The sequence below is a fragment of the Clytia hemisphaerica genome, unplaced genomic scaffold (assembly GCF_902728285.1).
Source record: "Clytia hemisphaerica strain Z4C2 unplaced genomic scaffold, Clytia hemisphaerica genome assembly, whole genome shotgun sequence".
NCBI classification, from domain to species: Eukaryota; Metazoa; Cnidaria; class Hydrozoa; order Leptothecata; family Clytiidae; genus Clytia; species Clytia hemisphaerica.
In genome coordinates, this window is record NW_027104371.1 from 553023 (window position 1) to 625111 (window position 72089).

Genomic DNA, 72089 nt, shown 5'->3' on the forward strand with positions numbered 1-72089 from the left:
AAAACATCCAAAGAAATTAGTTGATTGTACACTGTGCTCCTGAAGGGAGAACACTGCGTTGATTTGCCTTGTAAAGCTCAAATTCTAAGTTTTAGTATTCTGTAGGATTTAAAGCTTTTAATTCAATTTGAACATCGGAATCGGAAAGAGCAATGAATTTTGATATGAATTCATATATAAAACATGAAATTTGGTCAATTTGTACCAAAATTACGAGGTTTTTAAGTTTTGTCTGGAAAGTCTTATGATGACGTCATCAAAAAACTTTCAACCTCCATAACTTTTGATAAGAAGATTTTCAAGGCATGTTTTATACCTCAATTTTTATTAGCATTTCATGCTCTTTCCGCTGAAACCATCAGATTTTGAATATTTTCAAATAGATTTTTGCCCAGCTACCTGATGACGTCATCTGGCAGGTAGCCAGGTGGCAAAATTTGGTGATACCGTTTAAAGTTAAGTTTTAGACCCTCTAAGGATCATCTGTGCCAAATTTCATACTTTAATCACCTGACCTCACTATTCATCGAAAACCTTTCTGTAACAATGTTCTTCCACTTAATTCCCATTCTCTTTCGTAAATGGGTTACTTGCAAAGTATTGCCGTTTCGATGATTGACGACTATAATGACTTTCCATGACGGGAAAGCTTTTAATGTGCAAGTTTATCTAACTGATAATTTCAGGATTGTATTTGATGTTGCTCTGAGTCTTACCACACATATCTCCAATTACTAAGTTGCCTTCTGATTGCTTTTCGATTGCCGTACGAATAACCTTCCTACTTATGTCGAAAGTATTTAAGAACATTTTTTGGCAAACTTTTGTGTCTCCAAGAAAATAGGAAAGTGTTTGGGCTCGTTTCTTGGACTCGTCTCCTTTTCTAAGTTTGTTTCACTTTGGTTCGGTATATTTTATCGGGTTTGAAATAAATTGTTTTTGCTTTTCGCTGTCTTGTAAATCCCAGTAGTAATTGAATAGATTTTTTCTCTTGACTTCTGTTATTCGACTATTACATTTAAGTCTGCAACTGCTGCAAGGTTCCCCTAAGGAACTCGATGAAGATATTTTACGACCACGGTAACTTTTGTAAGGACTGTAGCTTTGCCTACTATCTCTTGCTCTCTTTTTGCGTGTCGATGAAGATATTTTACGACCACGGTAACTTTTGTAAGGACTGTAGCTTTGCCTACTATTTCTTGCTCTCTTTTTGCGTCTCTGCTCCCAGTCACTTTCATTTCTTTTCCTTTTCCTTCCTCTTTTTGATTCTATTACTCTGGTAAATTCGGTTTGTGAATGATTGCTAGCTGCTGTCACAGGTATTGATGTTGGCTTGCATTGTGTTTTGTCCCATGCAATGTATGCACCGCGGCAAAGTTTACCTTCGTCGAATTCAGCCCAATTGTCTCGGCCCGTTGGATAAACACTGAAGATATGAGGAATTTTTGTTGTCCAGGTTTAGAACAGGAACAGCTATAAACAGTGTTTTTCCGTTAGCCTGTAGCTTGTATGTTATTTCTAAAAATTAACAAATAAACATTTTCAAACATTAGTAGATGTAATCGCATGATAATGAGTGCAAAAGGACGGACGAAGGACGAAAGGACGAGGAAAATCTAAAACAAACAAATCACAAGCGCAATTTTCAAATTTCAGGAGTTATGATGCAATTAAGATGTAATTACAAGTTAAATTAAGATTACAACTAGCCGTATGCCCAGCGTCGCACGCTGCGTGTGAATAAAAACATTCGAAACTACACAGAAGAAAGAAGCAAGGCGGAAGTAAGTTTTAAAAGAAAAACAAAAAGAAATTTATATCAGAATTTTTTTGATTCGAAAATAAATTAGTTATAAAGTAGTAAATGACTGGTACTTCAAGTCCATAGCCACCTCCTCTGCTCACTCTTTTGCCAGTAACTTCAGCTTTGATTGACGTGTACGGTACTTTTAAGAAAATGAAACAAAGCTTTGAAATATTTTCAGGGAGGTGACCAACCACAGTTTCCTTTCAAGTGAATCAATTCTGATTACTTTAGGCGTACAAACTTTCGCGAGCAGAAACGTTCGCGATTTTCGCGAATTTTGGCCCTTTTCGCAAAAGTAAATATCTTTAAAAATTCTAGGAAGGGCCATTTGCGAAAGTTTATGCTCGCGAAAATTTTTGACAAAATAGAAAATCTGTAAAACTTCAAACAAAAATGTTTATCCATCGCAGAACAATGAAGTGTAAATAACAATAAAACTCACCAATATTGCCATTTATGTCATTTTTGATTTAATGGATCCAGTATTGTTGCTATAATAAAAGAAGTGAAAAAAGTGAGGTCATTTTGAGAAAAATATACTTTTTGCAAAACATTTCACCCACAGTATGTGTGTATGTGAATTTTTCAAGGGATTAAACAATAGCTTTAAAAGACTGAACTATTTTTTGCTTCGGATTTTAAAACAGTTCAACCACACAGCCCAAAGCAAAATTTGCCGTCACTTTTTTCCTTCTTGCGCTCGCGGCGCTCACAGTGGTGATGGGACCATAATGGCAGCTACGAGCTGCGGATATAATATGTGATACAGGATTTTCAAGAAAATTTTTTTTTTTAATTTTAACTAGTTAACAGATGATCAGATGATTAGTGAGATGATTGACTTCCTGATATAGATCGAATGTTGTAATATTATTTGATATCACAGTTATAATATCTATATATTATTCCCATCAGCCAACAATAGCCTTGGCTTTGTTGTTTTTTAGGCCAGGTCCAAGCAGCCAGTCTGTCTGTCTAGACTACAATCAGTGCCATAACATATTGGCACTTTTGGCTAATTTACCATTTTTTTAAAATTGAAGTTCGAGCGAGAATGTCAATTTCGGGCCTTCAACTTGATTTCAACGATTATTTCGATCTGGGAGGGATTTATTGGTTTTTAGGCTATATTTCAAAATGACCAGTGCAATCAAAGGATACTTTTCAACACCAGACAACCGGACTGTCCGGTGCATCGGCAGGGTCGTCCAGCCTTAATCTTAATTAACATTCAACCTATTCAACCTTAATTACCCCTTATTTAGACAATTTTCTCATGAAACTCAAACGTATAGGAAAAATAAATTTAACTTTAAATGTGAGACGTTAAAGTCTCGACGCTTGATTATAAGTATTCAAGTAAAAACTATCCGCTAATTAAACGATTGCCTAATTAAAAACTATAAATAGACTATCTTGAAGTAAAATCTCATATTTGCAAATGTTTTAGAATTGAAGAACAGCAGAATTATTGTATTAGTTAAGATAAGGTTTTTGTTTGCCTATAAGATATAATAGGAACAAATATATAACACTTTCCCCTAGTAAATAAGATAAAAGCACTACCTAAAAATAATACCTAAGAATAAAACCTAAGAATAGTACTTAAGAATAAAGAACAAAATGACTTCTATCGGACGTAAAACCAATATGTAACATACCAAGTAGATTATTTCATGACGTAATCATCAAATCGTTTGGGAGGCCTCGAAACCCGCATACTTCTGCGTACGTTTGTTGTTTCGGTAGATGAAATGTCTTCCTTGACACTCATATTGTCCATTACGGGTTTTCGGGGCATAACTGATTGTTTTGATTGATCCACATGAGAAGGCTTGCTAGCAGGGCCTTGGTAGTTCATATTATCAGGTTTCAACATTTGAAACAATATCAATGTCTACAGTGTCAGGATGTTGCGCAATGTCTCTCAGGTTAACCGTAGTCTCTACCCCAGATTGTAGACAGACATGAGCGTATTCTGGATTTGCGTGGATTAGTGTCGCTGGTGAGACAATGGGGTCGCTGTTACTCCTCCTTGGTTGATTCCTGATGTAAACAGGCCCTGGCTTGACCAACAATGGAATTGAACGTCCTGAAGTGGATTTGCGTTAATATATGAACATTCTTTAATGAGGTGTTTCGTTTGTTGTTGTGCACAGCAAGGAGCAGATCGAATGCAGTGCATCAGGAAGAACATCTTCCCAGTCAGATTGTTTTAAGTTCCGTGAATGTAACGTGACTTGAATAGCTTTCCATAATGTTCCGTTTAGTCGTTCAACTTGACCATTACATCTTGGGTTATAATGACTTGTTTTCGATGTAGCAATTGATTTGCCGAGTAAATAGGATTGTGTTTCTTCCGAAAGGAAGTCGGTACCTTGGTCGACATGTACCATTTCGGGCATGCCAAACATTGAAAATAGATTATTGAAACACTGATTGATTGTTGAGCTTTTCGCATCTCGGCAAGGGTATACAAACGTGAATGTTCGTCAATTATTGTAATGAGGAAAGGGTTTCCTCTTTTTGAAGGTGGTAGTGGCCCTTTGAAATCAATATTTAGTTTCTGTAAAGGGGCTGTAGCATTAAAGCATTAATCAACATACCTTGAAAGTTTAAGAATTTCGGTTTATGGAACAAGCAAGATTTACAACTGTTAGTGACGGTTTTAACTTGCTCCTGAGTGAACGGTAAATTTCTTTGACGTACAAAGTGTGAAAGTCTTGTAATTCCAGGATGACAAAGTTGTTCGTGAAGATTGCGTAATTCTTACAATGGGTGACAGATGGCAGCGATTCTGGAAAACGTCTGCCGCGGGGTTTTCACTTCCTGGTCGATAGGAGATGTCATACTTGTACTGGGACAGTTCCAAACGCCATCTAGCGATCTTAGCGTTTTTTATCTTAGATCTACGTCTGTTATCGAACATAAAACTGATGCTTCTTTGATCTATGACAGGATTGAATTTACGACTAATCAAGAAGTGTTTCCAATCTCGGATACAGTAGACTCGACAATGGCAGGTGCTTCTTTTTCTACTGAATGGTGTTTTGTTTTGTTATGTTTGAGTGTTCGCAAAAAGAATGCAACTGGACGACCCTTTTGATTTAATGTAGCAGCGATACAAAAGTCACTAGCATTTGTTTTTACGACAAACAGTGCTTCCGGATCAATGGGTTGGAGGGTGGCTGTTTTAAGATCTTCTTCGAGTATATTGAATGCGTCGAGTACTGGCTGAGGTACTGTGAAGGTTGTGACTCTATTGAGCGGTCGGATTTTCTCTGAGAAATTTTGCTGTAGTAGGAAAACATTCCAATGACTCTTTTCTGCGATTTATATCATAGCAAGAAAGTTTTTAACATTCTGGTCATGTTCCTCCTTTGTTCGACCTGCGATAGTGATATTATCGACGTAAACAAAGGTATCTTTGAGGTTGTCAGGCTGTACTACCTTATCAATAATTCATTGAAAAGTGCTGACTCCGTTGGTGACACCAAACGGTATACGTGTAAACTCCCATGGTTGCCCATCTGCTTCAAATACCGTGTACTTTCGATCGCCTTCTTGGATGGGTACTTGATGATATGCAGATTTGAGGTCGAATGTGGAGTAATACTGATACTGGGAAAGTTCCTGTATCATATCAACTGAGTTAGGCATTGGGTAGGCGTCCAATTCATTAAATAAGTTTATGGTTTCGCTGTAGTCAACAACCATTCTACGTTAGTGATTGTTGGTTTCTTTATTGACAAATGCTTGTGCTCTCCAAGGAGATGTTGATGCTTGAATGATTCCTTGTTTCTGTAAACTGATAAATTCACTTTTGATAAATTGTCGATCTGTTGGAGACTTACGACGTGATTTGGTAGCAACTGGTTTGACTTTAGAGGAGAGGTGCGTGAATAATGGAGGAGCTGGTATACCGATAGTACCAAACGAGTACTGTGAGTTGGGACTTTCGGTTTGATTTGGATTATCAACAGCTCCAAGAATGAGGTCCTCTTGTGATCCGTTGAAGTTAAAAATGACTCTCCGATGCTTCTTTAGGGTATCTTTCCCGATAATGATGTCTGTACATAAATCTTTGATTACTTCTGCTACAACTCCTCTGGGTTCGCGACCGTTTACTTCAATGTTTATAACGACGTCCCCTACTATTTTTGCGAGTAAGTTACTGTCAGCAAGGGGGTATTGTTCTGTTTTTAGGGATAATGTACAAGTTCAATTTATTTGCAACTAATTTCTTGATAAACGTGAATGAACTTCCAGAATTAACCATTGCTTTTATAGTTGTAGCTCCATCGATTCGACTTTTGCCCAATGTCCTTTCTTTTTCAGAAATTCAGACTCTTTAGCAGGGCAATTCGATCTGGCATGTCTGGCATTCCCACAAAAATAACACAGTTCCTTAGATTGTAGTGATTTTGTGCCTGTTCTAACGCACGAGCTTGGGCGAATGCATCATCTAACGTAAGCGCTCCAATGTTTTCGAGAAGACGCTGACGAATATGGGCTGATGCTATGCCATTAATGAAGGCATCTCTAACGTATTGTTGTCTGTATTGTTCTGCTGTAACTTGCTGGAAATTACAGTTTTTGGATAAACGTTGTAGCTCCTGTTTGAAGGTATAATCGATTAGGAGGGCTCTTGTTTGTGATCAGTTTGTGCCGATTGTATACAACACTTGTCGGTTTGATATAGGCGAAATCGAGTAACTGAATGGCGGTACTCTGGTGCCTCACTCACAATGTCGAAGATATCAGCAGAAATGTTATTCAACAATGCGAAGAGTTTCTTACGTTCAACGTTAGCTTGCTGTGCATCTGCAGGTATGTCAGGAATAGAAGTATCGAGATAGTTGGCAAATGTCATCTTCCAATGCCTGTAGAGTTTTTCAGCATTTGGATCGTTTGAGTAAGTTTCGAAGACTTTTGGCCGTAACAATCTATCCATGATGATGATGACCAGATGATGATGAGTTGGCAAACAAAATTGTTGTAGAATTGAAGAATAGCAGAGTTATTGTTTTATTTAAGATAAGGTTTTTGTTTGCCTAAAAGATATAATAACAGCAAATATATAACAGCAAATAAGTAATCTGAAGTGCCACATAGTTAAGTGATAAAATATAACAAAATCTGAGGGTTTTTAATTTGAATATTCTTCCAAGTCTTCATTTTCAATAGCTTCGGGCTCGGCCGATCCATCATCTTCATCTTCGTTGGAACACTATCCTTCATTATCTTCCCACCATTTACAACTGCCTTTACACTTACACAAGTCCGTGCTGTGACCTTTTGCATCCACAAGGACCGCTGCTTTTGAAAATACCATCTTTAGCTTTACATCCACATTTCGTAAGCTGTTTACAAGCCTTACTTGCGATCGGGTCAACTGTCCATAGAGGTTGCTTATTGTCCAGCCATCCCCAATCTGTGACAGGTGGAAGATTCATCTTGTTCTGGGTTGATTTACCCTAGCAATGTCCTCTATGTAAGGTTGTATGTCGATTGTGTTGAACTAATGCTCCTGAAGTGGGTGTAATCTTTTCAATTGAGCGACCTCGGTTGAAGAGTTCTTTGCGTAGAAGATTTATACTCGCCATCTGGGCGTTGGCTTAGAGTTCAACCATTCACAATTCGCCACACATTCATGCGAAAACACATCGCACCATATGGCATGAAAGAATTCTTTAAAAATTTGTTAACTCAAGACCGTAATGTAAACAAAAACGCTATACCTTCCGATGTGAAATCAGCATTGGACATAGTTGACGACAGCAGTTATGATAAGGCAGATATCACAATAACTTGTGAAGATGAGGGTGATGAACGTTTTGGAAAGTTCATGATCCTTTTTTGTGAAAAGTGTGTGAAAGAAGAAACAATACACATTTTGAGAAGGTTACTAAATGCCTTTCCGATTAAGTTTAAATTCTCTCATGTTCTCATATATTTTTTTAATTTAGATGAACATTTTTGTCAAATCCACATAATATGTAGCAACAAGATGAGCCTTTATCATTGTTATTTTTTAAAGAGACGATACCAAGAATAGCCGTCAAACATCCTCAGCTTTTGCCAGAGAATCCAAGTTTAGCTGATGTTCAAAATTCCTGGGATGATCTAATAAAAGCAGATTCAAATCAAGTCCTGTCCCCCCTTGCTGTCTAATCCCCTAGTATCTCCATAAAGCAGAATTTATTTTTATTTATGATCTTTGATTGCTTTGATGAGAATAAAACAAAGACAAAAGCTGTAAATCATTGGGTTTTTTTTTTACTTCTATAGTCTAAAGAATTCTTATCAATTTGCAGCAATTTGTGATATTTTATTTAGGTGGATGCTGTTGTCAATTTTACAGCTGGTCTCAGACCCGTCTTGAGACATTTCCAGCTTAGCGGGAAAAGTTCGATTACTCTTAATGCAGCTTTGGAAATGTTAGAGATGAAGAAACTTAAAGCAGTCACGAGGTCTCCAACTCGTATGGCCAACATATTAACGTCTAGTGGGAGAACTGTTGAAATTCTGTTCCCTTTGCATGATGTGCTGGCAACGACACAAATTAAACCAGAGGAATCTGCTTACTTTTTGTCACCAACGTGCTTAAGTATACTACACCTAGTGGCTGACTTGGAAAAAGTATTTGTTTTTAGGTAAAATGCAGATTTATTTATTACACATAAGGCTATTTATTTAACCTGCTATTTAAAAAGACTTTGATATTATGGTTCTAGAGTGGTAAATATTTTAAAGTTCATATTCTGTTTTAGTAAACTTTTTTCGGTATTAAAACATGCAGACAACTTTAGGTCTACAAATTATTTATATTACCTATTTAGGATTGTAAATTACTTTATTACCAGAATGTAAAGAGATATAATTCAATTCTTTATATCCTAGATTCTTACGAAAACTGGACAAAGTTGACGCCACCTTATTTGAAGTCTTCGGACTCACAGATCAATTCATTGCTGAGATGCTGAGATGCAGACATTGGAAACACCACTCTGGGATCAGTTTGTGGGTGGTTTGGAAGAAGCTGATAATGGAAATGTCAAATATGTAAAGAATGATGAGGAAAAAGGCAGGAGCTCGATAACGTTGAACTACAATCATCGACCTAATCGCCGTGGAACATCAAGCAAAATTGATGATATAGAAAAGGAAGCTTCTCCTATTAAATGACACAATTGTTGAATATGCATCCGCTTTCGGTCTCATTCACGTGAAGCATAGCAAATCAAAGCGAATATATCATATCAAACAGCTATCTCTTATTTATGGAAAGGAATATTCGCACACTGTCATCAATCTCAATCATTTTAATATCGGTAATTTTCGCGGCTAGAACTTTTATTTTTGTCGATGAAAATTATGAAGGCCTTGCTATTGGCCAACATTTCCAATAGCGATACTGCTTAATTTATTAAAAACCAAACGTTTGCTGTTACGTGAAACACTAGACTTGAGTCGTTTATAATGCGTGTAATATTGGCGCAGATTTGCGTTATATGATGGTACGATTATTGTTAAGAGATTCAATTTGTATAAAATTGTTCCCTCATTATTTTCTGCTTTATTTTTATGTCTGAATTAGTCGTCTAGCTTGCTAGACTAGTGAAACACAGATATTTTACTATAGTACGATACTTTAAAGGAAGAAACTTTCACGAATGGACAAATTCGCGAATTTTTTTCATTTCGCGAGAATTAACTTTAGTGAAAATGGAGCTCTCTAACATATTTCGCGGGAATAAACTTTTGCGAATCAGGCTACCTGTGATTTGCTTTCTTTGATTAAAACAAACATATAATTAAAATTATAAGGAATATTTAGTATACGCGTATAAGCATAAATCCATCATCAACAAATGAAGTTCAAAATTTAATTTCGAAAGACAATATCGCGTTTAGAAAAAAAGCCTAATCTGGAATCAAATCCCAGAACAAATTAAGCTCAAACCTTCAATCGACTCTTTCAAATCCTCGCTGAAAATAATAAACCTCAAAAATATTTTGTCTATGTAAAATATATGTAAAAATTATGTATTCTTTATTATAGTACTATATTCTCTACAGTTGGTATTAATTAGTATTTTATTATAACTATCAGTACCGCACTTTGCGTCGATCGAGTGATGCCAACCCGATCGAGTGATGTCACTCAATCGGGTGATATTTTAGTCACCCGATTGATGGTGCAATCACTTGATTGGGTTGTCGAAAAAAAATTAAAACGTTTGTGGAGGCGCGAAAACAAGTGTGATAGCAGGAATTTCTTCCAGCAAATGAAGCACCTTAAAATGAACCAAATTACCGCGCATAATAAAATTTTACCGTGTACTTTTTTAACTATGTCAATGTGAGTGAGTATGGCTGACGAACCAATAATAAAACGAGGAGAACAGTCAACTTTTTCTTTTCCCTTTTTGAATTTCTTTTTCCTCCAACATTCCTTATCGAACAGGTGCGAACTTTTGGTAGTTGCATTATCAAAATCTTTAATTCTGTGCGTTCTGCAGTTCTGGCTCGTACCAAATTATTCTCTTTACATGAATGACCATTATTTTTTGTTAGAAGTCTTAGAATAAAGAAAAAAACCAAATAAATTGTACACAAGAGCAATATTTCTTTTTATTGACTATATTTAGGCTCTGCTGAAAGTTGTATGAGATAAAATTACAGAAGTTATGGAAGATAATCTGCCAAATAATCTCGTCTTTACTGCTCAGCAACTAAAGGATTTTGGGATTCAGTTTGATGAGACTCAAGATTCTTTTGAGATAAATTTGCCGGGGATGAATTTGTCGAATTTATCTCAACTTGACGAATCAGCTCCCGTCATAACAAATCACATCATTCCTGAGACGCAGGAAAGTGAATTAACTCAATCGCTTTCAGAATCAGAGGAATCAGCACCTTCTGTCAACGAAACAATATCAACCAATATCCATGATGAAACACTAGCAACTAACAATGAGGAGCTTCAATGTAAATTAGTGAACACCACCAAAGAGAGCACCCCACCCGACGATAGTATGATCTTGTGTGAAACCGAGCCTGTTAGGCACTATTTGGATTACGGTGGAAACGAAGAGGTTGACTTTGCAAGTTCGGACCAAACAAATCAAGGTAACACTAAGCAAAAAGTTTTTTATTTAGTTTACACATAAAATATAAGCAAAAGCATTATATAACGAATTGTGAAATTAAAAACTAAACTAAAAATAGCTGAAAATGTTTTGAGGATTTTTAAATATTATATTACTATACTAATCAAGATGCTTTTATTCTTAGACAAGCAGAAGAGACCCCATCACACTGGCCCGATGGTAGCAAAATTCATGACTGACAACCACAGTCGGCAAAAATGCTTTTCTGGGAGAAAAAAATCAATGCTAAAAAGTGTAAGTCGTGTAAGGATCTTGATAATATTGTTTAGCTGCTTCGTTAATTTTCTTCATCGTCAAAATCATTGTACACTTCCTCAATTTGCTCAGCTATCGAAAGAAAGTGTTCAATGTAATCATCTTTTTTCTTTCTTTTAACAGTTTTATCAAAAATTTCATAGTGGAGTTTAGCAGTGTCCTTGTCAAAAGTTTCAATCATTCTGTAAATCAAAATTTTGATTTCGTCTTTAGTTTTATTTTGAAGGGAGCAATACTCCTCTTCGTCTTTTTCCGTAACAAATACTGGTGTTAACTTTAAACTCGCCCCATCAATCTTAGCTGTTATATATTCTTTTGTGTTGTTTACGGCGATAGATGGAAGCTTTATCAAATCCTCTGATAAAGTGTTCTTTCCGTCAATACTTTTATGATCACTCGTTTCCAATGGGTTCAAAAGATATTTCATCTTTCGAATAAAACTTCTTACTTTCATGATTTGCACATCGTTTTTCTTTTTATACGTTTCATACTCACGCGGTTCTCGTCGTCTCGTTCTTTAACATTAATCACCTCTCGTTTCAGCTGGAATGAAAAGACAATTCATTGGTTAAAATGATAGAATTATTTTCCTATTTACAGGCAGAGTACCTTCACGTTGCAACCGGAGCATACGTTTATCTGATCATCAAACCAATTGACTCAAACGCTAAGTATGTTTACGATAGTTCGAAAACAACATATCGCAATTGTGGAATTCAGTTTGGAGCACCAGCACCTGATCTTCAACGTCCGTCTTCGACAAGAGGGAAAACAAACACTCCTTTGAAAGATACAAGGAAAAGAAAGTTCAAAATTTCAGAAATACCGAAGTTAAATGTGAATAGTCTTCCAAGATCCAAGCCAAAGAAATCGAGGACATCTTCGAAGGAACTGAATGAGAAGAATAATGGGAGCAAAGGCTGTAAATCGATTGTGTCGTCTGCAAATAAGGAGAATAAGTCTTAAGATAAAAACAAAGGAACACCAAGCATAAAACCGAAATCAAAAACAGTTTCAAAGAAATCAGCTTCAAAAACAAAGCAAACAACAGCCTCCACAACAAAGCAAACAACAGCTTCCACAACAAAGCAAACAACTGCGTCCACAACAAAGCAAACAACAGCTCCCACAACAAAGCAAACAACTGCATCCACAACAAAGCAAACAACTGCGTCCACAACAAAGCAAACAACTGCATCCACAACAAAGCAAACAACAGCTCCCACAACAAAGCAAACAACAGCTCCCACAACAAAGCAAACAACTTCCACAACAAAGCGCTTGGTACGTTCTGCAATTTGTAATAATTGTGCTGGAGTCTCAGGTGGTGAATGCGTGTATGATTCTCCAGAAGATATAAAGTTTAGAGCTTCAAAAGGTGAAAGAGCATCTTGGATCGGTTGCGATTTCAAACAACGCAAGTGTACATATTGGGGCCACGCTTGTTGTGTGGGAGTCTTGATAAAACCCAGGGTACCGATTGAAGACCACGTCTTTCTTTGCCCAAAGCACAGACCAAAGTAAAAACATTACATTTTTAAAACTCTTTTGTTATTAAAGTTACGTAGTCATAATAGTTTATTTTAGTAAAGGACCAACATTAAAAACGAAAAGTTATTTATATCAACCTACCTCTGTGAGTTCATCTATGTTTCTAAAAACTTTAATCCATTGGTCGTTAGTTGGTACTCCAGACATTTTAAGCCAAGATTTGCTCTCTTTATTAAGCTCTTCTAGCATGGCATCGCCACCTTGACACTTTCCAAGAGTCCCTGTTCTCGAACCAGATACAAATTTGTTCATAATTTCCTGTAGTTTGGCTGGCATTAGTATTTTATCACGACCGTGTTGGAATAAAATATTTTGATAAATTGGATGGTTTCTTGCAAAAAAGACGTGCGAGAGCTTTCCAATAGATTCGTCGATGAGTGTAGCATTACATTTCCGGACACCTGACATGTAAACGGGACATTTAAACGGGGTCAAAATTATTATTCTCATCCTTTTATTATAGAATCTCTGACAGTTAAGCCCCCATATCACTTTAACCCTAATTATTTCTTATTCAAAACAAGTGTGTAAATCTCATCCATGATGAATAAAACTTAAATTGTACATGAAAAGGGATTTTTTTACCTGCCCTCAGCATCATCAAGCTGTGAATGTAGCTGAACACTGATTCTTGCAAGTATAAGTAATTTGGATCTTTGACTTTTTCTGACCAGTCCCAATAACCATCAACTGAAGGAGTCTCTTTTTCAACAATGCAATATCGTACATAAGGAACCATCAACTCCATTCCAAGACTAAGGTATAATATCTCGAGGAAATGCCAAAGTTTATGATGACTTGCGCCTTTATAAAGATAAGCTTGAGCTTTAGGGGACTTAAATCCCAATACAGATCCTAAACTACTTGTAAAAACATCCCAGTTTAGCTTGGTGAACGCTCGAGCGGCATTCATTTCAAGATGGAGTAAACCAAATACTGGCAAAAGCCAACCAAACTCGCGGCTTCCCTCAACTTTCTCTAACACGTAACATTTATGATCTTCAAAGTTAGATTTTGCATAAAAACAATCTGAACACTCTGGACAACGGTAAACTTTTTCTATGATATCTCGGATAATGTTGTATGGTAAACCATCGCATTCCACCATTAACCATTCTCTATTACCTGTCCCATACTGCTTTACGCCAGCTCTCGTACCAATTGCTTGAATTATCTGAATAATGCTATCGTAGCTGCACGGATTCAAAAAATCGGGTTCACCAGCTTTACAAGAGATTTTTGGTAAAGATGTTTGATGGTGTGAAAAAGAACCGTAAGGGTTTATCTCGTCTGGTTCTCCTTTTTGAGAATGAGATTGATGTAGTGGTAATTCAATTTCGCCAATGTCTCGTTCCACTTGTACATCTATCTCATCTTTAGAAGATTTGTTGTGCTCTTTAACAACCTTAGTTAAGCATACACGAATATGAGCGTCTCTTGTCTCGCGAAAGTTTTTTTTTTGAGGAAGACAGATATTCCTTTAACTCACCAGAGACTTTTCCATCTACTTCGTCCCACATCCAACCAAGTGGCTTCAATGTCAAGTCTTCTTGCAAATTACTATCGGGATCAAGAGTTACCCAGAGATGACTGGTGATGACACTCGTTTTAACTATATTCGTTTCTGAAATCAGATGTGTTTTCCCGATCTTTTGGTTGTTGTCGAACACTGATTTCGCCAGTCCTACTGGGAATGTTAATGATTCAATTCCTTGTTCTCTTAGCCAATTGTTTACGTAAGTATAAGATCCTCCTGGGCATCTATTTCCAAGGAAACTCAATTGAGATTTGCAGTTGGTAAAAGTGTAACATAATAGATTTTCCAAGAAGTGATTTGGTAATACCTTCTTGGAATTCATACTGTAATATAAAAGCTCTACAACTTTGGAAAGTATGATGATTTTTGCCCTACCTGCGGTGTTTAAGTCAATACCACTTAGACTACATAAAAAATGTAGCAAGGGTTCTGGTCTTTCTCTAAACCAATTCAAATGATCAAAGTTTTTAAGCTCGGTGACAGAAACAACATTACCAATTTTCTTCATATCCGAGACGATTTGTTTTTTTAACTCTTCTCCTAGCTCAATACATTTTGATATCAACTCTTCATCCACATTTGAATGCTCAGTTTCAACGGTTTCAACATTGTCGTGCTCCTCCACGGTATTGTCACGATTTTGAATGACGATATTCAAACACATCCCACATATGTTTTTGGTGTCATAGTCAATTATCCCTTTAGAGAGCAATGTCTTATAGTCAGCACTTTTAATTCTAGATCTCTTTTGGAGATCAAACAAACTGGACTGTTCAATAATTGCAGAGTTGTCATGCATTTTTGATCCACACACAGCTTTATATCTACCCGTATTCTCATCTCGCTCTTGTTCATTTTCATTTATTCTCTTACTTTTTCGTTTTCTATTCATCTATGATATGAGAAATTTAAAGTGATTTCAATCCTTTTATATCTAGAATGCTAGCGTTATTACCAAAAATTAGGGGCCTGAATTGTAAAGGTAGGAAAAATAGTATCTTTATTACGAGTATTAGCATGAACTTGATTTTAGTAATACTTTAAAAACTGAACGTTAATATCTTTAAAATGCTTATCCGTTTTTGAAGAAATGTAATATCATAATGTCATACATATATATAACCATATATATATAATATATATATAATCCTAGAAAGGAAAATCCTGTACAAAAAATGTGTACAAGAAACAAAAAGAAAGTTAAAAAGGTTAAAAATACTAGATGCACTCAACTACAGGTCCTTCCAAGCTCTTGCTATTTAATGCCATCTGAAGTGTTTCAATCACTTTATCATAACAAGAATCAAATGTTTTTAAAACGAACTTGCATGGAACTACAGCACCTCCACCTTCTCTGTCATTTTTTTGCTTTGGATTTTTTCTAAATGATTGGCGATGATCAACGCGCTTACTCGAGCAAGCATTCCCAACAGCAATACAGCTTATTTTGGTAATCTTTGCTTCATTCAAAAAGTTCGAAAAAATTCTGCATAAGTTGGCTGGCACATGTCCGACCATTTTCCCATCAGGCAGTTTCACACTAAGAGCAAACCTATCATACTTGTTATTAAGATCCCTTTCAACCACCATGACCATTCCAGTGTCGGGTTTAATCTTGTAGATATGATATCCCTTGATAACAGATTTGTTGATGATGATATCCTTCATAATTATTTGCACTTCAACTTGAAAAGTATCCCTTCTTTTACTATCTATAATCAATACCTCAATATATTTGTCCTGAATGACAGACCAACATTAAATAAATCGGAAAATAAAAAAAAAATATTGGATTCAAGGACTTTTTTGTGTAAAATACATGTTCCTTTTAAGAAACACACTTTTAAGAACCACGAGGCTCAGAATACCTAAAAAAAAAGAATATCTAAGAAACATATGCTAAGGCTGAGAATGAGAAAATAACATTTTTCAATTCAAACAAAATGTTCTATTTCTTTGCATGAAAATAAAACTACATTCAAGTTCGTAGAACGTTTCTTTTTGTTGAAAATAAAGACTAGAAATATAAAGTTGAAATTTACGATTATGTCAAAAGGTTTAGAAACATGTAAGAAACATTTAGGGTTCAAAAGGCCGATTTCTTAAGAAACATCAAGGCTGCTTGGTAAATCTAGCTCCTTAAAAAAGTGTAAAGGAAAATATTCTCTTCTAAAGGGACCGAACATTTACCCTAATTTAAAATGAAGTCTCTTATAGAGTCAACAAGCCATCAAATAAACAAATTATGTACATTTTCTTGTTGAAAACTTTTAGATTATCTGCCAATGAATTTCTTGAAGTAGTTCAAAAATAAACTGGGTTATGTATCGAATTCCTATGGGAGTTCTTTTCTGATTGTAATCCTGAGAAATCTAAGTCCCCCCCCCCTACACTGACTGACACTATGCAAGACCAATAATATATTCATTTAAGACAAAAACAGGCTATTTTACAAAGATTTTGGTTCTATTTCTATTTTCAAATAATCTAAGGTGAAACAATAAATAAAAAGAAGTTTATTAGGGAAAAAATTGTCTCTTCCTTAACTTTAAATTCCACTTCGCTTAGTACCGTCAACTGCTCTAACTTGGGATGAGAGGTCACAAAAGGGGATCGTTGATTTCTGGACTGTATTTTTACTTACTGTTTAAATCTCTTTAACCCTATTAATACTAGGCTTTTAGGGGCGGTTCAGAACTAGGGGGGGAGGGGGGCTGTTCCTGTACCACCCCTCAACTTTTGATCTAGTGGGACTTTTTGGATGAAATTTGGCACACAAGATCCTTGTCATGTAAGGTAACTTGACAAAAGGAACCGTAGTAACCGTAAATTTTTGATGACGTCACTCATCATGCCCATAGTGAGCTCAAACCGAAAATTTCCTTTGTTCTTATATATATACTAAAAGTCTAATTCTCTATGAGCCGTGGGGTGGCCATTTTGGATTTTTTTCCAAGTCTCTTTTTAGATCGAGCTCCGAGCGGGAAAACAGTAGAGTGTCCTTTTTTGAGGCGGAGTACGTTTCTTTTGAGACACGGCACCGGAAAATAGCCTACGGTTCCTTGCCGATCGGCAAACGTCGCGCGGTTCGGAAGCGTATCTCCGTTTTCGAAGTTTTACTTTACTGGTAATTTTCGTAAAAGTAAATAGAATAGCAAGAAGCTCAACAGCTATTTTGCTTTTTCTTTCTTTGGTGTCTTAATATTGATTGATTTATTATATATTTCATTTCAGCAACAGAAAACAGTAATAATTTGAAAGAATTGTGCACATGATTGCACATGATTTTTTGCAACCATCTATACAAAGGAAGAAAAAACCCTGAAGCTCACTTAAAAAGGACAACATCTGCTGGTGCTCTCTCTGCTCTGGTCACTGGTGACTGGTGCCATCGTTTGTACATGGATAGGAAATGGTCTAATGGTCATGGTATTCCTGTTTCTTAAATTGAGAACATTTTGTTATGGATTTGTGCAGTTGTTCTTCAGAAATTATTATGGGGCTTATCGCAACCAACTATCCTAACAAAATAAACAAAGACCAAATACCGAGCAATAGAAACATTTACTTTAGCCCTCTTGAAAATTGAGAATGGCATATTTTTGCTGCATGGTAATATATCCAAGTAATTTGGTAGTCTTTATAGGCGACAATCACAAATATGTTTGTTTCAACGACCATCCGTCCGTCCGTCCGTCCGTCCGTCCGTCCGTCCGTCCGTCCGTCCGACCGACCGACCGACCGACCGACCGACCGACCGACTGACCGTGCTGTTGGCCGTATTACTGTGCCATGGTCTCTTCAGCAATAATAATCATTCTTACGTTGGCCTTAAGTCTGAACTGAAGTTTTCTCCAACGTTTCTCAAATGAAACACTCTACACGTATACAGAGTTTGTTAATTGGAATTTGCATTTGTTTACACAAAATGTTTTTTGGACTCAGGCAATTGACCTATTAATTTATCTATAATGATATGAAGCACATTTTTTTTGCTGGACATTAAAGCACCCAAGGATATTTTTTCTCTCATAATTGCTGCATTCTTATGATTTTTTGCTTGCCATAACATAAACATGAAAGGTGCATATTCCTATTTATTGCCTTATTAAGCCGATAAAAGTTTTTTTGGACAATATAGTTTTTACAAATCCACGGCGATCTTTGATTGGATTAATCGGATTCAAATTTCCTTGTTTTAGCTAAATTTTTGGAAATTAACTGAACAAAAAAGCTTTCTTTTTCTTTTATCCTTTAGAGGATAAGTATAAGTACATTCTGTGAAAATTTCAAGTCTCTACCACTTCCCTATCTGGAATTATCTTGATTCCGATTTAGAGGGATCTCAACCGGGATGAGGACGGGATAGAGGGATCTCTCGAAAACGAAAGTGCCCATTAACTAGTGAACAGTTTGATGTATCAAAAAACTTTTTTTCCTACTTTTACATTGCTATAAGGAGACTTTATATACCAAATTTCCTCCTCTAATAAGCACTACTTAAGGAGATACTAGGGATATTAGCCAAAATAATCCCGATTATACAAAAGTTCCAATAAAAGATCACTGTGATCAACCTCTTTTCTTTTTCTTGCTTTCATTTTCCCTATGAGCTTTCGCCAAAAATCCCAATTGATGAGGATGGAAATCAGTCGCAATCTGGGGTGATAGTCTCAAATATTAACCTATCCTAAATTTTATCCACTTGACATTTTTACTATAATTTTTGTGCATAATTCTTGAATTTGTATCAATGTTTAATGTTTGCTTGGTTTATAATTTCCACCCAACAAACACTATACTTTCAAGCAAATAACATTATTATGATTGACATTATTACATTTCTAGAAAATTTTGGTGAATCCCTGATGAATAAGTATTTAGGGACAGGGTGGAATTTTTTGAATTAGCTTTGGGTACTAGATGGAACAGCCTAATAGAAATACGCCATTTATTATTTATTGATCTATATCTAATATCTAACCATTTTTATTTTCCTTATATGGTCTCCGTTTCCAAGGTGACGCTTCTCCAGATTCTAGCCGTGGAGCTAACCATATTACTTTCCTTATATGGCACCGTTTCCAAGGTGAATAACTAGCTAAGAAACCCCATACGCTTCTCCAGATTGTAGCCGTGGAGCTAACCATATTACTTTCCTTATATGGCACCGTTTCCAAGGTGAATAACTAGCTAAGAAACCCTATACGCTTCCAGATTTATAGCCGTGAAGCTAATTTTTTCCTTATATGGCTATACTTACTCCATATTTGGAAAATGTCAATATAGCGGCTTCAAGGTCAAAACACTGGAAGAGCCTCCAAAGAAATCCAAGTTCATCTTCCAACGAAAAAGAAAAAATTCTCAAGCTGTCAAGGCCAAAAGAAGAAAGAAGAATATCAAGATTTATTGCTGTAGTCAACCAAATTTCTTAGCTGTTGTTTGGTAAACATTTCCTTCCATTACCATTTTCCTTCATACAGGTATGTTACTTTTTTTTTAATTTATAGTAAGTTATGTTTTTTTGCTTTCAATGTGAGATCATGATTATGCAAGGGCTCAGCACCAGTTCAGGCCAATTGCTGATCATCACGATGGCCAAGAACAAGAAGTTAGGAATGTATTCAGGAGAGTTGCAGATGATGCTGATATAGCTGATGCACGCCGAAGAAGAGGTGATCACGCAATCAATGCTGTAGGAATCATTGCTAATCAACAACAACAACAACAGCTTCCTGCTGCTGCTCCTCCAGTAAATAATGATCGTATTTTATTGATTGATGGAGTAGTGCTGCCTGATGTTGCGAATGATGATGATAATGTAGTTATACCACCTGCTGGTGCAGATGCCGGACTTGAAAACATAAGGAGACAGAATAATGCCGATCGTCAAAGAGTCTATCAAATGGATGAGTTACAAGAGCAAGGAGTCAGAAGAAGGAGACGTGATATTTTGAACCTCCAAAATCGAAATCAACCATTGCTCAATGCTGCACGTGCTCATATTTGCCAAGTTGTTGGCTTACCTTCAAGACATAACATTGGGGATTTTAATGTTCAATGCCCACACTGTAATGCAACCAAGTTCCCTGATGAATTATTCAATTGTTGTGTTCAGGGAGCAGTACGGCTACCCCCAGCTTTGCCGTTTCCAGATGATTTACGTGAGCTCTTTACATCTAATTCTGCAGAAGCAAAGAATTTCAGGAAGCTGATTCGTGTTTACAACAATTTGTTTAGTTTTGTTTCCATGTCTGCCAATATCGTTGACCCACCTGGACGGGGACCTCCCTGTTTCAGAATTTGTGGACAGATATGTCATAGATATGGTGCATTATTTCCTGATGACAATGCCCAAGCGTCGCTCAGTCAAATTTATCTCATTGAGGCAGCACAAGCATTGAACAACAGAATAGCGCTCCGCGGCGAATCTAAAAATAGATTTCGAGGTTTGTTTTGATTTTTCTCGCAAAGCTTTATGGGATCGCAACTCGTACACGAAAACAAAGATGGCGACTGAAAACACTGGTTCTTCAAGCAGAAAAGGCACAACAAAACATTGTTGCTGGGGAAATTGTCCAAATGACACGAGATATCCTGAGAGATTACCTGCTGGAACATCTTTTTTGCCCTTTCCGAAACCTGGTAAAATAAATGAATCAATGACTCTTTGGGAAAAGAAGAGACAGAACATCAGAACAGAGAAAGCAAAGAGATGGGCACATGCCTGTGGCAGGAAAGATTTTGGAATACAAAACATCAAGGGACACACTTACATTTGTACCAATCATTTTTTCAATAATTCTGGTCCTACTGAGGAGAATCCAGACCCTTTTTCAGCTACTTTGACTGTGTCTGAAGTTAATAAGATAAAGCTTGGAAAAAAGCGAAAAGCACCAGCACCTCGTCAACCAATTCCAAAAAAGAAGTATAGTAGTAAGACAATCAAAAAGAATTCGAAAACTAACCAACCTGGTTTTGCTGATATGGACCTTGTTGAACCTGAACCTGAACCTGAACCTCGCACTAAAGATGCTTCTACTCAAACCGAACCAATGTCAATTTCGACAACAGAAACGCAAACTGCTGTAATTCAAACTTCAACTGTATCTACCGAAACAGAGCCAGATAAGTTGGCAGTTGCTATTGAAAACCTGGTCTTGAAAAATGAGTTAACTTTAATAAAATCCAAACAGCAAATGGAATCTCATTCACCTGTCAGGTTAACAAATCCAATGGATATCAACAATATTTTAAAATCTGTGAAAGAATGTATATATTTTATTGGACTCTCACCAAATCATTTTTGGAGACTATATGAATTCCTTGGAGAAGCAAAATTTAATTTGACATATTGGAACAGCAACAAAAAAGAGTCAACTACCCAAACTAGAATTACTTCATTAACATTACCTGAACAACTGTTTGTCACTCTACTTCGATTACGTAGAGGATTTAATATTTTCACTTTGGCTCATTTTTATGGTGTGAGTGAAACAACTATTCGTACAGTCTTTACAACCTGGATGATGTTCATGTTTCATCACTTTAAATCATTTGAAATTTTTCCTGAACGTCAAGCTTTTAGAAAGTTTTTACCAAAAGTTTTTCGACCATTCAAAAAGATTAGGGCAAGCATTGATTGTACTGAATTTAAATGTCAGACACCACGTGACTATAAGCAACAGGGACATTTGTATTCAAGCTACAAAAGTCATTGTACTATGAAATGCTTGATAGCTGTTAACCCGAATGGTGCTGCATGCTTTGTATCAGATTTGTACGAAGGCAGTATTTCAGATGTCGATATTTTTGATCAATGTGGTATTTTAAAACATGTTAACTGCAAAGACTCTTTTCTTGTTGACAAAGGATTCACAATTCAGCATCTTTTACTTCCTAAGCAGGCAACAATTTTTATCCCTCCCTTCTTGGGTAAACGGAAAAAATTCACAAAACAGGAAATAATTTTAACTAAAAGAATAGCCAAGGCTAGAATACACGTGGAAAGGTTTAATGAACGTTTAAAAAAATTCAGACTTTTAGACAGGGTAATTCCCCTGAATTTAGTACCAATGGCATCACAGCTAGTTTTTGTAGCATCTATGTTGGTTAACTTCCAAGAGTTTTTATGTAAATAAATTAAATTTTTCATTTTTCTCATTGTTTCACCAAAAAGTACGTATAAGTTAGATTGAGATTTAGAAATTTATTTTCCCTCCTGCTAATTTATTTGGTGAATGAGATGATACCATAAGATGTCGACCCCCCCCCCCAGTTTTAATTCCGACATGTATCATACGAAACAAACAACCTTTTTAGCCATTGTATTTTCTTGCAAAAAAAACTTTTTAGAAATTGTTATTATTTTGAATATTTCTGTTTAAACCAGAGACCCAAACCAAAATGATTTGAAATCATAACAATTACTGTCTTTTCAGAAATCGAACCAAATTGTTACTTTGTACAAGAACAGCCAGCTATTTTTTTATTTTTGGTTATTTTGGTTTCTGAATGTTAAAAAGTCAATTCAGGATGTTTAAGTATCTTAGTGGTATTTTTGCTCTACATTTAAATCAGATATTTTAATTTGTATATATTTTTAATTTTGGCTTTTAATTAGTCTAAATTGTATCTTTGTTCTTACTTCATTAATCCCAGTTTAAAACAAGGGTACTGGGAAAGAAAATCTTTCAAATACAATCAAAATTGTTTTATTTAACTTCAGTGAAACCTTCCCAAATTTCAAATAATTTTACAACAAATCTGAATTTTTATTGTCATTGATACTAAGGGACACAAGATTAAAAAGGGGTTTGTTTCTATAAATAAAGAGGCCTAAAATTTTGAATAAGGGCAACACGGCACCCATTATTTTTTGTTTACTTGCGGGAGGGAAGAGTGTCCCAAAACAAATATACCTTGTTTTTATATGGCACTCCAAATATAAACAATTTACATGTTCAACCCCTGTCCATATCAGAAATCTCACCCCCTTATTGTTGCTTAATCCCTCTCTCAAAAAGGGATCTAAATAGACCTAAAGATCACTACTGAGAGAGCCAGAAAAATAAGCTGTTAAAGGGATAGACATTTTTAACCCCAATTTTCGGCTCAGGGCTGGAAAGAAACTAAAATAGCAACCAAAAATTTCTAACGAGAGGTATTTTTTTGCAATATTTAGCATCTTTTAATGGTATTAAAAAATTAGATAGAAATTTAAGCATAAAATGAGGAAAAATACCACAATTTTGGACGTTGGTAGTAAATGTTTTTGGATCAAATCCCTCTCAGGAACTCCAACACTGACAAAAGGACTCTGAGCCAAATTTAAAAAGAAATTTTGAGTTATAGATTTTCTTATTTGCACGGAGGCTGTCCCGGCACGCCAAAAATCTTTACAAATCATATCTTTAAAAAATGATAAAATCTTGACAGTCAGTTGCAAAAAAGTTTTTACAAATAAAATAATGTAATTTAAATAAAATCATCTCAATAATCAAAGAACTTCTGGCATTTTGTCCTGTTGAACAAAAACTGCCACACTCTTGATAAAAGAACTTTGACAGTTATAATTAAAAAGAGTTGCATATTTTTTAATCTAGGAGGGCACATTGCTATACATTGTAATTTTTAATCTATTTAAAAAAAATTTGAATTGATTTCTTACTTCCATTTTGCAAAGCCTTAGCACATGAAACTATTACTATCAAAATAAAGAAAAAACCTTAAAAAGTTATACGAGATTGAATACAGAAGATCAAATAGAGAACAACTTGGAATTGAAAACCATATTATAAATCCTAAATATAAACTAATATCACTCAACCACCAGAGGTAAGAGATCTCTTGGGACACGCATCAAAAAATATTCGGGAATATACACTTTTTCCCAGAACAATCGAGTATTAGTAATGATTTTTTGTTGAAGTTCTAAGTCTGGTAGAATCCTTTCTACATGAGAAGGTCCTTTATAACAGTAAAGAATAAAGTCACAAAAATCAGTTTCTGTTATCAAAAGCTGCAGTTGAATTTGGTAATAGTACATATGGCATTTCTTCAATACTAATTTTCCATCAGATAATTTAAAACATTGTCGTGCTACCTCAGCTTTTGGACATTCTTCATTCACAATATCAGAAACAGTATGCAGTTTCAAAATTTTTAAACATTTAACTTCCAAAATTCCCTGAATTTTACCATCGTTGATAAGAAGACCATCTGGACTAGCTGCTAAATGTGCGTACTTTTTATTGATCCACAGTCCACTTAAAGTAACTGAAGCATTCCTTTTCTCTCCGTACTCTTTCAATGCAATCTTTTCGTATTCTACCCCATACTGCATGTAGATGCTTGTGCAATTAGAGGGAAACCAAAGTTTCTTACTTATGAACGAAAAATGTGGATGGAAAGAGTCATACTCTGAAAAATTTCCCCCCCAGAGTAACTGCAGTTTTGCAGGTTGAAGCAGTGATACGAAGCCTCCTTTGGCGATGCCATTGAACAGAATCTGCTTGGTCATCAGTACCTGGTATTTCTCCGAAAGTTTTATATTTAAAAAATTCACTGTTTTCTCTTTCAATGTTTTCAATGAAATACAGAGTCAAATTACAGTACACTTCAATGTCAGCTTGCTCTAGTTTGAAGTTTTCATAGCGTAGTGGCAAGAGTGATTCCCACATTGATGGCTTAGGGTCAGACTGCATAGAGACAATAAATTCTTTTGTTGATTCGCTGGAAACCTTTCTCATAGATTCCGGCTTTGGATCAAAATTATACAATTCAGATGGTCGCCTTCTCTTGGTTGAACAATACTCAGCTTCGTGTAACTTTTTGGGTTCTTTTTCACGTTTTTTGCCCTTGTTCCATGTACAAGGCTTTGATGTTTATGGTTGAATAACAATATTATTTTCTGATGAAGTGTCACTTAGTTTTAACAGTTGTGCAGCCACATGACAGCACCTTCCAATGGCACTTGCTCGACAATCACACTTTGAAAACTTGACGTACCCACTAACATTACTAACGATGACACTGACATTTAATGGATCTTCATTCTTCATTGAATGGTGAACGTGAGTTTGAATATAATATTCTTGTTTCAATTCATTAAAGTTATCTTGAGTATTTGATACAAATCCGCTTTTCAATAAATTTCTACCTTTTTTCAGAGGTTTTGCAGTAACAGTGTCACATGTACTATACAGGTCATCCTCACTGTCACTATCGTTGTCAACAATATCTGCAGCAGTTCCAATAGATTCCACCATATAAAAATACACATGTCCGTAGTTAAAATTTTTTGGAATGTTTCTAGAGGGGAATACTTTCCAGCCATCAGATGGTAAATGATTACTGGTGGGTGAAGAAGGAACAGCAGGATCAGCAGATGTAGTAGAAGGGACAGCTTCAGCAGAAGTAGAATGGACAGCATCAACAGATGTAGAAGGGACAGCATCAGCAGATGTAGAAGAAGCAACAGGAGCAGTGTTGATTTTTTTGGCTTTGATGACATACCACTTTCCCCCATCTACACTTGGGTTGATAGGGAGATTCATAGGCAATGCATCCCTTACTCTCTGGATTAAAACGTCCTTTTTCCCAGATTTTTTTAAAGAATGACATTCTAGCCATCTTTTAAGTTCTTCCACGATACAACTTTCAGGAGGTTTGTTTAATTTGGCGCCAGGAACATCAGTTTCCTCGAGGATAGAATAATTTACAGCAGTCTTTTCCTGTGAATTGGCCATCTTTGTTTACATTTTTGTACGGGTTCGCCCACAATACTTTGCGCTAAATATTCCTATGCATAAATTATGACGTATGCGATACGGAGCGCTATGGCAAATCCTTCTGCTGCCGAGTGTAATCGCAATACTATGGCTACCATACAAACTGTTTTACACCAAGTTTCCCCTTGGGTAAGACAATATCTGAATATGAAAGAAGTTGAAGAAAGAGAACAGATCCATGCTGCTGAGGAGAATCGTCCAACATCTGAAGTGAGGATGATCATGCGTTCTGGTAATGATAACAATGAAGTTGCTGCTGTTTTTGTTGGCGATGATGGTGCTCCCCCAACCACCAGAGATGTTGTTGTTTATCCCAGGGACCAACCATTGAAAAAAATTGATTATACATCACAACTCAATGATCCATTAACCTATCCGTTGTTGTTCCCTCACGGTGATCTAGGATGGATTACCCAGATGGCATACAATCTTGATAATCAAATACTAAATCGTCCTCGAAGAGACAGGGTAAGTATGAAAGAGTTCTATCAACATCGTATTGCTGTACGCCCTGAGTTTTCAGCACTTCATCATGCTGGTAAACTCTTCCAGCAATACCTGGTTGATAGCTATACAAAAATCGAAGGTGATCGATTACACTGGTATAGAACCAACCAGGCTACAATCAGGGCTGATCGCTACAGGGGTTTGCATGATTATCTGAATGATCAAGCAGAAGCACGCCAGGCCAGAGTTGGTAGGGTCACTATTCTACCATCAACCTTTGCAGGAAGTCCCCGTAACATGCACCAACTCTATCTAGATGCTATGGCAGTGGTTGCAGTATTTGGTAAGCCTGATTTGTTTGTTACAATGACATGTAACCCAAAATGGAGAGAGATTACGGAAAACCTTTTACCAGGCCAAACCGCAAGTGATCGTCCTGATTTAGTTTCCCGTGTTTTTAGTGCAAAGTTGAAGGCACTTAAAAACGACATTCTAACTAAAGGTATCTTTGGTATAGGTAAAGTTTCTGTTCATGTAATTGAATTTGAAAAGCGTGGCCTACCCCATGCTCATATGTTGATTACTCTTGAGGATGGTGACAAAATACGTTCCCCTGAAGACATTGACAGTTTGATCTGTGCTGAGATCCCAGATATCAATGAGGATCCTGAATTGTATGAAACCATCAAAGCAACAATGATTCATGGTCCATGTGGTGCCATCAATCCCAACTCGCCATGTATGGAAGACGGTCATTGTAGTAAAGAGTATCCTAAGGAATTCAGCGATGAAACCATTATGGCAAATAACGGTTATCCAATTCACAAGCGACGAGAAGATGGTCGTACTGTCACTGTTCGCAATATGGAGTTGGATAACAGGTGGGTTGTCCCATATAATCCCTGGGCTTCCAAGAAGTACAACTGTCACATCAATGTTGAAGCATGTACCTCTATTAAAGCTATCCAGTATTTATTTAAGTACATATACAAGGGTCATGATCAAGCACGCATTGAAATAGTGGAAGAAATTGAACACAATGAAATAAAGCAGTTTATTGATGCCCGTTATGTTTCAGCCCCTGAGGCAGCATGGCGTATTTTTGATTACAACCTCCATGATTCCACCCATACTGTCATCCGGCTTGATTTGCATCTCCCGAATGAGCAAATGGTTTATTTTAGAGAAGGTGATGAGGCGAATGCTTTGGAGAGAGCAGACCGCAAAAACACAAAGCTTACTGCATGGTTTGAACTAAATTGAACAGATCCAGGTGCACACAATAAACTTTACACAGATATTCCATACCATTATGTCTTTGACGCTCGAACAAAGAAATGGAAGATGCGTCGAAGAAATGTAAAGTTAGTAAGTCGCATGTATAATGCTTCGGTAAGAGAGGGTGAGCTATTTTATTGCTTCATGTGGCTGGAGCAACATCATTTGAGGAACTTAGAACGTTCAATGGTGTTCTTCATCCAACCTTTAGAGAGGCATGTATTGCACGTGGGCTTTTGCAAGATCACAACTATGGAGAATGTAGCACAGTATGGTACTGCCAGTAAAATCCGTAAGGTTTTTTGTATGATTTTGATCCATGGAGAGGTCAATAATCCTCCAGAAATCTGGGAACGCTTTCACCTCGACATGATGCACGACTCCTTGAGAAATCATCAAGAAGCTATCGCCCAAAATATGGTACTTCAACGCATTGAAAGGCATCTTCAGCAATTCGGTAAGCATCTTGCTGACTTTGGTTTGCCAATGTTAGAAGAAGCATTGCCTGAAGATGATGATCTTAATCTCGACGAAATGAGACAACAAGCAAATTTGTTACGTCCTCAACTGAATGCTGATCAACAAACAGTCTGCCAAGCAGTTATCAATGCTGTGGTAAACAATGATAGTGCACATCCAAATGTATTCTTTTTGGATGGCCCAGGAGGTACGGGAAAAACTTTCACTTACAATTTTCTCATCCGGGAATTGTTGGGGATGAACAAGAAGATTGCTACGTGTGCCTGGACTGGCATAGCTGCAATCCTACTAGATAAAGGTAAGACAATGCATTCCCTTTTCAAACTACCAGTCCCCATTCTGGATAATTCTACCTGTAATGTAACTGCAAATAGTGCACATGCGCGATATCTGCGTAGACGTGATTTGTTTGTTATTGACGAAGCCAGTATGATACCAAAATTTGCATTTGAAGGTATCGATCTCATGCTCCGAGATATATGCAATAGTAATGTTCCTTTTGCCGGCAAAGTAATTCTTCTAGGTGGAGACTTTCGTCAAACACTTCCAATTGTTAGACGTGGGGGTGCTGCTCAAATTGTCGAGTCTTGCTTAAAACGTTCCCGCCTTTGGCATTATGTGCAAATCCACTACTTGCGCCGAAATATGAGGGCTGCTGAGGGTGAACAAGAATTTGCTAATTTTTTGTTGCGTCTTGGGGGAGCTCAGTTACCTATAAAGCCAGATGACCCGTATGAAGGCTGCATTGAGGTTCCAAATCACTGTGTCGTTCCTTCACAGGCTGATTTGATCAACAGTATTTTTGGGAATTTGGATGTTGATTTTTCTAAACGAGCAATTCTCACACCCACTAATCTTGACTCTTTTCAAATAAATGATGGTGTTTTAGAAAGATTACCAGGGGAAATAACAACTTATTTCAGTTTTGACTCAGTCATCTCAGATGACCAGGATGAAATTGATCGTTATCCTCAAGAGTTTTTACACAGCTTGACTCCATCAGGCATGCCTCGACATCGCCTGAATGTAAAGGTAGGTGTCATAGTAATGCTTTTAAGAAACCTTTCCATCCAGGAAGGTTTGTGCAATGGTACCCGAATGATTGTTAGAAATTTGCACCAAAATATTATTGAATGCGAGATCATTTCTGGTGCACATCAGGGAGATAGACACTTTATTCCTAGGGTGGCTCTCGACCCAAATAATACTGGTTTGCCCTTTTCATTCAAGATGACTCAATTTCCTTTGAGACTCTCTTATGCCGTGACCATAAACAAAAGTCAAGGCCAAACATATGATAAAGTAGGTATACTACTTGAAAAGCCTTGCTTTAGTCATGGTCAACTTTATGTGGCTTTTTCCCGGGCAAGATCATTTGAGAGTGTCAAGATATATATCAAAGACACTAATCATCATGGAAAAGTTGGTCAAACTTCTTTTACAAAGAATATTGTTTACCGACAGATTTTATGGTTGTTTAATGGGTTCATTTGTTCATTATTAAGAATTGACTTTGATGAAAGGGTCAAACAACTGAACATTTCATATTATCAAAAGTTAACCAAGACAGTTTATAAAGTGAAAATTAGACATCCTTGAAAATTTTAAAATTTAAATTATAATTGTTTTTGGCCCTTTCATTGAAGTCCAATTAGTTTGATTGTTTACTGAGATTTGATTGTTATCTATTGTGTTAAATTCAAATCAAAGCTGCTTACTGACCTGCTGCACAAATTTAATTTCATGTTCCTTTGACAAAAATTTATTTTGACACGTTTGTTCATTTACAATTTACATGCAACTCTGAATATGACAAAATTTCAATTCTCTATATTTCCATTTTGAATATTTAACTCATGATGTTGACTAGAATGGTTGACAAAAGGTATTGAATGGAACACATCCCAAATCAATGTCGTTGCTTATTTATTTCGTAAAATTCTTATAAAAAAGAAAGAGTTGAGTTGGAAAACATTATCAATAAAAGTTTGACTTATAAAAATAATTTGTTAGTGTCGAAATTTCTTCGCTTTGCGAAAACGGAACGGTCGTTCCGCAACCCCTTTTATGTTGATTAAATTTTTACAAAAAGCTACATTATCTATTATAATGTATATTTCCTTGACCCATAACAATGTGGAACTTGCAGATGTGTATGTGTATGCTATTGTTTAATATAAATTAAATTCTCATTAAAACACAATTGATATGAAAGTTGCAAATCAAAAGTAAAGATGCAATATTAATTTAAATAATAAAAATATTAATGTTTTCTTTATCCTAATGACTCCTACTTTTTTTTGAATCATGACATTAAATTTGTACAGAAGTCATATACTGCATTGTTTTTTTATTTTGTGCTGAGTTTGCACTATGAATGTTGATAATGTTTTCATAGTGTTGTAGTGTTATAGCTACAAATCTTTGAAACATGCTGATAGTGTTTGTTTCACAGATGATTTTACTCAATTTGAAGTTTTTTTAAAGAGTTTGCACTATGAATGTTGATAATGTTTTCATAGTGTTGTAGTGTTATAGCTACAAATCTTTGAAACATGCTGATAGTGTTTGTTTCACAGATGATTTTACTCAATTTTGGAGTTTTTCAAAGAGTTTGCACTATGAATGTTGATAATGTTTTCATAGTGTTGTAGTGTTATAGCTACAAATCTTTGAAACATGCTGATAGTGTTTGTTTCACAGATGATTTCACTCAATTTGAAGTTTTTTTAAAGAGTTTGCACTATGAATGTTGATAATGTTTTCATAGTGTTGTAGTGTTATAGCTACAAATCTTTGAAACATGCTGATAGTGTTTGTTTCACAGATGATGTCATACTCTCATATTCAGGCTTTTTCGTTAATTTTGAACAAGTTTTCTGTTATTTGCTTTTGTGGATTATTCGTTGATAATCAATTTTTAATGCAATTTAAGCAGCTTTGTACCCTAATATTGAATCCGTTGTTTGAGTGTTTTGTTAGGGTGGGGTACAAATGTCTTACCTTCACGAGGTGTACCCTGTTACACATCTTTAAAGCATATGTAATATGCCTTAAAAATGCTAACTGAAAGTCAAGGCTTAGTCGAACCTTAAAGGAATAAATTTTCGCTGAAAAGATTTCGAAAAATTTGGTGTATTTTGCCTGTCCAAATTTGAAATAATCAATGCTTTCTTCATCTTCACTTAATTAGTGATTTGCTTTAAGCAAAACTGAATCTCCACTGTAAAGTTATTTTTCATTTTTAACCGAAATATGTTTACGCCAAAATTTGTTCCTTTAAGGAGTTTAAGTTATTTTGTCCAACTTTAATAGGAAAAATTTATGTAGATGTATTTATATGTATTTATCTCTTCAATACCCAAAGAGACATTTGAACTAACTTCTTTTTTTCTCATGTCTAAAATCTTCCCCAATGTAAAAATCACACTTTATTTTTAAGGCCTGTTTTATATGAATTGTTTTGGGATTACCATTAATTAATATATATCTTTTCTTTACAGACAAAAATTAAAAACAAATTAGAATTAAAAATCATGTCACAGACTAGCGATGACTTTTTAATGGAAGAAATTACAGCGGAAGAGAAAAGGATAAGGAAGATGAAAGCAGCAATTGAGGAAGATCGAGAACAACTGAGAAGTGAGAAAGTATGGCTGAGCGAAGAGAAAGAAAAGGTGGAGAGGGAACAGTTAAATAATCGAAACGAAAGGCAGGAATTAGAAAGGATGAGAAATGAATTGGAGCAGGAAAGGGAATTATTAACGGTGGAGAAGGCAAGACTAGAAGAGGAAATGAAGGTTTTTGATGATGAGAAGCTGGCCAACAAGAAAGACCTTTCAAGAAAGGCTTACGACCGCTATCGTAGCATACACGGCGGGCCACGGTCGACGAAATCTTTTAAACATTGGGTGGAGAAAGGTGGGCAGGATTCAGCTGGTTTTTTGTCGTCCTGGAGCGCGAAGAATAATTCCTTGCAGCATGCAAATCAAACCCCCCAACACCAACACCATTATAAAATAGACCAAAAAGTCTTCCATGTAAGTCTTTCTGGAGAGGCAGCCACTGGTGTCAAGCTATGATCGATTTAACATAGCTTGACTACAATAAATAATCGATGGATGATCCTCTTAGAAAGGCTTACATGGAAAATTTTTTGTATTAGTCTTGCACATTTTAGTTTTTACCTTTCTGACTAAGCCTAAAATTCTCACAAAACCACTATAGCAAGAAGGACAAGATAGTTGCTTGAATATACTTTTGTTACTCCAACAAGGTTCCACTTGCAAGTTTAAATCTTTGATTATATCCTATAATGTATCTTTTCATTCAGAAAAATGTTTCCAGGATTTGAGTTCCCGTTGAGAATTTACAAAATGAAGTACTCAGATCATTCCCTTAAAAAAGGAAAGGTTTCTACTGTTGACAATTTCGTTTAGAGTTTGAAGTTAGGTATTTTACTAGATAAAGATTAAACATCATTGCCATATGCATAAATTAATCCCTGAAGATCGCGTATTTAACCTACCTTTGCCCAGTCTATTTATTCATAAGAGTTAGCATTTTATAGTTGCCTGTGCATGATACTCAGAGGTGTATAGATATTTCTATTATTTAGTTGCCTGTGCATGGTTCACACAGGGTTAGATATTTCTATTATTTAGTTGCCTGTGCATGGTTCACACAGGGTTAGATATTTCTATTATTTAGTCGCCTGTGCATGGTTCACACAGGGTTAGATATTTCTATTATTTAGTCGCCTGTGCATGGTTCACACAGGGTTAGATATTTCCATTATTTAGTCGCCTGTGCATGGTTCACACAGGGTTAGATATTTCTATTATTTAGTCGCCTGTGCATGGTTCACACAGGGTTAGATATTTCTATTATTTAGTCGCCTGTGCATGGTTCACACAGGGTTAGATATTTCTATTATTTAGTCGCCTGTGCATGGTTCACACAGGGTTATAGATGACAAGTAGAAAATTAACAAAACAGTCAGTCACAACTTTGAAATAATATTGCTTAATTCTACTTATAGTCTTTCAGGGCAAGATAGAAACCTTTATTATTACCTCGATATTCTTTGCAAAATCAAACATAAACTTTAGTATCTATACATTTCAAGGTTTATTTAATACGCCAATCTTTCAATGTCAATGTCCCATTCATATAATTGGAATCGTTAGGAAAAGGTTCTTCGATATTATTTGCAAAAATATACCAATTGTTATCAATTTAAGATTAATATGATTCATCTTTTTGTCATTTTCAGTAAGATACTAATTTAATGAATGTATTGAGTATTGTATTGGTATATGGTATGGTTGTATTGTTCCCGCTATACATAAAAGGTAAGTAAACATTTTTCTATAAGTTTAAAAACAGTGTCCTTTTTCTAACTTATTTTAAATAGGTACATTCCATTTATTTTTTACCTTTTCATTCATTATAGAAAACATGGCATGTGACGTGATAGCGTAACAGATTGAATATATGGCGAAATGTAAGAATAACTTTTTTTCTTCATACCTTACTATCCAATTTTATATTTTGTGCTCTTCACCAACCTGTCAATAATATTTACAATCCAAAGGGCTTTTGATGTGTTCAACAACACTCTACTCGGCGGGTGCGACGCCGGGTGACGGCTAGTCTATTTCTAGTTTTCATATCTTTGCATATTTCGAACACATTTTCAAAAAGCACCATATAACTACGTGTATCCAAGCAGGGGATATACGACATGGAGGTTCAAGTCCGAGATACAGTTTCGATTTATAGACCTTCAATTTTAGTGAGTATTTTGTATTTCATTTCTTTTGCGTTTGAACAGTAGTTGGAATGTGTGTTGTTTATGATTTTTTTATATTCCAAGAAGTGGACTTTGTTTGTTGTTGTGGTATATTAATGTTTTTTGCTCCAACAGTATTTCTTTTAGACTTCAAAGAAAGTCCCCAAAACTGTAAGTGATATTTTTTCTTTTTTGAATGAGAGATGAGAGGAGTAGGGAAGAGAGAATCTACAACGATTGTGTAAATAGTGTATATATTTTTGGTTTCAAATATCCCAAACTTGACTAGAAACATTAGAGAAATATGAAACGGGAGGATAAAGACATGACGTAGAAATAAGTGAAAGCGTGAGAGTGACGAGAGATCGCATGAGTTTGAAGAACATTGTAAGTTCCCTTTGACCAAGATTTTTTTTTGATTGTATTTACTTTTGAAAAAGATTATTCAAGAACCAAGATGTGATATTAAATTCATAAGATGTTGAGTGTTCCAGGGCCCGGAGACGCCAACTTGCAACTTGTTGAAAGAATATTACATGTTTGTTTCACCAATAGAGTTTTTATATATTGAATGTTAAATGTTTTACATGATATGTTTTGTGATATCCTACGCGCTGAGAGTGAGAATGAAATTGAAAACTTAGGTTAAGGCTGTATGTATATGCTCAATTGGCATAGATTTGCGGTATCAACGGATTATAGCTGAGTAGACATTACTTGGTTTCAGCCTAATTAAGATATGATATCAATCAACGAGTTGAGCATCCCATTGTGCACAGGGAGATGTCAACGTAAGAGTTGAAAGGATATTTTACCTTTGTTCGGTTGTTTAAGCTCGTGGAAACAATTGAATGAAATATGGTTTATTTACGATGGTATTCTGTCTGGAGACAGAGGAATTGATATTCGTTACCGAATTGAGATATATTACACCGATTACGATATTCAAAGAGAGAGAGAGAGAGAGAGTTATTTATAAATTCGATGGCAATCGATAACACCGAACCAGCAACAATTATCTTACCATTATTGAGAGAAGAGGTTGGATAGAAGATAGACATTCGCGAAGTCATCTTACCATAACGCCTCATGATAAAGTCTGAAAGAACTTTAACCAATTGACAATAGAAAAAAACGATCGATTGATCAATATCAAATTGATCCCTTGAAGGATAACGACTAAATTAACGCAACAAGGAAGACCATGGCAATGAAAGAGAAGAAAATGAATATAGACATTACACAAATAATTAATTGAAAATAATATGAACAATGAACTTGTAGGAGTATAAAGTTACAGAAGAAACTCCTGAGTAGAAGCTGGTGCAGAAGTGTTATGAAGAGACTTCTCAGCTTCTACGGGTCAAATCAGGGATTTGACTTGTATACATGTATACGAGCAAATTACGCGGTAATTTGAAAGAAATAAGAAGCAAAGAAGACTCGAGCAAAACGTATAGCTAAAAATAAAACTGAATACACGTATTTTAATAAACAATATCTAAAAAAAACAATGAACAAAAGACGATGCATGAAATTATTAAGTAAAAAAATTATAACTGAAACCAATTAATGAACCAACATATTGATGACAGATCATTAAAAGTGGAAAAGACAGAACACTGAGAGCAATCCAACTTTAATTGAACATTCAAGAACCACATCGAAATAAAGAAGCTTGTCAATAATCAGAAAGGAGACCGTCAGTAAATCCGGAATATCTGACCGCGTCAACTCATCCTAAAAAGGCAAAACGACAACAATTACAGACAATTGTACAGAGACATAAACCGTTTTCAACAGCAAGCAGAAATGGCCGTAGCCCAAGATGAAGCCGCTGCTTTCGCACAAATTGTAATTCCAAGACAAATCGAAATATCGTCATTACCAACATTTGGACTCGACCCGGCGGATGATATAACCGAATTTTTCGTCAACTATGAAATAACAATTGAATTTTACGAGCTCACAGACGAGCTAAAAGCTAAGCTCCTCACTCGAGTATTAAAAGACAGGGCACTTACATTTTATCGCACCCTTGCCGCAGACGTCCGTGCAAACTACCATAATTTGAAACAAGCACTTACAGATGAATTCGACGTGCCACAAATTAAGTATCGAAAACGCCAACTCTTACACCAAATTTCCTAGCATGGAGAGCCAATCAGCACGTTCTTGAGCCGACTTGAGAAAATTGCTCAAAATCTTAATGTTCCCGACCAAACAAAACTTGATATCATGATTGCTGGACTAGATTCTGGATACAGGAACTACTTACAAATGAAGCAACCAGAGACGTACCGTGAAGCAACCCATGCACTTTTGCTGAAAGAGGCAGTTGATCCACCAATGGAGTATTTAATTGAAGATTTAATGAATCAAATAAAGCTTATTAAAGCCGATAAAGAACAGGGCGATTGTGAACAATCGGTAGTTTGTTTCATATGCAAAGAGGAAGGACACATTTCCAAATATTGCCCCATTAAATATGATTAACTGTGAGAAAGAAACTATTGAACTAAATTGATTGACAAAAAAAAAGACCATATATTCTGAGAAAAGTATTTTACCGTAATTGAATCTTATTTACTTTGTCACTAATATATATATTAAGAGCAATTGCACCTAAGAAAATCCCTGAATCATCTAAAGTGGGATCATTGATGTCTTGAATTTTTTTCTTTTTTAGATATGTTGTGGGGGTTCATGGGTGGAACAAAATTCCAAAATTTGAGCCTCAGAGCTCAAGCCGTTCCGGAGTTTCAAAAATTTTGTCTAAAATACAGACCGGTAATTTACAGACCAGAATTTCAAATTGCTATAACTCCTTATTGATAAGTCTAAATGGCATGAAATTTTGCACAGATACACAAGACCATAAACATTTTCTAAAAACAAAAACAAAAATTTAAAATTTTTTTCCAAAATGGCGGATATTTGAAGCCGAAGATTTGCACTACTTGAAAATACCGGTTGGATTTGATTCTCAGTTATTCCCGGCCTGAGATTCCAAATTGAAATTTTTTTTCAGATCCTGAAAGATCAATCCTTTAACTACCAAATATCAAAAATCTGTCGTGGAGAATTCATTTTTGGCTCAATAAATCAATTTTAAAGATGACCTATATTTTCGGAAAATTCCCTAGCAACGCCCCAGCAACAAGGCTTTAACAGGCTACACCATGTACCGGAAGGCTCAAAAATTGGTTTCAATGATTGACAGTCCATTTCTGGACAGTTGTGATCCTAGACTGATCAAATCATTAAAGGATATTCCTCTATATGCAAAAGAAATTCATAATTTTCACTGCCTGCAATGATATTAATCTATTCTGGTCAGTAGAATGGATTTTAGAAAAACGCTTTTAGAATTTTTAGAATCAAAGTTTTATTTCATTCCTTTTAGTGAACATAGAAGAAAAGTATGATTGGTAGATAACATGAAAAATATAAACAACAGACATTAAAGTGGGTTGCTATGATGAAATGGAAAAGGTCTTTTCTAGGGAATGTCCACCTTGCTTGTGAATAAATTGCAGACTCACATTTCTGAGGTAATACCGGATAGCGGTAGAGTTAAGGTATCAGAAGTGAAATATTCAAGAACCAGAAAGCTATAGTAGAATTCAGAAATGATTAAAAATGGTAATATCATTAGAAAGCATCCGAAATTCAATGGTCCTTATTATTTCAATTCTGATATATTTTCTTTATATTACTTTGACTAGAATTCAATCTTTCTTTTCCAAACAAATGGTCGCAGAGTAAAGGTCGACCCTTCTTCAGGTTAGTTGAAAATTTACTTTGGGCATTGCTGTCAAATTGCTTTAGGCATAAATTCAGAAATAAAACTGCTAAATGATTCTTGATATCTTTTTTCTAAGGTTGAGATATGATATTAAATTTAATTAAACTTTTTTTGAGAAATAAGATTTTATTCAAATTCTTAGTCTTCTGTTACAATTATTACAAGTAACAAATAGTTTGTCATATATTACGATGTTTCCTTCTTTAAAAACACTTGATTTCAATGTATTATAGCAAAATCAGTATTGTATTAGTGAAAAGCTTTGTATTCCATGCAGAATTTCATTAGAATTGATCCATTATTCAGTGTCGGCCATTTTGAATTTTCTAAATAGGTGATGGTGAAAGAAAAGGAAACCGAAAAGTGTTCTGTTGGATCCATCGATTCTTACAAATGTGGAAACAACAAGCGAAAGAGTGATGATACCCTTCGAACGGTCAAAATAAATGAATTGTGTGGTGATGTTTCTAATTTATTCAACACACTTAATAATAAAGAACTTGAGAATTGCAATACAGTCACTTACAAAGAAAGCTGGTTGATTTCTCAGCGCCTCGGCAATCTACTGCCTGATGATGCAAGTATTTGTGAGAGACATCGTTTACGATACGGAAAGAGTTTTCAACCACTGAAAAAGTGCAAATATCCAGGAAAAAAATTGTCATTGTAAGTATTGAATACTATTAGGTGTGTATTAAAACTATAAAGAAATAATTTATTTAAGTCCTGCAGAACTTGAAGATTCAATGTCAGAAGATGAATTATCAGAAATCGAAATGGATCCCACTGGAATCAATGACAGCTTTGGTTATAGCACAGAGGAGTATGCACCAAGTCCTGAGAAATCTGTTTTTAACAAATCGATGAGTGAAATAAGCATCAATTGGACACCATTAAAATATCAACTTGGGAGTGATTTTGACAGTTGTGCCAAAAAAACTCAAGAAAGGATTGTGAAGAAAGCAAACATAGCAATCAACGCGATACTAGAGAATATAGCACCTGGTCAGGTAGATGAACTACGAGAGGAGTGTTTCCAGAAAGATCAAGAGGAGAAAGAGGAACAGCAACTGTTGGCATGTCTACATCAAGCAATACGTGATGCTCCTGGAAGGAACGCACGAATACAATTACTTTCCATTGTTTGCAAAAAGGATTGCGAGGAAAAGTATATTTACAGTGAAGATGAGTTGATGATACAATTCCAAGGTGTAACTTCCTATGAAATCAAGAAAGCTCGCAAACATGCTGCAGCACAAAAAGCAGGAATGCCACTCGAACCTGGTAAATACAGTCGCAAGAAATTAAATGATGCTCAAATCAATCACTTCCTTGATTTTCTACAGTATGGAGGGGTAATGCAAGATGTTGCCAGTGGGACACGATCTATCAAATTATCTTCAGGGCGAAAAGCAACTATACCAAATGCTGTGCGTACTGTGCATAAAGCAGAAATTGTCCGACTATATCTTGCTGCATGTGACCAAGAAGGGTATACCAAAAAAGAATTTGGAACATGTTAAGTCGTTGTCCTGCATCACAAAGAAAAAGTTTAGCTGGTCTAGATAATGTTGCCTCTGAAGGCTCCGATGCTTTTGACGAGCTGATCAGCATGTGCAAATCAGTGAAGAATGATGAAATCAGTTCATTAATCAAAGATTTGATAGATGGTAGAAGATATCTCAAGGGTGAATTTCGTACTCATTGTTCATTAGAGGAATGTCATGGGGTAGCTGATCATTGTATCAAATTTGCTTTATCTGATCCAATGGAAAAGCTGTATCAAAGTGACTGCAGTCATCCTGATCACACAAAAGTATGCATTCAATGTGAGAAGTTGTCTGCTACATTAACAAACATAACACCTTTGCTCATCAAATACAAGGAGCTGTCTGACGACGAACAAGAGGAAATGGAGTATGATATCAATCGTTCAGTTGCTGCTGTCAAGACCTGGAAAGCTCATATCCTAGCTATTGTGAATCAAGAGAGTGCTAAGAAGAGGCTACTAGCAGAAATGGATACTAATACTGCTTTTGTTGTGATTGATTTCGCTATGAAATTTCTATCCAGAAGATATCGTGAATCAATGGCGAATTGGTTTGGCAAAGCTGGGATGGGGATGCATGTTGCATGTGCAATCCTGAAGGATCCTGACGATGAAACCAAATATAAGAAAAGAACTTACATCACATTTATTGGTAAGGCAAAACAAGATCAAGGCGCAGTGATTGCTATCTACCAATCTGTTCTTACCCAAATGAAAAAAGATTTTCCACACTTAGAAAATGTTATCGACAAATCAGACAATGCCGGTTGTTACCACAACGAGGTGTTGTTCTCGTGGAAAGTCAGCTGGCCACAGCCACATCTGAAATTGAAGTTCTTGGAAACAATTTTCAACGAACGACAATCTGGTAAGGACCAGTGTGACAGAGACACTGCAACTGCCAAACGTCAAATGCAGTATTTCATTGATCGTGGTAACAACATTGGGTCTGCAAATGAGATGTTCAATGCAATGAGATCAGCAACAGCACTTTGTGGGTTTACAGCAAATGTTCTTGACATCAAAAGCAAGAAATACACAAAGCTTACACAAATCAAGAACATCTCCAAGATCCATCATATCAAATATATCTACAGTGATGATGGGAATCAATATCATGTTTGGCAATTCAGTGGGATTGGACAAGGGAAGAAGTTTGATGTAGGTGGATGTCCATCAGCACCTCCAAATGAAGAGAAGATGCCATTTTATGATGCAGGAAACATGTTTGGTACAATCAATCTTCAACCAAATGATGATTCAATTGACATTCCTTGTTCAGATAAAGCTTGTATTTTAAGTTTCAAATCTTATGAGAAATTGGAAAAACATCTCAACTTTGGTCATCACAAATATGAATTGGAAATTAAGACGCAATTATCAAAGGTGACTGACAAATGGCAGAAGAGGTTTGAACAACACACTGTCACATCATCTGGAATGGAAGCAGCATCAACTTCTAGAATCTCAACTCAAACTACCAACCTAACACTTCTAAAGAAGGGGTGGGGGATCCCAACAAGAATTCAAAGGCGACTTACTGCGACCCAAAAGGATATATTGAATAGCATTTATGATAATGGTGCAAAATCAGGAAACAAATCGTCACCTGAAGCAGCTGAACAAAAAATGAGAAAGACTCTTAGGCCAAACGAGTATCTCCCAGTTTCAACAATCAAATCTTATTTCTCTAAAAGAACACGGCAAATCAAGGAAGGAAAGGTTGTCACCAACAAAAGCAATTGTGACCAAGGTAAAAAATAATTTTATTTCTTTAAAAATGACCTACATTTATTTATGCTCTGATTTTTTCCTCAAGAAACTAGGAAGTTCTTTAATTCAATTAAGGGTTTTATCATTATTACTGACTTAGGTGAGGTGATTGCTTCAGATGATGAAGAGCTTGATGATGGAGAAGAAGAATCTGAGGGGATTTTAGAAATCGAGAAAGATAGATCAGATATAACCAAATCCATTTCTGTTGCTGTGAGTGGCATAGATATAGCAAAAGACGAATGGCTTGCAGTGGCCTATGATCGTAATTGGTTTCCAGGACAGTTTGTGAAATTTGATGAAGAACAAGAGGAAATGCAAATCCATTTTTTGCACAGATCATCGTCAAATCAAAATTGGTTCATATGGCCAGAACTGTCAAATGGAGACCCTGACATATCATGGGTGCCTGAGGGTAAGCAACAAGTAGGATTAAAGTCATCAGTTTCTTGCCACTGTTGCCGTTATGCTATCTATACAATTCATACTCTGTTTCATACTTATTAATGTTTTTAAAGAAATGAATTGTTGATATTGTGTTACTACATTTCTATGTATTGTGCACTCTGTTCAACACAATTCATTTGTTTGATTGATCAATTCATTCGGTTTCAGGATTAATATTCTTTAAAAATTTTTTAGGTAACATTCTGTATCGACTATCTGAACCAAAAAGTGGAAAACGAAATGTGTTGTTGTTTTGTGAAAAAGAATTGAATGATGTCCAAGAAAGCTACAAACATTGGAAATCAAAATAATGGAACCTTCCGTAACGGTTAGTAAGATAATACTCAAACTAAAAGATTCGATAACGTAAGAAATTATATTAATTCTATGGTATAATTTTGTATGTGCAGTACTTCATTGAGTCATTATTATTTACTATTTCAGGACCAAAGAAGTTGATCATTGGTATCTCTGATTGAAAGACTGATTGAAAGATGATTACTCATTATGAATTAGCTTATAACAATTACTTTTTGTTGCAATAAAACTTACTTAAATTAAAAAAACATGAGACTGAATCAATTTAATTAAGGAGCGCTCTTTCTTGTTTTTAATAACACATTTTAGAACTGTACACATTCTATAGAAAAAAATAGGTCTATTCAAATAAATACCTAAAAAGTCTGGGATCACAACTGTCTAAAAATGGACTGTCAATCATTAAAACCAAAAATAAAACCAATTTTTCAGCCTTCCGGTACATGGTGTAGCCTGTTAAAGCCTTGTTGCTAGGGCGTTGCTAGGGCGTTGCTAGGGAATTTTCCGAAAATATAGGTCATCTTTAAAATTGATTTATTGAGCCAAAAATGAATTCTCCACGACAGATTTTTGATATTTGGTAGTTAAAGGATTGATCTTTCAGGATCTGAAAAAAAAATTCAATTTGGAATCTCGGGCCGGGAAAAACTGAGAATCAAATCCAACCGGTATTTTCAAGTAGTGCAAATCTTCGGCTTCAAATATCCGCCATTTTGGAAAAAAATTTTAAATTTTTGTTTTTGTTTTTAGAAAATGTTTATGGTCTTGTGTATCTGTGCAAAATTTCATGCCATTTAGACTTACCAATAAGGAGTTATAGCAATTTGAAATTCTGGTCTGTAAATTAACGGTCTGTATTTTAGACAAAATTTTTGAAACTTCAAAATGCGATATCTCGGGAACGGCTTGAGCTCTGAGGCTCAAATTTTGGAATTTTGTTCCACCCATGAACCCCCACAACATATCTAAAAAAGAAAAAAATCCAAGACATCAATGATCCCACTTGCAGATTTTCTTAGGTGCAATTGCTCTTAAGACATTATATTTAACATATTCTTTAGCATAAAACGAAGACAACAGGAATGAACATTAATTTGGCATTGATTGACATCCACTATAATTAACTTTGAAATTGATGCAACATGTATTGGCCTTTAAAAAAATTGACAGTTAAACTTGATGTTTATAATGATGGAACCAAGATGATTCGAAATTAACAGGGGGGATAACGCTTTGATACTGCCTTGTAATTTCACAAGCTGAACCGAACATATCAACGTAAATAAAGAGCATATAAACCAACGTTCCAGTGATGAGGACATCACTATTACTTACCGCCCGGATGTCGTGTAAAAAGACTGATTTGACTTAAAGAATGCTTGAATTCTTAAGCTGATACTAAAAAAGATGATTACCTAATTTCTATTGAAAAGTACCTTATCTAATTATCACCAATTAATACCTAATCATCATTGATCAAGAAAACAAACTGATCACATTTCTATTGCAAAGTACCTTAAAGAAGGAGGGACAACAAAAGATTGTTTTAATTCTAAAACAAACTCATCATCATTAATATGAAGAAATAACATTTCGTCACCCACTCAACGAAATCACCTGCGAACTCCTGAGAGCCAAAATTCTATCACAACCGCACCCTATTTTGAGAATATCTACCAATCAGATTCAAGCAGTGAAATCCCATTGTTGTTACAAACCAATCCGATCCAAACACACACCTAGCACGAACAATAACTATTATCTACAGTTATTGTAATATTAATTAACAGAACTTATAAATAAGCTAAAATGTATTTAGACTGAGGTTTTCTGTAATTGTAACACAGTAGTAGTGTAGTTTTACCCATCTTAGGATGGACATAGAACTGTAAATTAGAAAAGATATAAGAATATAAGATATGATTATGGCAATGGATGTAAATTAAGGAATAATATTAAGAAGATTTGAAATTGGGAGGAAAAGATTTCTTCTTTCTTTATCTTAAGGTAAGCTTGATCTCTAAGAAGGAAGCTCTATAAGTCAAACTTTATGAACTGATCTATTTCTAGTTTTCATATCTTTGCATATTTCGAACGCATTTTCAAAAAGCACCATAGAACTACGTGTATCCAAGCAGGGGATATACGACATTATATAACAATTTTTATTACATCTTTGAGCGATGCTAATCACTTCAGTGTTGAAAATCGCTGCTATATAGTATTTTGTTTACGGATATTTAACATCATATATCATTTTTTAACAAATTTTACATATAGTAGCGATGTTAATCACTTTAGTGTCGAAAATCGCTAATACAGTAGTATAATGTTAATCTAGAAAATTTATTTTTGAATTTAATTGAGAGGCGATGTTAATCACTTCAAAACTTGTGAATTTGTTTACTAACCGACATATATATTTTTCTATCTGGAGAGGTTGAAATCCATTATATAAAACATGCAATTATCTCCATAGATCAGTCATCTTACTTCTTGTTTGTCACTGTTTGTTTTGGTTTTAATCGAGAGGTTTTTTGAGTGTAGCACAAATTCGCAAATCTTAACATTTTGTGCAGATATCTCTTCTAAAAAAGTCCTAAGGCGATAGAGGCGTGGCGTCGTGTGCAGGTCTGACAAACTGGTTCAGTCTTTTACCTTCTATCATACATTTACTTTTTTTTTTTAATTTCTTTCATTTTGTTTTGACATGTCTTTTATCCTTTTAGTTTGATAGTTTTTATACCAACTTAGAAGAGATGGTCGTCTTCTGTAACAGAAGTGACAATCGTCATCATCATTATATATTACATGATAAGAATACATATGACGTATATTACAATTATTATGTATAGCATGACCTTACTCCTGTTCTTTTGCTCCCGTTCCCATTCTTGCTCTCGATCCCATTCTTGCTACCGTTTCCATTCTTGTTCCCGTTCCCATTCTTGCTCCCGTTCCCGTTATTGCTCCCGTTCCCATTCTTGCTCCCGTTCTCATTCTTGCTCCCGTTCCCATTCTTGCTCCTCCCGTTCCGATTCTTGCTCCCATTCTCCTTTTCGCTTTCGAGTAATGGAAATCCGTCTCATTCCGCCCTGCGCGGTCTTCGGGCTTACTCCGCCACAGACACGCCCTTCCCACCAATATTTTTTGAATTTCGAATGTATGACGTATTTCGTCTAGTACGGTTCGATGTTCGATTCTTTTGTTTTTCTTTTAGCCAATCAAATCCGTTGGGATCAAAGTTCGAAAATGTTCCTTTTGAGTTAAATTGGGCCGGATCATTCTTTGAAATGTGAGGAGGTAAGAAATTCTTCCAACAGTTTCCTTTCTGCTCTCTTTTTTTCTATCTTGGTACTGTGCTGCCTATCTTGCTGAAGACAATGAGTGGAAAACTGGGCAACCTGTAACAAATTACGGGCCAAAAGTCATTGGTATCTACGGAGAGTATAACTGCCTGCAAGGCTTCACTTTGAATCATCCTCCTGTGGATTGTATGAACGAGGAAGAGAAAAGGTATTATTTTTACTTTCAATTTTGCTTTCATCATCAAATTTCTCCCTCTACTGAACTTTGCTGGTTTTTAAAGAAAGCGATTGCATTTGAGAATAGCTGAAACCTGCAGACACTGTATTTAGTGCGGCAATTTATGCAAGCGAATCTTTTGCTCTTCGTGTATCATCATGTTTTATGATGGAATCAATTTGATCGGATCCGATATGAGACATTAAAGTTCACCACATAAACCTCTGATGATTTATCAATCGATCCAGATATTGAAAAATAATTTGATTGTCTACACATGTGCGTGGACTTAATTAAAGGTGATTTTATTTATTTCTTCATATTAGCTTTATATGAAATACTGTTAACCCAGACCCTCCCACTTGATACTACAGGCAAGGTCGATAATCAGATTTATCAGAAATTCCGCTTAATTTTATATTTGAGTCCTTGGAAATTCCATATAATTTGTCAAAGTTTTTCACTAAACCAGACTCAACCAATCGATAACTTTTTCCAATCGATGACCAATCGATAACCGATCGATGGATTGGATATCGATTGGTTCCGATAGGTCATCGATTGATCATCGATTATTACCTATCGGTTGTTGATCGCTTGATCATCAATTGATAACTATCATCGATTGGCTATTGATTGTTAATCTGTTCTACAGTAACCAATAACCAACCGATCATGTAAGAGTCAATCGGTAATAAATCAATCATCTAAAGTAAATAATAGTAAATAATAGTTTTTGTATTTCTTTAAGAAAATACTATCACCAAGATCAGCCAGGAGAAAGTCCAACACTGAGTGTCGGAGGAAGGGGAGATTAGCAGAAAATCTAGCCGATGTGATCAAACACAAATGTGATGAGAAAGAAGTAGAACCTAGTGAGGTTATAAAGGCCACTTTCAAAAAGTTGAATGTAAATGAGCTTGCATTAAGAAAGCAAGGTCGACCAACAACTCCTTTGGATGTGAGAAAAGATGTTTTGGAATTCTGGCATACAGAGAGCCAGGAATCCACCATCACTACAAATATTATGAGAATAAAGAGGTCTCAGAAACCAACAATTCAAGAAGGGCTGGAATTCGCACCATCTGTGAAGTATGTTACCAAAAGAAATTGAACATATGTTTGCTAAAGAAATTGAACATATGTTTGCTAAAGAAATTGAACATATGTTTGCTAAGATCTGACAAAATTTGATCAGTTCATTCACAGATTATTTCGTCAATAAGATTCCTAAAGATCACATGAATTGTTTCGTGATCTGAATAATGTACACTGTGGATGGATGTTGTAATTTCGAATACTCGTTTCAGGTCGTTATGGATATAAACATGAACATTTTCAAATTGATGGGGCTTTTTTCTGGCGTTGTTTGACACCAAAAGAGACCTTTGAGCCAAATTTCAGCTACATGTTTATTTCAGGGACAAAACCTAATTCTGTCATACTAAATGACTCGTATGCTTCTTAAGATCCATTTTTATAGTTTACATTGATTCAAAACTTTGAGGTGAATTATGATGTTTTTATTTCTTTGGATAAAGTAAAATGGATTAAATCTTAAAACTGGTCAATGTCATTGAACATTCAGATTCTGAAGAAATTGATATGCTCAAACATCGTTCAGAAATCGCATTTGAATATTTGACTGATATCATCCGGGAAGATGGAAGGGACAAAGAATTATTTAAAGAAATATTTGTGAATTTAGCTGCCATGAACCAGACACTGTCTCGAAGTTCTAGAGGCTTATTTGTCATTTTTCTAATTTAATATATCCAAGTCCTGTGAATCACATAAAATTGAAGTAATTTATGAATTTTTACATATTATTTATTGATTGCAAAAAGGAAAAAGCAAAGCACTTTTTAGGTATGGCTCAGTGGTTCAAAAATTACACGTTTTTTATCAGAACCAGAAGTAACCACGCTAAGCGTGGGCTGAACTCTATTTTTTGAAATGTCCAGGCTTAAATGTTTTAACAGATTTTTTAATCAAATAAGGTAAAATCATATTCAAAGAGTGCTCGATAAAACCAACCAGGTTTTTTACGAATTTTCAGCCGTGTAGTAGCTTTTGAACTATTTATTTACTTATTACTTTATTTTATTCAGGAGATGCCCTGGCTGCGCTAACAAGATTTCCATTTTGTCGAGATTGTTCTTTCAAAATACGCGGCAGAAACTGTCAACATGGATAACAATTTTGGATGGTTGGTGCAAAGAAAAGACGATTAGGGTTAGTGAGTATAACCAAAACTATGAGGATGTTTTTTGGTCTAAAAATAGAATAAGTAAAGTGAAGAGGAAAGTTGCCCTCAGATAAGCACTAAAAATGTGTCTCAACCGTATAGATAGCCAAGCCAGAACAAGATACATGATAACGTGATAACAAAACTTTGAATCTTTTACTCAGACTTTCTATTTAGTTATTGTAAACGTTTTCCAGTTCAACTGTCTTAAAAGATTTTAGTGTTTATTATATACACTGTAACCTTTTTTCATTTCATCTACAATAATTATCGATGTTACTCACAACGTTGAATATCATGTCAGTTATTGCACGACGCAAGGTCGTCTTTACTTGTTTGAAATGAAGTAGTTTCGAAAAAGAGCTTTTATTTCCTTGGTTTGCTGGGAATTTTGTTTTTTAAAACTCTCATTTTAATGTCTAGGGAATGGCTGAGGAGTTTGATGTCAACAAAACAATGGTGAGCGAGATGTGCAAACACTTCAGGGAGGCTTGTCAAACGTGGATTGTAGAGACCAACCCAGTGTTTCTTGGTGGGGAAGGGAAACATGTACTGGTGAAAAGATTTAAGGTATTTTTATTCTTTATCCACCAGTCTAAACAAGGTTGTTTATGAATTGTGCTAGCTGATGGAGGGCGGTGTCGGTATTTAATTTTTTTTCAACCATCCCGGATCTTATGAGGGCCAATTTTGATTTTTTCAAATATTTTAAGCTGTCAAATAGATAGGATAATAAACTCGTTTTTCGGTGAACAGACCAAATATAAATAAAAATAAAAATCGTTCTTGACTTGAAGGATTGTGACGATGTAAGATGCGAGATCCTCATACTAACGGAGACGGACAAACAGTTCGGTTATTTGTTACATAACTCAAATAACAGATACCAACACGGTTGGCCCATTCCTGTGAAGGCAGGAACATTTGTTTTTTCAGAGAAAGTTCTCAATGTCCCAGCTGGTTGTCAACAAAGCCAGAATGTCCAGCTTTTTCAAGGACACCACACCGTCCAAGCAGGCTCTCGACTGGGTGAAAAAGAAAAGGAGTTTTCGGTGTCCACAGGCTGGAAGTTTCTGGCGGAGTACAACTATCGGCACTTCGTCGAGATGAACGACGACTTCGGGGAGAAAATGATTAGTCTTGTAAGAGATGTTTATGCAAATATCTTTTCACAATAGTCTACTACTTGTAATTACACAATAGTCTACTACTTGTGATTAATTATTATTTCTAACCGAAGAAAAAAATGATAAAAACATAAACTTATTTGAATTCTTTTGTTTTTTCCTAAAATTATCAAAGAGGTCTACAAAAGACATTTCCATTGATAATAAATAGATTTCTAGAACAGATAGAGAAAATAGAGGGTGTGGCATAACTTTCATTTGGGTTCGAAGCAGGACAGTGGAAGGGTGTGGTATAATTCCGATTTGGGTGCGAAGCGGGACAGTGGAAGGGTGTGGCGTAATTCCGATTTGGTTACGAGGAGGGACAGTGGAAGGGTGTGACGTATTTCCGATTTGGGTACAAAGCGGGACAGTGGAAGGGCGTGGCGTAATTCAATTTGGGTACGAAACGAGGCAGTGGAAGGGTGTGGCGTAATTCTGATTTGGGTACGAAGCGGGACAGTGGAAGGGTGTGGCGTAATTTCGATTTGGGTGCGAAGCGGGACAGTGGAAGGGTGTGGCGTAATTCTGATTTGGGTACGAAACGGGACAGTGGAAGGGAGTGGCGTAATTCTGATTTGGGTACGAAGCGGGACAGTGGAAGGGTGTGGCGTAATTCCGATTTGGGTACGAAACGGGACAGTGAAAGGGTGTGGCGTAATTCCGGACAGTCGCTTTCACTGTCCGGGTTATACCCATGTGCTACGCTAACCCGACCTGACCCGATGAAAGTATTATCTCTCAGATTCTACTTATTATGGCCTCTAAAATTGACATTTTTCAAATATTATGCATTATGCAATATGCACTATGTTTTATGCAGTTTGGACCTGCCGGCCCCTAAACCCGACTTTTCTTAAATTTTGGGAAGCTTATTAGGATTAGGCTTTAGCTGTTTTACGACCCTTCTTTTGGGAGGGGGGGGGCTGGAATTAAAGTTTGCGTGATTTACAACCCTTATAGCATAATTCTGAACGCGCAAAAAGGGACCCTTAATAGCGGTACATTCTTTTTACTATAAATTATCTTTATTTTACTTGGCTCTGATTTCATTGAGCACTCTGCAACATCAATCACAAACAATACTGAAGGATCATAGAAAGACATTAATATATTCTTTTGATTTATATTTCTAGATCATTAACATTTAATAGAAATATTACTAAAACATATACATTGTTGGTATCAATTCATTGGAGGATCTTTATTCATGTTAATGATCTTCATTGCTCAACTTGGATGAATTTTGTTTGATTGGTACTGACTCAGTCGCCATACGATAAACTGAACAATGGTTGTGCTCAATTGTCCCGTTGCAAATTGTGATTTTCGCACTGATGTTGATGTCATCGGTGCTGCAGCCATTCTGAATCTACATGCCCATGATCATCGCAACCCAACGCCTGCTCCGGCCCAACAAATTGCAAGCACGCCAAAGCTTGTCCGCCCAAAAGTCGAGCAGAACTCCACCGGAGAGGATTGGAATGCTTTTCTGAGACGATGGGAGACATTCCGAATTGGATCTCACATTGCTGATCCAGCAGCTCCCACTCAATTACTCGAATGTGCTACCGACCAGCTTGGGAACATTGTTCTGCGAGCCCACCCAACATTCACCACCAAACCACTTGCTGAAGCTTTGACCATCTTGAAATCAATAGCTGTTGTGCCCGTTGCTCTTGGTGTATTACGAGCTGATCTTTCATCAATGCGCCAGGACCCCGATGAACCTTTTCGTACTTTCGCAGCTCGTGTTCAAGGAAAGGCTGAGACCTGTGAGTTCAAGACTGACTTTGAGATAACTTGTAACGCTTGTGAGAACGTTTTGTACGGAGAGACTTATTACACTGATGAAGCAATACGCGATGTGCTATTGAACGGAATTTCAGATCTTGACATCCGTCGTGAGGCACTCAGTTCGGATGGTATCCAGACAAAGTCAATCGCTGACACCATCGCATTCGTCGAGACCAGGGAGACCGCTCGCAATGCTAATCCGTCTTCTCAAGTTTCAGCAATATCTGAATACAGACGCTCTATTAGAGACAATAAGAATAATAATCATAGAGACAATCGTCCTCGTATACCATCACCTTCCAAATTTGACCAGTCCAAGACCGCCTCATGCCCGGACTGCGGATCGACCTTCCACCTCTTCACAAAGAAAGCTCGGGGATGGAACCGAAAGCCCTTTACACGCTGCCAACCATGCTGGAGAAAGCTAAATTCCAACTCGAAACAGGAAAGCACCACTGGGTCAATCAATATCGTTGAGGATGACGTATTTGGTCAGATCTCTGCCATCAACATGCCCACCGATTCGTCCAAACATAAAACGCACACACTGAACCATCAGATTTTCAGCAAAGGGGAATGGAAGAAAGCGAAAATTAACGCCCATCCTAAAGTATCCCTGAAATTAAGCCTTGATAACCAGACACCAGGTCAAATTGACATTTCAGCTATTGCAGACTCAGGTGCCCAGTCGGACCTGTGGTCTCTCGACCAATATTTGAGTGCTGGATTTCGTAAATCAGACTTATTACCAGTATCATTATCATGCAAAGCAGCCAACCACTCTCCCATTCGCATTGAGGGTGCCTTCCGAGCTGTACTGAAGGGACAATCTAAATCAGGTACCCAGCCGGCAAAAAAACGTTTAAAAAACGTTTAAAAAACGTTTTTCACAACGTTTGGAAAACGTTTTTTTCAGGTTGTATTTGTCGCACTTTAAAACGTTTTTTCACAACGTCAAAAAAACGTTTTTCAAACGTTTATAGATTACGTTTTTGCAAGGCGTTTAAAAAACGTTGTTTCTACGTTTTCTTCTAGCCACTTGAAAGACGTCTTTTTGGAACTAATTTTGGACGTCTCTAGGACGTTTCCGAGACGTTCTAATTTTATTAATTTCGGTATGGTACGTTTCTGAGACGACTTAAAAACGTCTTTAAAAGTTATTTTAGATTAGTTTTAACACGTCTCTAAGACGTTCTTTGCCAAAATAATTCCTATTCATTGCACTATTATGAGAAAGACCGTACACACATTTGAATTTTCTTTGAATGCTCTTTTCTATATAATTTTCTGGGTATGATAATCTACAATCAGTATAAATTAAACGCAATGAAATCAAAAATTTAATGTTCTTTCTCTCTTCCGTCCTTCCTTTCTGGCATCTTTGTGATAATCATTCCAAACGTTTCCAGTATGATTGCTATTCGAAGTGTTAAAAAACGATATCTTGATTGCGATTTCTTTGGTCTCCTTCACACATTTGCGATCCTGAAAAAATAAAAGACGAATAGTAAATTTGATGTTTAAATATTTTTTAGCTGCAGTTGAGACGTTGAAAACTATCTTTTCTTTCCACGGGAAAAAGAATGCTCTAGAAGGTGTGAAAAAACTTCTTAAATTTCATGGCCAAACTTTATGTTTCACGAAATGTATTCTATAAGGGGACTTTGCTAAATTATTGTCGTTAAGACAGGGGTGTTTCCAAGTCAAATTTCATTAGTTTGAAGTACCAAGCTCACCCAGTGATGCAAGGGTATTAACAAGAAATTAGCATAGTTTTGGAAAGATATTATTAAAGTCTTGTTACATTTCACCTACCTTTACTAGCATATTTTCGGTACTTTCTGCTGGCGACCACACAAAGTCAGCTGAGGATAGTCGCAATAAGGAAACCAATAATACACTCCAGCTTGAATCTGAGGGAAAAGAAGTTAAAATAAAAAGTTTTAACATAAAGTTTACCGAAGATTATGTAATTTTTCCAAGGTTTGCTCTCAAAAATAAGTATCATCAGAAATTGAAACCTGAAATAAGCTACACCGATAAAGCCTCTAAGAATTAACTTAAATATCAAAAGCATTTTCAGTTTAATGTAAACTACTTACATTATCTATTTTTGTAAAAGAACCAGCTTCTTCCAGTCTTCGTGCATGAAACATCCAACTTTGTTTGATTTTTATTTTTATTTTTGAACTACAAGTGATTTCGAATTCGAACGTTCGAACGTTCGAACGTTCGAAAGCTGTCCAGAAAAGAAGTCATTCCATTGTTAATTCGGCGGACGATGGGGGCGGCGAGTGGGTGTTTCTATTACAAGTTTATATTCTACGGGTGGGCGATCTTACGAGGTATTCAAACAGGGAGTGGGCGTTTTATTAAAATATATTTTTTAAAACTTAAAGAGAAGTCAATAAAGTAAAAGAGAAAAATATATATAGAATATCTCTGCTATATCTCAGAGCAGGTAGGTAAAGTCTTGGGATAAAAGCTGAGAAGAGTCGATGAAGTTATATTTATATATTTCAAATATAAATCTTGGGCACTACACTTTCGTCACAAAAAAACGTTTTATAGACGTTTAAAAAACGTTGATCAAAATCACGTTTAAATCAAGTTTAGCAAAAACGTTTCTTAAACGTTGTTAGCAAAACCTTTGAAAAACGTTTGGATTTTAACGTTTCAACAACGTTTTATAAACGTTATGAAATAACGCGTTTTCTCTACAACGTTGAAAAAACGTTTATAAAACGTTTTTTGGCAACGCGTTTTTTCACAACGTGATTTAAACCTAAAAAAAACGTTTTGAAAACGTTGTGTGCCGGCTGGGTAGCATGATAACTTGTCGCACATTGATCTACGTTAGTCGGGACGTTAAGACTATGTATTTGTCATACGAAACAATGCTCTCTCTTGGCATAGTTAATCATGAGTTTCCATCAGTTGGTCAGTTCATGAATCCCAGTACTCAACCGTCGAAACCAGATGTTGACCAACCAATGTTAAGTGACATATTCGAGACGAACGTTGAAGTGACGTGTGATTGTCCAAGAAGAACACCTGTCCCACCTCGCCCGACGAAACTTCCTTTTGAGTGTACCGAGGAAAACATTCCTGAAATGCGTGACTGGTTGCTCAAGACATTCGCTGGTTCGACCTTCAATACCTGTCCACATCAGCCACTCCCTACCATGACCGGACCTCCAGTCGAAATTCATCTCAAAGAAGACGCCAAACCTGTTGCTCGACACAAAGCAATCCCGGTACCCATTCATTGGCAAGAGCAAGTACGTCAAGACCTCTTCCGTGATGAATCACTCGGTGTTATCGAACGCGTCCCTTATGGTGAACCCTCGCAATGGTGTCATCGCATGGTGGTCACCCGTAAACATGATGGATCACCACGTCGAACTGTTGATCTCTCCCCCTTAAATAAACACTGCAAAAGGGAGACTCATAATGCTGAATCGCCATTCCATCTTGCAAGACGGATCCCACGACACACATGGAAGACGGTTACTGACGCATGGAACGGTTTTCATAGTGTCCCGTTGCGTGAATCCGATCGTCACCTCACAACATTCATCACAACATATGGTAGATGGAGATACAAACGTGCTCCTCAAGGTTTCTTGTCATCTGGTGATGGTTACAACCGTCGCTTTGACGCTATACTCGCTGATTTTGATCGAAAAGAGCGCATTGTGGACGACACATTGTTTTATGATAATGAACTCCAAGAACATTGGTGGAGAACTATTGACTTTCTTATAACTGTCGGTAATGCTGGTATCGTTCTTAACCCAAATAAGTTTCAGTTTGCCTCTCGCGAGGTAGACTTTGCTGGTTTCCGCATTACTAGTGAACGCATTGACCCACTTCCCAAATATTACAATGCGATCAAGAACTTTCCTACACCTAAATCAACCACAGACATTAGAAGTTGGTTTGGGCTAGTGAACCAGGTTGCGAACTATGCTCAGCTTCGCCAGTACATGGAACCATTTCGTCCTTTTCTGTCACCCCGCCATCCCTTCAAATGGACAGCTGAACTCAACAAGGCTTTTGAAGATTCCAAGCTGGCCATCGTCGAAGCCATTCGTAAGGGTGTTGAAATCTTTGACCTCGAGCGACCAACGTGCCTTCGCACCGACTGGTCGAAAAAGGGAGTCGGTTACTTCCTTCTACAAAAACACTGTTCCTGTCCAGAAACGACTCCAGACTGTTGCGAAGATGGATGGCGCATCACCCTAGCTGGATCAAGATTCCTATCCCCTGAAGAGCAGAACCTTGACGAACCGATTGAAGGAGAGGCGCTTGCTATCGTTTATGCCCTTGAGCAGACTAAGTACTTCACCCTTGGATGTCACAACCTTATCATCGCAACAGATCACCAACCTCTTGTCAAAATTTTCGGTGATAGAACACTTGATGAGATTTCTAATGAGAGACTGTTTAAATTAAAGAAAAGGATTCTACCATGGTACTTTAACGTAATCTGGGTACCAGGTGAAGAAAATTCTGCAGCCAACGCAACTTCACGATACCCTTCTGCTGATCAACCTAACGATTGTGTTCCATGGATGGAATGTCTGGCTGCCTCAGCTATTCAAAACGACACCCACAATCTCACATCGATAACATGGGAGACTCTGTCAGCAGCTACACGTACTGATCCTACATTTATCACCCTTCGAGAAGCCATTATTCAAGGATTCCCTGAAGCCTATCGAACAGACCCGACAACAGCTCCATTCTGGCGTTATCGCGACAGCCTCCACCTGGTCGAAGATGTCATAGTTTACAATGACCGTGTCGTGGTACCATCATCTCTCCGACCTACTGTTTTAGACGTGCTTCATTCAGCCCACCAAGGAGCTTCAACTATGGCTCTTCGTGCCCGTGCTACAGTCTTTTGGCCTGGCATGACGGATGATATTGAACGGCGACGTCAATCATGCAGAGATTGTATCAAGAATGCACCCTCTCAACCACGCCTTCCCAGCGAAGTGACCGCCCCACCCGCAACACCTTTCGAACAAACATTTGCTGATTTTTTTGAATGTGTCGGTCAGCATTACCTCGTCATCGGGGATCGATTGTCTGGTTGGTCGGATGTCTTTCGCTCACCTAAAGGATCGCCACAAGCAGGATCAGAGGGGCTTATCTGCTGCCTTCGAAATTGTTTCGCCAGATTCGGTGTTCCAGAAGAAATTTCTAGTGATGGAGGTCCAGAATTTGTCAGTAAAGCTACAGAAGATTTCCTTGCCAAATGGGGAGTTCGTCATCGCCTATCATCTGCTTATAACCCGCAGTCAAATGGCCGAGCTGAAGTTGCTGTGAAGACAACCAAACGTCTCCTTCGATCAAACACATCTCCATCAGGAATACTTGACAATGATCGCTTCCTCCGCGCAATGATGCATCTCAGAAACACCCCAGATCCAGACTGCAACGTCTCACCAGCTGAAATCGTATTCGGTCGACAACTCCGTGATGCATTTGCTTTCGTTAACAGACTGGAGAAGTTTAACAATGACAACATCAGCCCAGTTTGGCGTACTGCTTGGAAGAAAAAGGAGGAGGCCCTTCGACAACGTTTCCACCGATCAGCCGAAGAACGCAACAACCACACACGACCGCTACCTCCTCTTCGTTTCGGCGATCGATGCTACATACAGAATCAAACCGGTCCCCATCCAAAACTCTGGGAGCGTTCTGGTACCGTTGTGGAAGACCATGGCCACAGTAGTTACACACTAAAAGTCGACGGCACTGGTCGCGTCACACGTCGTAACCGTCAACATCTTCGCCGATTCCAACCTGCTTCAACAGAAATTGTCAGCAGGCAATCATTCGTCGGTCAGCCAGTACCCGCTTCCATTAGACATGAATCTCCACCTCCCAAGGCACAGGAACCTGCACCGAGCGTTCCTGCGACGTCCCCATCGTCGACAGTTCCTGCACCCATGGAAATCCGTCCCATCCCTGACGTCCCCATACAAGACGAACCATCCCATCCCGAAGATCAGTCACCTAACAAGACTCCTCCCCCAGTTGTGTCCACCCCACGACCACAACGCCAACGTCGTTCACCTCGTCGTTATGAACCAGAAACTGGACATTGGAAATGATACGAACTGATACTAATGAACTGTACATAAACTGATATTATACTTCTTCCTATTGACTTGATTTTGACTTCGTCAAACTGGGGGGGATGAAGGATCATAGAAAGACATTAATATATTCTTTTGATTTATATTTCTAGATCATTAACATTCAATAGAAATATTACTAAAACATATACATTGTTGGTATCAATTCATTGGAGGATCTTTATTCAAATACTAAATTATCTTTACGCAAATTTGATTGAAGTTTGATTTTCCGATTTTTCAAACTGCTATGTTTCAAAAAAGGCACCCTTAAGGCCGGCACATATCCATACCCTTCTCTTGCCTAAGTACCCCCTCCCCGGGCTGCCTTTTTTCGAACGAATCGTGTGTCATGTCTATTATTTCACTCCGCTTATCTTGACATCAAAGTTTTCCTAAACATCAAGAATTACGGCAAATATAACGCGAGCGCAGCGAGCCGTCTCGGACGTCGCTGGTCGCCGGTATGGGAATGACGCCCTTTCTGTTTTCTGATCATTTTTGCCAGAAAAATCTTTTTCAAAATATGGTTCAAATATACGTCACTCGGGAGGGATAGAGTCAAACTTTGAAGAGAATTCTTCCCTTTAAATTTGATTTCATCGTGTTTTAAGCCACCTTCCCAACATCTCAAAGGACTTTAAATGCGTTCAGCAAACAGCTAAACCGGCGTGCAACGCCGGGTACCGGCTAGTATAATATATGTGGTGAAGATCAGAGATCTGATCTCAAGGAGAGAAAGTGTTGAAAATACTAAATAAAATAAAGATGAAACATAAAAAGGCACTAATATTTTTATCATTATACGTTTTTTTCCATTTTTTTGAATTTTTCTAAATATATAAATCAAACCAATCAAACATTCTGTCAAGAAATGAGAATTTTATGCAAAAAAGAACCAACAAACCAATAGGCATAAAGTTTAAAAATCCAAGCAGAAAAACACAAACACCTAAAACCACTCAAAAAACCAACCAATCCAATCTGGAGTCCCCGACTTGCGACAGGTGCAGCGGCTTTAAACATGTTTTGAGGACGTCCAACACTCATCCTCCCCCAGATTCAGTCCAAACAAACTAACAAACATAGAAAAATAAACAAAAACTCCCACACAAATACAAAGAAACAAAAAAGGGTAAACAACAGACAAGAACGAGACAAACGACAAAATACAAGTATCAAAAAACACAAATTTTCAAAAAGTAGGCCCAGAACCCGGTTCGAAACCTAAAGTCCGTGCAGCCGTCTGCACGGGAAAGGGCTAAATTATAGAATACCCACTTACGAATCAAAACTAATATGATGGTAACCTCCTTTACCTACGTTTAAAATTAAAAAATCATCAACACATTACCGACAGGCATAAATCCCCTCAAAGCCATTTTGAAAATATAACCTGAAATAGAACACAAACTTATTTCCGTACGCACGCAAATCACGAACCTACAAAACCTTCTTTACCTACATTTAAGATTAAAAAAATTACGTCACATTAGATGGCGCGGGCGGAAAGAACCCATTGCATTGGGCGTGTGACGAGACGAAAACGCATTTTTTTTTTCCAAAAATATGTAAGAAGTCATTGAAAGCTACTCAACTTTTCTGACGTCAATTAAATTATGAAGTCATTATAGTGCCCTCAACTATTTAAGTCAATCTTTCTAACGGTTTTTTTCATTCTACACTTCAATTTTGTTGCGTGCAGACTTACGTTACGACGGAGAGGAGAACAACATGGCTAAACGCGCTGCAATCAATGCAATATCAGACGATGTTTGGGCTGATTTATATGCTCGATTAATCATAGTCATATGAAAGAAACACTAGTCTGGAAATTATTTTTATTGTCACTTGTACTTTTATTTTCACTACGACAAAAACATTTCTGTATTTTTTGCACTGCCTGTTTGGTAGATTGCTGTCTCAAAGTATAAGTGAGTATAATGATACTTCCTCCCGCTCTCCTGAAAGGAAAATTGCATTTTAATCAGTTCTTGTTGATTAAGAGGCTTACTTGGGAGTGGAAGTTTAATGCCTAATGGCTTATTTTATTTGTTAATGCGAGCCATTTCTAATGTGGATGACTTTGCTAAGAGCATTAAAATTCAGTGGCGGTTGTGACTTTCTAACTGTTCATTTGACCATATAAAAGTTCTTCTTCTTAGTTTTTTTCTCTATTTTTATTGTTCAGATGTACGAAACACTGTTATCCGTGAAAATTGTTTGCCAACATTGAATCTACCTTCCAAAATTGGAAGAAAAACATCTGTTGTGGAACGATCTATGTCTTCAATAGACAAACGAGCAGAATATCAAGAAACACTGGACTCAATTCCAGTACCTCAACCAGCACCCTGCTACAGTGGACTTGACGAATTCAAAATACGTGTTGGTACCGTGGCTGATTTAGACAAGTGTGTTTGTGTTCTGTTTTAGACGTCCGGCCGCGTGTCTTAAACATCCGGCCGAGAGTTTCAAACATCCGGCCGAGAGTTTCAAACTCCCGGCCGAGAGTTCAAATTACTGGCCGAGAGTTTAAAACTACCGGCCGGATGTCTAAACTCTCGCCCTGTAATTTGAACTCTCGGCCGGTAGTTTAAAAATCTGCCAGGAAGGTTTGTCATGTAGTAAATTTACGTAGGACGGCCAACTTATGTACTTTAGTATCCTCATAGCATATAATAGATGGGTCATGCAGGTTATGTATGTTATGTTTACATAATAATGTATGCATATAATAGATGTGCTATGCAGGCTGTGTATTTTATGTGTTGATCATAATGTGACAGAAAATCGAGGGTATTAGGTTTGTTGACAGCCAATGAGATTCCTAGCTTTAGCCCTAAAGCTTATAAAGAGATTGAGCAAAAACACAATAATGCACTCAAGGGACAACATTTTATACCAAGGAGTAATCAAACAAAACGACATAACATATATATAACCTGCATAATACGTCTATTATATGCTATGAGGATACTATAGTACATAAGTTGGCCGTCCTACGTAAATTTACTACATGACAAACCTTCCTGGTAGATTTTTAAACTACCGACCGAGAGTTCAAATTACCGGGCGAGAGTTTAGACATCCAGCCGGTAGTTTTAAACTCTCGGCCGGTAATTTGAACTCTCGGCCGGTAGTTTGAAACTCTTGGCCGGCCGTTTAAGACACGCGGCCGGACGTCTAAAACAGAACACAAACACACTTGTCTAAATCAGCCACGGTATGTTGGAAAGTTGAAACTTGATTCCAATTGGCAGATGCGCCCTTTCTGATAATGCTGTGGTTATATTGCTAAGTAGCAACTAATTGCTAGCGAAGTAGTCAATCCTAAAGGACTTGCCCTATTTCTCATTGGCTGCAATCTTAGCAATAGTTGTTTTTTGCCTATCTTTCAATATGGCTGCACCATTATCCGAAAGGTCTATTGTATGGGATTGGTTAGGGTTTGGGGATATTGGCATATTTTAATTATCCATACTGTGCTTAATCACCTATTGTTTTATGTCTATTCTTGAATGGAAAACAAAAGCAAGAAAAATGAAATATGTTTAAAATATCTTTTTCATCCAGTTATCAATTTGTTTTTTCATAGACCTTTGTCAATAAGGAGGATCTGTTGAATAATTATATTTGTCTATATATGCACAGATATGCATTCTGCGCATAATTACAGCATCATATATGTTTTCATAATTATGCATGGATGTATCAATGTTTTCCTACTGGACTCAATATTTATTCGACATGTCATCCTTACTGAAAGGTCTATTAGTGCTAAGGTGTCATGATTAGTGAGGTTTTTTTTTTAGACTAATACCTGCTCAATTATTTTTTAGGACTGAACCTTGTTGAATTCAGACAAGCCGTTGATTTACAACATCACACGATTCCCAAGAACTTTACATTCCCTATTGACACCATTTCTGGTCCCCTCTTCCAGTCAGAATATCTTCGTGCTTCATGCTGCCCATTATTGATCAAATCTGGAAAATGCACTAATTGTCAGAGCAAGGAAATTCGATTGCGTTCACAACATAATGCTAAACGAAAATTAGCAATGTAACCTGTGAAGCCCAATGCACCGTTATCTATGACATCGCCTGAACGGTTACAAGCAACAGTACAAGAGCAACGACAAATCAACAAACTTCTTGAACAAAAAAATGTTGAGCTCAGTGAAAAGCTCAAAACTGCCTTGGAGAAAGATTCAGTTACTATTGATGATGAAATATAGATAGATAGATAAGATAGATAAATATATTTACCGGTTTATACTTTACTGTTGAATATATACAGGGTGACATATAAAATATGTACATGTCTCTTTTGACGATGCAAATAAAATGTTAGCTCAAGTTATATGTACTAATAATACTATGTGCTGATAAAAATAAGTAAAGTAATATTTCCCTAATTAGTTTAGTAGTCAGTGAATGAGAAAACGGAAGGGAAACACACGAAGAATAGTTCAGAGAACCAGTGGACTCGGAGTAACCTAAGGTTTAGTATTCACAAGTGCAAACAAATGCAGAGGTAGCTATAAAGGGAGATGGTACTGTTCTGTTTCTGAACGAGACAAGGTAACAGAAGAAGAAGATATGAAGAGAAAAGGAAGAAGGAAGGAGTGAGAAATGGAAAGAGAGAAAACCGAGGAAGAGAAAATGGGTTATTTATTGGAGGGGAGGGGGGGGTGATAGGCCAGAATCAAGATTCAGCAAGTTTAGTTAATAGATAACGTTGTAGGTGTGACTTAAAGGTAGACTTACAAATTGATTTAAAGTCTGTGATTTTTAGTTTAGTGTGGAGTTCATTCCAGTCCCTGGTGACTAGAGTTGCTACACTAAGGGATCCATATCTTACCGTCGTTGTTGTAGGGGGTTCAAGACGCAAAGAAGATTGACGTGTTGCTTCCTGGTTAGGTGTTAATCTAAGAAAATCAAGACAAAAATAGTTAGGTATTGTTTTGTTGACAAAGTCAAACGCAAAGAGGCAATTTTTTACCTTAAGAAGTTTACTGATGGGTAGAATTGCAGATTTGATAAACAGAGGACGAGCAGATTGTCTTGGTTTCTTAAAGTGAATGGAGAACTTCGATTTTTTCAAGAGATTCTTGTGTTATATAACCTAGAGTTTGAAGACAATAGCTGACATGGGACTCAAACAGTGCGTAATAAATAGATATAAGGGTTTTAAAATCAACAAAGTGTCTCAATTTAGACAGGAATCCTACTGTGCGTGAAAGTTTCTTAGTTAAGTCTTGAACCTGATAGTCCCATGAAAGATGTTCATCAAGAATTATACCTAGATACTTAGCCTTTGTTGTGGGAAGCAGCTTCTGTCCACTAAGTCTAAAATTAAGTTTTTTTGTGAAAGAATTTCTAGACGATCGAAATAAAATAAGTTCAGTTTTCGATGTATTCAAGCTGATTTTGTTTGCCCTTAACCAGTGAACAAGGAGCGCAAGGTCACGATTAACTTTTCTGTTAAGCTGTTTAATTGATTCGTCGCAGTAGATCAGACTTGTATCGTCTGCAAAGTGAATGGCTGTTGAATTTTCAAGAGAAAGTTGGAGATCATTTATGTAGATTATAAAAAGTAAAGGACCCAAGACAGAGCCCTGAGGCACCCCATGTCTTATCGGTATGTATTTTGAAGATGTATTTCTGATTTCCACACATTGCTCTCGACCTGATAGGTATGATTTGAGAATATTTAGGGCAGGCCCTCTTATTCCATAGTGTTCAAGTTTGCAAAGGAGGATATCGTGATCAACAGTGTCAAATGCTTTTTTAAAATCAATGAAAACCCATGCAGCAATCTTTTCTCACCAGTTCAGTGAGAGCAACTACAGCATGATTAGTACTGTGGCCTTTCCTAAAGCCGAATTGTTTAGATGAAAAAATATTATTATCTTCAAAGAAGCGAGAAAGTCTAAAATGTAGAAGTTTTTCAAAATTTTTATTTATATTAGAAAGTAAAGAAATAGGCCTGTAATTGCCAACATCAAGTTTAGAGTCTTTTTTGTGTAGAGGTTTGACTGTTGCTCTCTTCAAACAGTCTGGATAAACTCCTTCATGGATAGAAAAATTAAAAATGTGCGCAAGGACAGTGCTTGCTGTAGGAGCTATCATCTTTAGGAAAGAAGTTGGGATACTGGATGGGCCTGAAGCTTTAAGTCCGTCAAGTTCATTGATCAACTTAAGAACAGATTCAGGAGTAATCCTGTTGAGATAAATAGAGTATAATTTCTGAGCACCTAAATAATCTGAAAATGTTTTAGCAGTCCTAGGGATTTGTTGTTTTGTTTTCTCTGCAATAGACCCATAGAAATTGTTGAAAACTTCAGCCATGCTTTGTCATTGTTAATATGTACATTGTCTTGAAGAATAAGTTTTGGGGAAGGATCTGTGGATGATTTTACACCTATTATTTCATTTACAGCCTTCCACTTTTTTTTGAGATCATTACTATGTTCAGAAAAAAAGGTTTTGTAATATAAGTTTTTGCTAGCTCGCAGCAATTTAGCAAGTAAATTTCTGTGTTTTTTGAACTTGTCATGCTTTAGTGCTTTAAGGGTTTGATCTTTTGCCTTCATAAATTTCTTATATAATTTGTTTTTGGAAGAGATTGATTTGAGGAGACCTTTTGTGATCCAGGGTTTTTTTGGTATGCATGCCTTCTTCCAAGTAGTTTTTATAGGGGCATGTGAATCTATAACCGAATTGGTTTTAGTAATAAAAGTATTGAGCTTGTCAGAAGGAGATTTCCCATGAAGAGTAGTTGCCCAGTCGATAGAGAGAAAATCCATCAAGAAATCGTTTCTGGTGAAATTTCTGAAATCTCTCTTAGACGATTTGACTTGAAGAGACTTAGATGGTTTCAGATCCAATTTAAGTAACTGAGGCAGATGGTCCGAGATACTGCATATGAGATTGCATGCCTGTGGTTTTGCTGTGATGAAGTTCGTAAAAATGTTATCTATCAAAGTTTTTGAATGAGGAGTTATTCTGGTAGGCCTGGTAATGGTTGGAATGAAACAGTGAGTTAAATTTGTAGTGAGAAACTCATCAGTGGGCTGTTTTGAATCAGCCATCAGTAAATCAAAGTTGAAATCTCCCATGATAATTTCTGAAATTATTTTGTCGAGAAGATTTGAGTAGAGAGAAAGGAAATTTTCAGAGTCAGCATTTGGATGTTTGTATATACATGCAACTATGAAGTTATTGTCATTTTCATACACAATCTCCCGGACCACTGACTCAATCTCATTATCTTGATAAAGGACCAGATCGTCTCTTGGGGTTGAGTCAAATCCTGCAGAGATATAGATTCTGGCTCCACCTCGGTTAGACACAGAACATCAGTCAAAGTGATTGTAATTTATCAAGCTAGAAGAGTTTTTGGCTTTGTTCAAGTCTTTGAAGCCTGTTTCAGTGATTCCAATGAAGTTAAAAGGAAGGGAACAGCTACCCAGTAAAGTTGTGAGGTCATCAAAATGTAAGTTAAGTGATGCTATATTGAGGTGCATTGAAGCTAAGCAGGGATTCTTTTTGTCGTACTTTTCATTAACCTCACTCAAGGCCAAATAAGGACAACCCAATTCTTGTGTCTCACCGCTGTCAAGAGCCTCATCTATATCTCTGTAGAATTGCACATTAATATCATTAAGAGGATCGAGAAAGAAATCAAAATTCTTACCTTGTAGGGTGAGTTTTAGGTCTTCATGGGATATGTCTCCAAATGGTACTGCATGATTGTAGCATTTGTGGCAGAACCATGAGTTTTCATCATTTTGAAGTCGGTGGTAGACATCCAGAGACGTTTTGTTGCATTTGATGTGAATCCAAAATTTGCAAAGGTCACACCATACAGCATTATGATTTTTTGCTACAGGGTTACTACAAATTCCACAGGGGTTTTTTATGTTACGTTGTTTCTTACCTTTCTTGTTTCTTATAGGCATAACAAAAGGAGGGGGGGTAAAAACAGAGAGAAAAAGGTATTAAGAGGAAAGAGAAAAGAGAGAGGTGATACCTTATCAATGAGAAAACAGTAAACTATGTACCTAATGGGGGTCTAGCCAAAAAATGAAACATGAGCTCGTGCAGAATCGTGTATCAGGACATGGCACAAATTATTAAGTTATAGGGGCATGGCGCAAGGTCAAAAATTGGGACTGGCAGGGCAGGTAATCACTGACATATCAGACCAGAACTTAATCGTCAAGGCAAAAAAACAAAAAAAAAACAGGACTAAATAAATGATGATAGATAATAGATCGATCGAGTTCCGTGTTCAGTTATCAACAAGTGTAGTTAAAACTCTTGAAAGGGTAGATACTTCTTAGCTTGTGTGTCATATTTCATTAATATTGCTGGATATTTCACATACATTTTAGCATTGTCACCACGTTCTTGAATTTCCTTCCTCAGATTTGAAGCAATCTTACGTCTTGCCGTGACTTTTGGGGAGTACATGTGATCAACATAAACCTCGGTGCTGGTATTGTTTCTTTTAAGTGAGCGATTATGTTGGACAAGAGAATCAAAGTAATATTCAGCACTTTTCCAAGAAGTAAACTGGACGAAAATGGGTCGGTCCTTGTTGTTGTTGTTATTTCTGTCATTACGATTACCAGCTGGCCGGTGGGCCCTGTCAATGTCAGTCATAACATCATCATAATTTACCTTGTTGTCAATATTGCTCAAGAAGGTTGCAAGTTTGCTAGCAGTCTTTGAACATTTTTCATTCTCTTCTTCCTTGATTCCAAGAAAGATGAGTGTTTTTCTAAGGTTGCGATTTATTTGGTCATCTAGTGTTTGTTCTAATCTGTCTTTCTCTGTAGAAAGACTTGAAAGTTTCTTTGAAAGGTTAAGAATGTCTGCCTTGAGATGATCCGTAGTGGTTTCAAGAATAGTGATTTTGTTCTCGTTATCATTTGTTTTTGTCTTTAGTTTCGAGATTTCGTTACCAACATACTGTCTGAACTCTGAGATATTAGTGTCAATGAGTTCACATTTCTTTGTCAGTTGTTCATGATTCGAGTCCATTCTGTTTAGAATATCACTCTTGAAGTCTTTAAGGATAGTTTTGAAATCGTTTGCCATGTTAGTTACTAGTTTTTAAACAATGATTGATAAGATTGTAGAAGATTAAAAATAATTTTATTAAGTTTGGTGCCTGTGTCTCTGATAAACGTCCGCACTACTCGGCTACCATCTTGCGAAAATAAATTGGTCAAGATTTTGTTGATATCTTTAAAGTTGAGGAAAATGAACTGTACGTAGGTATGATTTGCCTACTAAAAATATTGATACATGCCAAGTTTCCCCTTAAACCTTTCTTGATGGTATATAAGACTAGTTAAAAATGAGAGAATAAATAACTTTTATAATCTCTTCTTTACTTTACTATCAGGTATTCCGAAAGACAAAGTCCCTCCATTTATGCGTTTGTTTTGGGAGGAGCAACAACGATACTTGAGGACCAGTGACAATCGACAAATCCGCTACCATCCAGCTATTATCAAATATTGTCTCTCCATAGCAGCGAAGTCTTCATCCGCTTATGAACAGTTGAGGCTTGACTCGAAGGACGGTACTGGAATCCTACAGCTCCCAAGTCAAAGGACTCTACGGAGATATCGCAATGTTATAATGCCACAACAAGGATTCAATCCTGAAATTGTAAAGGATCTGACAGAAAGAACAAAGAACTTTTCAGAGTCAGAGCGTTATGTTTCCATTTTGATTGATGAAATGAAAGTCCAAGAGGATCTTGTCTTTGACTGACAAGAATTCAGGAAATCTTGTTGGATTTGTTGACTTTGGAGATGAAGTCATGAATTAAAGCATGCTGCTGAATGATGTGGACAAACTGGCAACACATGTTATGGTATTTATGGTTAAGAGTGTTAAAAACCCTCTATCCTACAGTTTTGCAAATTTTGCAACTGATGGAGCAGTGTGTTCAGAAATTTATGGTTTGTTTTGGAAAGTAGTTGAGATCTTTGAATTATCTTGCAACTTGAAAGTAGTTTCAACAGTTTCAGATGGAGCATCAACAAACAGAAAATTTGTGAAAATGCATAGCAATGTTAATTTACTTTCATTCTAAGTCAAAATAAAAATATTGTGTTTTCAGAATGGCGATGAAAGAAAAGCTTTCAACTGGTTGACCACAAACTTATATTTTTTCAAAGCTGAAGTTTGTATTTGTTCAAAATTAGGCTACCATCAATGGGCCAAAGTATACCTATATTTTCTTAGTCTCGTGTTTTGAAAATAGGATAGATAATTTTTAAAAATTGTATTTCAAGACTTTTGTGAGTTTGAAAAGTGATAGATATCCTTTTGAAAAAGATTCCTGCATTCGATTACTGGAATATGAAAGTTTTAGGAGCAGTTTGCACAATGAATCAGAATGAATCAGTTTTTGGCTTTCTTTAGGGTTACTTGCCACTTTTGTTATTTTTAATTGATTTTTTTTCTATCAGGAGTGGGATATCAATGAAATTACATTCAAAACCAAAAATGTATTTGCTGATGAAGACCGTTATATCTATTTTTTTGCTGATCCACCACATCTCATGAAAACAAGTCGAAATTGTCTGTGGAAGTCTGGATCAGCTTCATCTTCAATATATATGTGGAATGACGGTATGTTTTTCTATCAGACATGCAGTTTTAGCTTAGCGTCTAATATGTCAGGTTATCGACCCCTCTGAAAATCACCAAAATCATGTTTAAAACAATAGACAAAGTGTCCTTTCTTTGCCAAAATAAATTGCATTTTGTTAATGCTCTGTTTAACTTTTACTTTAAAGCTACCTTTTCTGCTCTTTTTTAGAATCTTTCTTAAATTCATGTTCAAAAAATTTCAAAATTTTAACTTCTGAAATTGCTCTTCTGTTTCTTCAGGTAAATATCTCCTTTGGCAACACATTGTCGACCTTTACAACGAGGATATGGAATATGGATTAAAACTACTCCCCAAGTTAACCACTGACCATGTGCTTCTAAATTCCTACTCTGTCATGAGAGTTTATTTGGCTACTCAAATCCTTAGTGAATCAGTTGCAACTACGTTGAAAGAGTTTGGCCCAGAAACTGCGTCTGGAACCAGCGAGTTTTGTCTAATGATGGACAAATTCTTTGACTGCCTTAATGTTCGGAACCCAGATGAATGGAAATCAAAGGGTAAAAAATACCTGAAGCCTTATAAGAGTGTTAACGATGAAAGATTAAAAGAAAACGATAACGGAGAAAAAGCGTTTTTGGATCTATTCCTTTCCTACTTGGATAAATGGAAGAAAAGTATCGACAAGAGAAAAGGAGAATTTGCCACAACGGATAGAAATAACATGTTCCTGTCACAGCAGACCTATGCAGGACTGCAGATGACTGTTCACTCTTTAAAAGAAATTGTTCCGTTTCTTTTGGCAAACGATTTACAATATGTGTTGCCTGAAAGGTTCTGTCAAGATGATCTTGAGAACTATTTTGGACGTCAGAGGGCCATACAGAGGAGAAATGAAAATCCTAATGTAAGAAATACTTTAGTAAACGATAATAACATTAAATCTGGATTTGATAATGGACCTATTGAAGGAGGAAATGTACGACCAGCTGAAGCTGTGGATTTCGAGATATCCGAATCTCCATCAAAAACAGCCAAAGTTGAATAATTCTTTAGTATATTTAATGTCATTATTTTTGTCAAATTATTTTTTGATATAAGAAAAATTTCATAAGAGCAAACGAGTACAAAAACAGGATAGATACATCATATGTGAAGGCTAAAATGCCTCATTTTTGCTCTAAAATTAAGAACATGTCATGGAAATGCCAATTAGCACTAAAAAATCCGAGCATCAACAAAAAATTCTCTGGTTTTTATATAAGAAAGAGTTCAGTCTTAATATCAAAGTAATTTGCTTTTTTTTTCAATGAGAAATTGTTTATTCGACAAATATTCCTTGACTTAAATTTAAGGTAAGAGTTGCATAGGTCTCAAATGAGAGTTTATTAGTCCCAATCGGATAAGTTATTTAAATTCTTGCTTTACGACTTTTTTCTATATTACATACAATTTTGTCGATTTTTGAAGTCAACTTATGACAGATTTTTATTTTATTTCTGTGGAATTTTTATGATTTTAGAGTTTGAATTTGTGTTAATTAATATATGATTATAACTCAAAAGAAACTAAAATCCAATGAAATGTTCATGACTATGCTTTCTTTTGAAGAATATTGAAGCTGAAAATGCTAGCATTTTTATACTAAAATATCAAACATCCAGTTAAAAACTGACCTATAACAGTTTTATTTTATAAGCAATGCACTTATAAGCATATCTAGGTTCAGATATGAGAAAAAATAAATCATGTCTAGGAAAAAAATAAAAGTTACTTTGTACAGTGCAGTTCCTTTTTTTTGAAGCCAATGCAAAGAAATCGAAAGTATCATAGGAATTCGAATGTTTATATATAGCCTGATCCACTGTCTTTTATAAGCATCCTTGAAAAAATTATGTTAGGATAAAAGCATTCCTGAAGCATTTTTTCAGCCTTGTTAGGCTTTCGATCTAAGCATCTCTGAGCCTGTTTTTGGATTTTATATGCTTATGAATAAACAGGCTGTTTTTCTCTGAGTCGGCAACTTGAAAATTTAATACACTCTTTTTTTGTAAGCATAACATTTATAAGCATACTTAGGCTCAAATTCTAAAAAATGAAATGCAAAAAAATGTGAAGCTTTGCTAAAACGCTGACCTTTTTAGGGTTGCTTTACAAAAAGAAACTATAATTCTTTGAGCCGTATGCTTATATAAAAAAGAGTGCATTGTCATATGTGTCCTGCCAAGCGATTTCCATAACACCCGATTCAAACCGGTTATCAAAAAACCGATCTTTGCACCGGTTCACACCGGTTCGCACCTGTGCCGATCGTTCGTGCAACCGGTTCAAACCGATCTAAACCGGTTTCCAAAAAATCTGAAATCTCAGTCAATCAGAACCGGTTGCTACCGGTTTGGAAGAGAAGAACACCGGTTTTGAATAGATTTCGGCTGCCGGCAGTTCCAAAATAATATACTGTGCATGCGTTTATTAAAAAAAAAAGTAAACAAAGCCCCTCCATACATCTTTTGTAAATAAATTTTTTATGCAAGTTGAACAGGATGTGAGTGTTTATTTTTGACACCATTCATGTATTAGTGCAGTTCAATTAGTTATAATTTTTCATTATGTCAGATTATGTTACTCAGGCTTCGGTATACAGGGTGTCCCTAATTAAAGTATCGAGTTTGAACATGCGATTGAGTAGAAAAGTTTGTGTGTGTTATTGCTAAAATATAAGAACGTTCTCCATCACACAGGCTTATTACAAAAGGTAGTTACAACGTATAAATTAATCGTAATGACAAAGAAAAAAGAGGGAGAGCTTAAAATACAATTTTGTGAACACGCACATAAAACTTTCTACTCATACTTGTGTTTCGACTCGATACTTTAATTAGGGACACCCTGTATGAGGCCTGCGATTCATCGCACTAGTAAAATATGTAAAATCAATTCAGGCGTGCGATGCATCGCACGTGCAGAAAAACTTCTTTAAAAAAGAAAGTTTCTTTCTCAATCTTTCCACGCTTTCTCTCTGGCATCATAAAAGAAGAAACTCCCTTATTTGCTTGCCTTTTTGCTGAAGAGAAAATCTCTTCGTTAATTGTTGCTGAGTAATTTTTCTTTCTCTCTGGTTATTAAGTCATAACAAATGTTCGGTCCATTGGCACTTATTATCTTTAGTAACGAGTGACGAGTGAGAAGCACATGCGAAAAAATTCCTTTTACATTTTACAAGTCTAGACATTTATCTTCTCTTTTGAATTTCAAAGAGAGAGGAATGTAGTTGTTTAATAAAGCGTTTTGATAAACAACTTTTGCATATTTAATTAATATTGTTCAATGTGCACTCACTCTCCCCTGTATCACAATCGATCTTTTTAAAGACACCCCCTTCTCGCAGACCCGGTGGGATTTTTTCAGCCAGTGGGGTAGACTGGAGTCGTTTATAATGCGTGTAATACTAATAATAATAATATACGGGATTTAGTTTGTATAAACGACTGGAAGAATCCGGTGTTCCAGCCGTATAGATACAGGGGCTAGCTACGCAGAAACTTGCGTAGCGAGAAAACAATTTATCAAGCAACAACAAACTCTCAAAACGAAATAAACTCAAATGAAAAACTTTCAATACACAAATCCACAAATATTTTTTTCTCAAGAATTATTTTGAGCAGGAAAAAATTATAATTGCAATATCGGCAAGTACAAAACGCCTACTACCTACTACTTAATACTTACTACCTACTACTTACTTTAAAATAGCTCAAAACGGCTCGAAATTACCTTTAAAATATTCAGCATGTTAAAATTAGCAAAATCTGAAACTTTGGTGGTAAAAAAGTTAAAACTTCTTCTTTTATCGTACTTTGAAGGGGAGGTCATCAGTAGTCCGACACTTTCTAGTCCGACAGTAAAAATGTCCGACGTTGGATTTGACGAATGCGTCAGTATTCCGACAACAATTTTGTCCGACAACGAGTCAAAAAAAAACATATAAAAACGAAATATGAATCGGAGGCATATCTTTATAAAAATCCAACGTTCCGATATTGAGGTTAGGCCCCTAAACCCGACTTTTTATAAATTTTGGGAAGCTTGTTAGGATTAGGCTTTCAAGCGTCAAGAAATTGGATTTAGCTGTTTTTACGAGCCTTCTTTAGTGATTTACAACCCTGGTTGGTCCTTTATTTCTAATTTTGTCAAAATGCCGCCAAAATGATATTTTATTAATATTATCTCTGTGAAAAAGCCTTATTCAACATTCGACACTCTAAAATCTTTCGTTTTCGGACAAAAGTGACGTCGTGAAAAAGTCTTCCAAATTGTAAATTTATTTTAAAGATTCGGACTATTTTACTGTCGGACTAGTGACATGCACCCCTTTGAAGACTTCAAAATATTTTCTCTCTTTTATTTTGTTTATGACTTTTTCCCGCGCTTTTTCTATAAAGTTTACAGACGCACTTCTTGGTAGAAAGAGAAAAATATTTCCTTCGCACACTTATTTATTCATGTCAGTTTTATTTATAAGAATCGATCAATCTAAAAAGTTAA

At 36.4% G+C, this 72089-nt stretch overlaps 1 protein-coding gene and 2 long non-coding RNA genes across 3 annotated transcripts; 2 read left to right on the forward strand and 1 right to left on the reverse strand.

The window, feature by feature from the left end:
• Positions 1-21489: 21489 nt before the first annotated feature.
• LOC136818549 (uncharacterized) lies at positions 21490-22652 on the forward strand. Its single transcript, XM_067074877.1, has one exon. The coding sequence runs from the start codon at positions 21526-21528 to the stop codon at positions 22465-22467; it is 942 nt and encodes a 313-aa protein (XP_066930978.1). The 5' UTR covers positions 21490-21525; the 3' UTR covers positions 22468-22652.
• A 25085-nt stretch (positions 22653-47737) lies between these two features.
• Positions 47738-48639, forward strand: LOC136818565 (uncharacterized). The gene is made up of 3 exons (XR_010848253.1): positions 47738-47772; positions 48209-48340; positions 48583-48639. It is a non-coding gene; the product is annotated as an uncharacterized lncRNA (long non-coding RNA).
• Positions 48640-51841: 3202 nt separating this feature from the next.
• On the reverse strand, positions 51842-52942 carry LOC136818548 (uncharacterized). Its single transcript, XR_010848251.1, has 3 exons — positions 52851-52942; positions 52564-52661; positions 51842-52233 (listed from the first exon to the last, which is right to left on the reverse strand). It is a non-coding gene; the product is annotated as an uncharacterized lncRNA (long non-coding RNA).
• Between the last annotated feature and the right edge of the window lie 19147 nt (positions 52943-72089).

Coding starts and splice junctions, on each gene's coding strand:
- LOC136818549 (XM_067074877.1), top strand. CDS start 21,526: ATGGAATCTCATTCACCTGTCAGGTTAACAAATCCAATGGATATCAAC.